At 42.3% G+C, this 55,492-nt stretch overlaps 3 protein-coding genes and 1 long non-coding RNA gene across 6 annotated transcripts; 1 reads left to right on the top strand and 3 right to left on the bottom strand.

The window, feature by feature from the left end:
* Positions 1-12,315: 12,315 nt before the first annotated feature.
* LOC146668884 (CD48 antigen-like) lies at positions 12,316-14,883 on the top strand. The gene is made up of 2 exons (XM_085408240.1): positions 12,316-12,619; positions 14,498-14,883. Exons 1-2 carry the CDS (start codon positions 12,316-12,318, stop codon positions 14,842-14,844), a joined length of 651 nt encoding a protein of 216 aa, XP_085264366.1. The 3' UTR covers positions 14,845-14,883.
* Positions 14,884-22,321: 7,438 nt separating this feature from the next.
* Positions 22,322-41,589, bottom strand: LOC146668883 (NACHT, LRR and PYD domains-containing protein 3-like). Of its 3 annotated transcripts, none has more exons than XM_085408158.1 (14): positions 40,048-41,589; positions 34,156-36,059; positions 31,548-31,724; positions 31,149-31,397; positions 30,895-31,065; positions 28,582-28,755; positions 25,922-25,971; positions 25,287-25,852; positions 25,149-25,204; positions 24,290-24,504; positions 23,912-24,171; positions 23,673-23,789; positions 23,452-23,593; positions 22,322-23,319 (listed from the first exon to the last, which is right to left on the bottom strand). In XM_085408158.1, the coding sequence occupies exons 2-14, from the start codon at positions 35,976-35,978 to the stop codon at positions 23,000-23,002; spliced, it is 4,320 nt and encodes a 1,439-aa protein (XP_085264284.1). In that variant the 5' UTR covers positions 35,979-36,059; positions 40,048-41,589; the 3' UTR covers positions 22,322-22,999. The 3 variants fall into 3 exon arrangements, 2 of the variants coding, with proteins under 2 accessions (XP_085264284.1, XP_085264285.1); XR_014911913.1 differs by having other exon boundaries at positions 23,305-23,319; positions 23,452-23,584; positions 23,663-23,789; XM_085408159.1 differs by lacking the exons at positions 30,895-31,065; positions 31,149-31,397; positions 31,548-31,724.
* Position 41,590: 1 nt separating this feature from the next.
* Positions 41,591-42,736, bottom strand: LOC146668882 (uncharacterized). The gene is made up of 3 exons (XR_014911918.1): positions 42,083-42,736; positions 41,794-41,832; positions 41,591-41,706 (listed from the first exon to the last, which is right to left on the bottom strand). It is a non-coding gene; the product is annotated as an uncharacterized LOC146668882 (long non-coding RNA).
* A 5,133-nt stretch (positions 42,737-47,869) lies between these two features.
* Positions 47,870-49,367, bottom strand: LOC146668881 (uncharacterized). Its single transcript, XM_085408771.1, has 3 exons — positions 49,252-49,367; positions 48,958-48,990; positions 47,870-48,629 (listed from the first exon to the last, which is right to left on the bottom strand). Exons 1-3 carry the CDS (start codon positions 49,365-49,367, stop codon positions 47,870-47,872), a joined length of 909 nt encoding a protein of 302 aa, XP_085264897.1.
* Positions 49,368-55,492: the final 6,125 nt, after the last annotated feature.

The following is a 55,492-nucleotide window of genomic DNA, read 5'->3' as shown; positions in this document are numbered from 1 at the left end:
AACAAACAGACACAAATATTTAAACTTGGTGTTTATAGGAGAGTTTTTGGAAAGATTTGTTTTGCAGAAGCTCGCTGTGGAAAAAACAGGACATGGAAGAAAGATCAACGTGTCCTGATGTTTTAAAACAAGAAAAGGAAGAAACTGAGATTCTGGTTCCTCCCAGTCTCCTGAGAAACAGCAGCAGGGACAGTTTCATACATTTCATACTTTTGTGCATGTTTGAGGATGAAAAGCTTCCAGCTCTCTCTCTCTTTGTGAGAATCAGATTACATTCACTGGCTGAGAAACACATTCAAACATTTAAGTTATAATAATGGATTGGATTTATATAGCGTTTTTCAAGGCACCCAAAGCGCTTTACAATGCCACTATTCATTCACTCTCACATTCACACACTGGTGGAGGCAGCTACAGTTGTAGCCACAGCTGCCCTGGGGCAGACTGACAGAAGCGAGGCTGCCATATTGCGCCATCGGCCCCTCTGGCCAACACCTATAATCGTATAGGAGTCAGTGTAACTTACAGGTTTGGAGGAAGTTTGGTATATTTTTGTATCTCAGTAGACGTTTAGTGTCTGCTGAAAAAACGCTCTCATTCATCCTCAGGTTACACCCATGCTTACAAAAAAAATTCCCCAATGCCGTCGTCTCATTGCAGCTGTCTCACGTCACCTGATCTCATCAGATTTCACTGAGAACAATACTTTTTGTATTTAAGCCCGATGTGTCTGCAGGGTCACAGCAAGCAGACGAAAAGACCAAAACACGAAACCTGTTCATTCATTCATCGTTTCCACCTCCACGTGTGAAGGTTTCAGATAAATGTTTGGAGGATTTTTGAGTTTAAACACTGAAGCTGTCAAAGGGCAGCTGCAGGTAGAAGATGGTGTGGATGTAGTGATGGAGAACAGAGGTAACTGGTGAGGGCGGAGCTGGGTTTGTGAAACAGGGCCTGAAGTTAAAACTGGTCAGAGCTGAATAAACTCCTCAGCTGAAGGTGACCTGAGAACACGATAAAGCGTATTTACACACGTCGTTAGTGAAATACTGCAGAGGGGGAAGCATAAAACACACGCGTGACAGATGGTTAACAAAGTGAAGCCACGCCCCCTACACAGACAAAGGCAGACAGGTGCTTTCATCCTGACACCTTCATGTGAACTGTGTCAAAGAGGAAGAAGGATCCACTGTTAGCGTGTTCACATCCAACCCTGCACTCGGTTCCTGTCCTCGTTATCTCAGGGCTCTTGTTTGCACACTTTGTGCTGTTTTCATGTTTCACAAAGAAGATAAACGACCTGAAGTCAAGATAATAACATGACTTTAGCTCTGACTGCATCAGACTGAGCGGCGACAGCTGCTGTTGTTCGTGGTGATGAAGTCAAACCATAAAAAGAACAGACTCCCACAGAGAGTGACGACTCCACCTGATGCATGTGGATGAGTCTGTGTTGTTGTGACAACATTAAGCTTGTTGTCAGAGCAGCCTGATCTCACAGAGCTGTGGGGGTTTCACAGCAGGCTGCTGCTCTCTCATTTGCATAAAGTTTGCATAAACCAAATGTGTCCCGCCTGCTTTGGCTGAAAGGTTGAAGTCTGATTACTGAACCAAGCTGCTGCCCAGAGCTGAAACATGAAGCCAACAACAAGACCCAAAGACTGCATGCCATCGTTTATATACAGTCTCAGTGTCACAGACAAAGGGCCGGACATTTGGAAGCTCATTGGACTGGAAGCTGTAGCTCCTCCTCTTTTACATGGAGATGGAAAAGCACCTGGAGAGGGCGTGGAACCATCTCAGGCCGCAAAGATCAAAACTCCCTGCCTGTGGGGGATGGGACTCGCTTCTTTAACAGGTGTGATTCATCCAGGATGAGTCTCCAGCATCGACCGCAGACACACCCACCCCCACATCACACCTCCTCCACACGCCCTGGTCACTGCTCCCCAACCACAGCATCCAGCACACATGTCACGGTCCTGCGTTGGTGACCCAGTGTTTGGATTTTGCATCATTATTATTATTGATCTGATCTGTTTTGTATTCTTGCTCTTCGGTTCTTCAGTCTGTGATTTTTAGCTCTGAGGTTTAGTTCTGTCTTCATGTTTATTTTCTTGTCCACAGCCGGTCGTGTCTCATGTCGCAGTTTGTTACTCCCGTCTCTGTGTTCCCTTTGTTCAGTATCAATCGGTGCCTCTGTCGTGTGTTTCCTGTTTTACTTTGACAGTCTGTTTCCTGTGTGCGGTGCGGCTGGTTTTGCTTCCCCTTGTCTCGTTAGCTCTAATTACCACCTGTTCCCCATCCTCTCGTTATGCTGTCTGTGTGTTTAAGTCCTGTGTTTCTCTCTGTCAGCGTTGTGCTGTCATCACTGCTGCGTTATGATCGGTTTCCAGTTCTCTGCTCATTGTTTAGCTTCCCCAGTCCAACTCCAGGCCTCGAGGGCCGGTGTCCAACTCCAGGCCTCGAGGGCCGGTGTCCTGCAGGTTTTAAATCTCACCCTGGGTCAGCACACCTGAATCACATGACTTCATTACCAGACCTTTGGAGAACTTCACGACATGCTGAGGAGGTAATTTAGACATTTAAATCAGCTGTGTTGGATCAAGGACACAGCTAAACCTGCAGGACATCGGCCCTTGAGGCCTGGAGTTGGACACCCCTGGTTTAGAGTTTCTTGTTTTGTTTCCTTGTATTCATGCAGAGTTTCTCCAACAATAAAAGCTGCACTTTAAGTTTAACTTCCTGTTTCTGAGTCCTGCATTTTGGGTCCTTCATCCTGCCTGACCAAGCAGCTTTCCCACTCGTGGGACTGATAGACGTTTATCTTATCTTATAAACTGACAGCACCTGTTAGAGCAGGATGCAATGCAGACAGGTGAGTCAGACGGGTGAAGGGAGATTCCAGAGGCTGGGATATATAAAAAAAGAAGTGAGTAAGACACTCTAAACCAAGGCACAATGTACATTTCAATTCCTTTAATTTTAAATATGTTTATATTGTCTATCCTGTAAAATAGTCAGATGTCTATTCATATTAATGTACAGAATTCACCTGCTTGCTGCTACTACTGCACATTCACCCAGTGTATATACTATATGTAGATATATATGATGTTCTTCCTCTAACCCCCCCCCATCATTTTTGCACATGTCGAGGAGCGTGTCAGGCTACATTTCACTGTGTGTTATACTTGTATAACTATGCATGTGACAAATAAAGAACCTTGAACCTTGAATCAGTACATGAGTTGAAAGATCATCATCATCACCAAACTGATTTATTTCAGTGGTTTTAACTCACACCTTTAATTTCACACTTTTGTCCACAGTTCAAACTCCTCATCACTGCCTCTGTGACGCAGTGGGACCTCCAGGCCTCGAGGGCCGGTGTCCAACTCCAGGCCTCGAGGGCCGGTGTCCAACTCCAGGCCTCGAGGGCCAGTGTCCTGCAGATCTCACCCTGGGTCAACACACCTGAGTCACATGATTAGCTCATCACCAGGCCTCTGGAGAACTTCACGACATGTTGAGGAGGACATTTAGACATTTGAATAAGCTGTGTTGGATCAAGGACACATCTAAACCTGCAGGACACCGGCCCTCCGACCCTGCTCTATGAACTCACAGTGCGCCCCCTTGTGTTCAGTGAGAGAAGTCCAGCTGGTGCAGAAAGTGCTCACAAATTTGGTCTTAATTTACTTTATTATTACATTTTTATTATTTAAAACTTATGATGCTCTTCCCGACTTAGCAGTTGTGTGATGACTCTGTGAGGTCTGTTTGGAGGTGATGTGAAGAAATGAGCAGGTGTGTCACAGCTGGATTAAATGTGGTCTGTAAGTGAAGCACAGGCCTGACTCACAGCCTCCAACAGACACAGAAGCCACAGAACACAATGAAGCTGGTTATGATTATGCAACCATGTCAGCAGCTGTGAAACATGATCATTTACATCAAACCTGCTTTCAACCATTTAACATTTCCTCAAACACATCATCGACTGAGGGTTTGACTGTTTCTTATGAATATTAAAGAGTTCATTAACATTAAATGATGAGATTTATTTTAGTTTTTTATATTTAGAGGTTTGTTCAGCATAATTAATCAAAGCATCAGAGTCTGTTGTTCCTGAGGCCTCACAGAGGAGCACAGAGGCAGCAAACTGCAGTCTTTCTGTGTTTCAGTGTAAAATCAAATGTTCATGTGCTAAAGATAAAAATAATAATAATTAAAAATAACTTTTAGATGCGACAGGTCATTTTTCTCAGAGTGGAGGTCAGAGGTCACTAAAGGAGGACTGAACGTGTCATTTGAACCTCCCTGAGGTCACAGTTTGGCTTCAGTTGTTGATTCTTAGCAAAGTGAAAGTGAGTGTTGGAGCATCTATAACTTCATATATGAAACAGTTCTGTGGCTGCTGTGGTGAACTCGTGCTGTGCACATCAAACTGAACTGAGCTCAATCTTCTTGAGGCTTCTGCAGGCTGGGTCTGTACCAACGTCACGAGTCAGAGAGTAATCAGAGTAAAATATAATACTCAAGGAATAATTATATGGTCGTATAAAGTTTTCTTTATTTGAGTTCAGAAAGATGACACAGTCTCAGCTTTAATTTAAAAATGCTGAAGAATTTAAAAGTGTTTAAATATTAATGTAATGAGTTTTTGTTGACATCCTCTGCAGGACTTTGCAGTGAACACAGGGGGCGCCTGTGAGCCCAGTGATGAGCTCTCTGTGCTCAGGCTTCAGCTTCACATGTTTGAACTGTGGACAAAGGTGTGAAAACAAAGTGATGAAGTTTAAACCATGAGAATAAATCTCAGTGATGGTTTCACTGCGAGGGTCGTCCTGGCCTGCAGTCAGGACCTGAAATTAAACTCAAACGTTTGTTTTGCTGCTCTCCTGTCGTGTGACCTCGCAGGTCAAACCCAGAGTTAGTTTAACGAGTTCATAACCAGCTTCGTGTGACCGTTTATCTCCTACGTGACTCCAGATAACGTGCAGGTCTCAGAGCTAGCACAGCGCCACCTGCCCACTGACTCCGCCCCTCACAGAGTTCCTCATATTTTTGTTCTTTACGGTTTGGTCCCGTTTCTGTTTGCACACTTACAGTTTTCCTCCTGCTCTCTGTCTGTTAGTGGAGCTGTGGGCTCATTCTTCAGGCCCTTGCGTGCTCGGCACGAGTGTAAATATGATGCTAACGATGTTCTGTGAGCTGACACAGGAACAGTTCAGGTCTGCAGACATTTATATCACAAACACCTCCAAGTACAGCAGCTTTCATTCTGAAGGAGTTTGCAGTTATTCCTCCATGAATGTGTCTCTGAGTGCTGCCAGCATGTTACCCTGTTAGTGTGACAGTGATCAGTAAAAGTCTCAGGTGGTGTTCGAAGCCTCTCACAGCTCAGACACACAGAGCTGTGAGAAGCTTCTGTGGTCGTTTCTGTAGAAATGAGAGCTGAGAGCTCACGACGTCTCTGCTGTCACATGTCAGACTGTGGTCGACCCCACTGACCTGAGACTGTGGACGGTGTGCAGCGTTCCTCTGAACCCCACTGTGGAGCTGTCACAGAACAGGAAGCACTCGTGGTTTCCTCAGCAGGAAACAGGTCATCATGCTGCAGCAGCAAGACGGACAATCTACTAGTAGTTACAGTAGTATTCATTGCAGTATTAATGCAGTATTCATTGCAGCATTAATGCAGTATTCATTGCAGTATTAATGCAGTATTAATGCAGTATTCATTGCAGTATTAATGCAGTATTCATTGCAGTATTCATTGCAGTATTAATGCAGTATTAATGCAGTATTCATTGCAGTATTAATGCAGTATTCATTGCAGTATTAATGCAGTATTCATTGCAGTATTAATGCAGTATTAATGCAGTATTCATTGCAGTATTAATGCAGTATTCATTGCAGTATTCATTGCAGTATTCATTGCAGTATTAATGCAGTATTAATGCAGTATTCATTGCAGTATTCATTGCAGTATTAATGCAGTATTCATTGCAGTATTAATGCAGTATTCATTGCAGTATTCATTGCAGTATTAATGCAGTATTCATTGCAGTATTAATGCAGTATTCATTGCAGTATTAATGCAGTATTCATTGCAGTATTAATGCAGTATTAATGCAGTATTCATTGCAGTATTCATTGCAGTATTCATTGCAGTATTAATGCAGTATTCATTGCAGTATTAATGCAGTATTAATGCAGTATTCATTGCAGTATTAATGCAGTATTAATGCAGTATTCATTGCAGTATTAATGCAGTATTAATGCAGTATTAATGCAGTATTCATTGCAGTATTAATGCAGTATTCATTGCAGTATTCATTGCAGTATTAATGCAGTATTAATGCAGTATTCATTGCAGTATTAATGCAGTATTCATTGCAGTATTAATGCAGTATTCATTGCAGTATTAATGCAGTATTAATGCAGTATTCATTGCAGTATTAATGCAGTATTCATTGCAGTATTCATTGCAGTATTAATGCAGTATTCATTGCAGTATTAATGCAGTATTAATGCAGTATTCATTGCAGTATTAATGCAGTATTCATTGCAGTATTCATTGCAGTATTAATGCAGTATTCATTGCAGTATTAATGCAGTATTAATGCAGTATTCATTGCAGTATTAATGCAGTATTCATTGCAGTATTAATGCAGTATTCATTGCAGTATTCATTGCAGTATTAATGCAGTATTAATGCAGTATTCATTGCAGTATTAATGCAGTATTCATTGCAGTATTAATGCAGTATTCATTGCAGTATTAATGCAGTATTAATGCAGTATTCATTGCAGTATTAATGCAGTATTCATTGCAGTATTAATGCAGTATTCATTGCAGTATTCATTGCAGTATTAATGCAGTATTCATTGCAGTATTAATGCAGTATTCATTGCAGTATTAATTGCAGTATTAATGCAGTATTCATTGCAGTATTAATGCAGTATTCATTGCAGTATTAATTGCAGTATTAATGCAGTATTCATTGCAGTATTCATTGCAGTATTAATGCAGTATTCATTGCAGTATTAATGCAGTATTCATTGCAGTATTAATTGCAGTATTAATGCAGTATTCATTGCAGTATTCATTGCAGTATTAATGCAGTATTCATTGCAGTATTAATTGCAGTATTAATGCAGTATTCATTGCAGTATTAATTGCAGTATTAATGCAGTATTCATTGCAGTATTCATTGCAGTATTAATGCAGTATTCATTGCAGTATTAATGCAGTATTCATTGCAGTATTAATTGCAGTATTAATGCAGTATTCATTGCAGTATTCATTGCAGTATTAATGCAGTATTCATTGCAGTATTCATTGCAGTATCCACAGCAGTGCTGCATGTTTGTGGGAGAGAAATGTGATGATCTGTGACGGCAGCATCAGGACCGGACGAGTTCAACGTAACTGTGACTGCATCAGACTCTCCCTGCAGTACTTACATGTACTTGTACACGAGTAAAAATAGATGGTGTGGGAGGTTTTGCACTGTGCTTGTGTTGTTCGTAGCTGTGTTGTGGACAGAGACCTCCAACAGAAGCAGGCTCGGGGAGGGGCGGGGCCACCTGCTGACACCTGATGGGGGGAAGAGAAGGAGAACAGAGACGAGGCAACGTTAATGACATGCAACACACGGGGAGTGAAAAGAAGGCAACATAACCAAAGGAAGGTCGAAGGTCACCTGGTCCAGCACTAACTATATGCTTTAGCAAAAAGGAAAGTTTGAAGCCTAATCTTGAAAGTAGAGATAGTGTCTGTCTCCTGAATCCAAACTGGAAGCTGGTTCCACAGAAGAGGGGCCTGAAAACTGAAGGCTCTGCCTCCCATTCTACTTTTAAATACTCTAGGAACAACAAGTAGGCCTGCAGAGCGAGAGCGGAGCGCTCTAATAGGGTGATATGGTACCATCCAATCAAGGCTGGCCCGCTCTCCTGAGAAGCAACGAGCAGAAGTCAGCCAGCAGTAACCACAGTCGTACAGCAGCCTCTGTGCAGTCTGTAGGCTAAAGACAAAACGTCCATTAGTCCTTGTTCCCCCTCTGACACAGGAAGATACAGGCCAATGCTGACCAGACCAGACAAACTTCACCAGAAGCTGCTGCACCTCTTCCAGACGACCAGGTGGTGGCACTAAAACAGTAAGTGTGTGCATAAGATGAAGCAGCTACATATCTACTATATCTAGATACCAACGAGACATCCGCTCTCTAAGCTGGCTGACAAACCCCTGCTCTTTCAGAGAATAACAACCGCTCTATTCATCCACCTGCTCTCCTACAGCCAACGGCACCTGCTCGAGGGTGGTGCTCGGCTGCAGCTCCACCCTGACTCCATGCTTCAAAGACGGCGTCCCCCAAAAACACAACAAACTAACAATCACAGACAGCTCTGAAACGATCACACAACAAACACAGTGAGAAAACTGAAAAAGCATTTAATGAAAAACTCACACCCACCAAACTCCCAGCATGCAGTGCGAGCGAGAGAGATAAACAGAGAGAGAGAGAGGCTATTTTGGCTTCTTCATGTAAAAACCCTCCACAGTAACAGGAAGTCACGATGCCTCAGATGAGCTTTATTCTCATGTTTTTAGGTAAGTTCGAGCTTCTTCGTTGTTGTTCAGGGTCCTAAAATCATTCTTCTGTGTATCAGTGACAAAAACAGGTGTTTGGCTCATTCTTAGAGCGATGCAGCTTTTACCTGTGAACAAACTGTTCAGTCAGAAACGTGTTTGTCGAACAAACAGCTGACAGACCAACAGAAGCAGCTTCAGCTTCACTGCATCTGTCAGCAGATGTTTGGTCTGCCAGATGTGGAGGATAAAGTTTGTCTTTGGATCCTTCCAGGCTTCATAACAAGAAATCAGCTTCATGACAAAGTTTGAAGAACAGTGTGATCATAATGATCTCACAGACATCACATTATCATGATATGAAGGAAGGTTGGAGATCGGCCTGTAATTAGCTCAGACTGCTGGGTCTAGAGATGCTTTTTGAGTAAAGGTTTAACTACAGCCAGCTTGAAGGCCTGTGGTACATAGCCGATTATTAGAGATAGGTTGATCATATTTAAGATCGAAGAATTAATTAATGGCAGGACTTCTTTGAGCAGTTTTGTAGGAATGGGGTCTAAAAGACACGTTGATGGTTTGGAGGAAGTAATTATTGACGTTAACTCAGAAAGACCGTTGGTGTCACAGGCTGGGACTCTGACTCTGAGTTTATTTTTGTGTTCGTCTAATCTTAGATTTGTGATTATAGTTCATGTGTTATTCTTGTTTAGCTTCAGTTGAGCTTAAAGGCAGCCATTATTCCTCATTGTTTCCATGGTTTCTATGTTTGTCCAGTTTTAGACTTCATAGTGACCCTTCATGTTTCATAATCAGTGTTCATCGTTTTCTTAGTTGATCTCAGACTTTTGCTTTATTTTTGTAAGTTCAAGCTTCAGCCACAAACAAAGACTTTTGTTAAGTTTATTCTGTCTCCTCATCAGCGTCTAGATTTGGGTGCTCCACTCTTTCTCTACTCGCTCTGCCTCCAACAGACCGTGAGAAAAAGAGTCTAACTCAACATCAATGGTACTAAGAGTAGCTGTAGATAATATTACATCTGTGGGATGATTATTGGTAATTTTTTCTCTAATGATAAAAATGTTATTTGTGAAGAAGTTCATGAAGTCATTACTAGTTAACGTTAAAGGGATGGTTGGCTCAACAGAGCTCTGACTGTTTGTCAGCCTGGCTACAGAGCTGAAGAGAAACCTGGGGTTGTTCTTATTTTCTTCAATCAGTGATGAATAGTAAGATGTTCTGGCTTTGCGGAGGGCTTTCTTATAAAGCAACAAACTATTTCTCCAGGCTAAATGATGATCCTCTAGATTTGTGACACGCCATTTCCTCTCCAGCTTACGAGTCGTCTGCTTTAGGCTACGTGTTTGAGAATTTACAGGGTGGCTGTAGCTCAGGCGGTAGAGCAGGTCCTCTACTGATTGGAAGGTTGGTGGTTCGATTCCTGGCTCCCCTAGTCTGTATGCCAAATATCCTTGGGTAGGACAGTAACCCCTTTATTATTTGCAGATGACACAAATATTTTTTGTTCTAGTGGGAATCTAAAGTAGTTGCTCGATACAATTACTTCAGAAATGTGCAAAATTAAAAAAATGGTTTAACAGGAACAAACTATCGCTAAATCTAAGTAAAACTAAAATAGTCTTATTTAGGAATTCCCTTAGAAATGCAAGTGCAGATTCATATAGATGGTGTGGACATTGAAAGAGTACTTGAATATAAGTTTCTTGGTCTGATTATAGTTGAAAAATTAATCTGGAAGTCACATATAAATCATATAGATAACAAAATTGGAAGAAGTGTTTCAATCTTGAGTAAAGTCAAACACATTCTCTATTGTTCCCTGATTGCACCGTATTTGAATTACTGTGCAGAGGTTTGGGGCAATACTTACAAACGTCTGCTATCATCAATCTTTATATTACAAAAAAGGGCCATAAGGATAATCCATGAAACTGGTTACAGAGATCATACAAATCCACTATTCTTAAAATCAAAAATTCTAAAATTCACAGATCTGGTTCATTTTCTCACTGCATAAATTATGTATAAAGCAATAAATAACCTGCTTCCTGACAATATTCTAAAACTGTTTTCTAAAAGAGAACGGGGATACAATTTGAGGGGGGAATTAAATTTAAAACATCCTCGTATCCGTACAACATTAAAAGGTTTTTGCATCTCTGTGTGTGGAGTGAAGCTGTGGAACAGACTAAGTAAAGATATGAAGCAAAGTCCAAGCATGGCGCAGTTTAAACAGCAGTTTAAGGAGACGAGGGACGAGGGAGAGATTTGACAGGGTGTCCTTGTCCAATATTTTCATGTGTGTGTGGGTGCACGTGTATTTTGGGTGTATATATCTGTAGGTTGTGTATCCTTTGAGGTGTAACTGGGGTTTTTGAAAATGTATACATGTATATATGGATAGATAGAAAGATAGATATACATATAATTATTTATTTATTTATTTATTTATTTTAAATACATGTAACATATAATGTAATTGTAAGGAGGATTTCTGTATTCTGTTGATTACTAGATAGTGGAAAAGGGGGTGGGATTAAATAAGCTTATGCTTCTTCCTGCTCCTTTTTGAACATGAAAGTTATTTGTAGTTGCGGTTGCTCATTTTCCTTTTGTTTTGCTTTGTTTGTTTGTCTCTTTTAATTCTATGTTGTTGTACTTTTTCAATATGTTCAAAATAAAGATTCAATCAATCGATCAACCCCAAATCCTTCCTTTGCTGTTGTTTGTAGTTTAGTTCAGGCAGTTAAAGTCTCGCTTGTTGTTCACCACCTGCCTGCATCGTCTGCTGTTGGGTCCACACTCTCTCTTCTCCAAACCGTCTGCTCCACAGACGTGACCACAGCTCACAGTCATCATCGTTTTTTACTGTGAACGTCCTCGAGCTGGTTGTTCACAGATGTTAGTTTGATTTGACGTTAGATAACTTCTGTTTTCTTCAAGTCTATTTTTTCTTTCTACTTAAGATTTGTCCATTGTTTTGTTTCACTATTGTAAACCTCAGATATCAAACTTACTGCACATGTTTGGCCGTCGATCCTTTCAAACAGTTTTTTCTTTCTTCGTGCTTTAATTTGAAACTTGGACTAAATGTTGAAGAAACTCTGAGGTTTGTTGAATAAAATCATGTTGAATCTGTGTTGTATTAAACTGAGATATTTCACTGTTTCATGAGATCATTTTGTGTTTGATGGCAGCAGATCTCAGGTCAGTGACATGATCGGGTACAAAGAGTCTTCGAGAGGCCGAGTTTCTCAGAAACAAGTTGATCAGTCTGCACGTCTGCAGAGGAAACATGACCCCGTCCAGCGTTTACAGACGTGTTGCTGCCATCAGATTAAAAATGAGCTCTCTCAGTTTAAACATGTCAAATGTTTTCTATCTTCTATTGTGAATAAAATATGGCTTCATGACATTTGAACATTATTCGACACCAACGACCTTTTTGCAGCTGTAAATGTTTCGTTTGTCACAACCAGATCAAAAAGTAAGAACTTGTTGTGATTGGTGTAAAATGTGTGAGGCTGAGTTCCTCCTGTCACTGATGCAGCTCACATGTATCAGCTTCACCCTCCTCGTGCTTCATGTTGCCTGGAGTTAATCCTCACTTACTTTCTGTGGCTCTTTGTAAGATCTCTGATCACTTTCATTAAAGTTCTCACTGACTGTTGGATCTCTTCATATTTTACAGTGATGAGATTTTCTGCTTCTGAGGAAGTGAAGAAGAACCTGACGGGCACTGTGGGAGGAAACATCACTCTACCTGACTCTGTGCTGGAGAAAGGATTTCTGTTATATCGAGGAACGAATATTGCTCAAGTGAATAAGGATGGATTTGAAATATTAGAGGACATTTACATGAACAGACTTCAGTGGGACAGAAACTCTGGACTCTTTACACTCACAGAGCTGCAGAGGGACGACTCAGGGAGTTATGTCATTGACTCTAAAACAGGAAAAGGAAACAGGAAATCATCATATAAGCTCACAGTGTACGGTAAGTCTCACATTTACTCTGGTATGTTTTTGTGCAACATCCCAGCTCCATATGTGACCTCAGTCTGTATGTTCCTCATTAGTTTGGTCATATCATCACTTCAGAATAAAAACAGCTTTTTGTTCTTATAATCCCACAAATGTCTGGTGTGAAAGGAATAATCAGCTTTGACTTCAGTGTTTTCACCAACATTACTGATGTGTACAAAGTGAATGAAAGAACAGGACAAAGCAGAAACTTTAAACACTGTTCTTAGAAAATCCTGCAGAACAACTGAAATTAACACGTTTTTATTTAACAGCTTTTTTAAACCAAAACACAAAACTTCCTGTTTACTTGAACATGTTTCCCATTTCATGGTCACGTTAATCCACAGAGAAGTAACACAAAGCCTCATTGGCCATGTTCCCACTAGTGCCTAACTATCGCCCAATCACAGCTCAGCACAGCACCCTGTGAGTTTCTAAGGTATTGAACTTCTTTATGAAGCATTAACAGTTACTTCTTACTGTGAAACATGTATATGTGAACAGCCCAGCTGCCACCTGTCAGTCTTGTGTGGCCTACAGTGTTACACTGCCTAACAAGCAGAACAGACACTTTTATTTTGACGGGTTTGTTGTTGATGGCGACTTCCTGTGGCTGCTGCTGTGAGAGGAACACATTACAAAACACGAGCTGTGGTTTCCACTCATGAAGCAACACATTGTGCTGTAATGTTTGTGTCTGACTACAAAGCTGCTGTCTGTGTCGTAGGAAACCAACGACAGTCATGTAGTTACGGGAACCCACACACAGAATCATGTCTTTGTGTTTCCTGCTGTGAGTCTGTGGAACAGGAAACCTTAAACATGTCCAAATAAATGGATCAGACTGATGGAGCTCAGCACTGAAGCTGAAGATGCTGCTGCTCAATGACCTGCCTGAGCTGAAGGAAACCACGCTGGCATCTTTAGATCCTCACAAACTCCCAACATCCTGTTTCATAAACCTGTGAAAACTATCAACCTCCTTAAGTCTGACTCAGGCTGTTTGTCCTCAGCAGCTCCTGAAGTTTCATATCAGTGATGGTGTCGTTCAGCTTCATCGTACAGCTGAGACTTCTTCATGAAAGTGATTTGTCAGAAACATCAAAGTCACCTTTACAGCTCCATCACTTTGAGATGAGCTCAAACAAACATGCTGAGCTGTAGCTGCATGTTTGTTTGCAGTTCAGTCACTTCCTGAGAAAAATGCACGACTTCATATCTTTGCAGAGACGTGAAGGTTGAATTAAACATTTATAGCCTGGATTTTAAATCCTGATTTATAATAAAATTATAAATAATTACTACTTCTTTGGTGATGCTCTGATGGCTCCTCCAGTTCAATAGATTCCCTGTCCTGTGTCTTCTTCACATGAAATTTGGATTTTTATCATCTTTTCACATCAGAATCAAAGTGAAACTAGACGAATGTGGACAAAGCATCATGGATGAGCTGTGGTGCACAGCAGGAGCCTCAGGAGTTTAACCTGTTTAGAGCTTTTTGTTGTTGTTAATGGGCTTTTTTCTTCCTTTCATGAGGATTTGAATCAGAGCGTTGGTTTCTTCTGTGTCCTCTTCAGCACCTTCTGCTGATAGTGATGCTAGTTTGACAGGAAACCTGAGAAATCCCTCAAACCTTTATGATGAGATTCAAATGGATATAATGGAGGTTTGGCAGTCTGCTGTCTCTGCTGTGTTTGAGATGAGCAGTTTCAAATTAATGTTCACTGACTGCATTAAAGCAGCAATAACCAGAGCTCTGCTGTCCTGATGATGTTCACTAACAAAAAGCTGAAAGTTAAAAACATTTTTCTGATGTTTATTTTTGTTCTCCATCAACTTTCATCCCCAGACTCTGTACCGACTCCTGCAGTGAAGAAAGTGAGTGTGAGCTCTGAGAGCTGCTCCTTACTGTGTCGGGTGGACAGAGAGACCACACTGCTGTGGTTTAAAGACGAGCAGATGCTGAACCAGAGCAGCTCTGCGCTCTCTCTGCCTCTCACTGTGCACAAACAGGACTTCAACTCCTCTTACAGATGTGTGGCTGCAAACCCTGCAGAGGAGAAAACTCTTCCTGTCCATGTGAGGACCACCTGTGGAGACACAGACGACAACGACACCAACAGCTCGAATAAACCAAGAAACTGTGAGATTATTTCCAACTGTGATTTTAAACATGTTGTTCACTGTGTTTGCTGACATCTGATTTCCTGTTTGACAGATAACATCATCATTATAATCTTCTGTGTCCTGAGTGCTACCCTCATCATCATCATCATCGTCATCATCATGAAGAGGAAGCATCCTGTCCAAGACAAGTTTAAACTCCTACAAGCTGCAGGCAGAGGTTTGTGTCCTTGAATATTTCTTTTCATATTTGTAATCTTGTTCTGAGACGTGAAGATCAAAGTGTAAAACATGTTTATGGAGGAAGTGCAGCAACAACCCCCCCATGACCAAACCACCAAACCAAAGCGGTCCTCCAGCACAGAAACAGCTGTGAGCAGACGCATGACAGATTATTAGTTACTACAAATGTAAGAAGTAATCCGAGTATTTTCACTGGACCGACTCAGGTCCACCTGGTTCTGACAGACGCAACAACTGAGCCAAAAATCCTTTGAAGCTGAAAGTGTGAAAGTGCTGCAGGTGAGAGTCACCTGTCTGCTGCTTGGAGGTCATTTCCTGTCACATGTGTTCCAGCTGATCCAGCTGTGATGAGCCGGCTGTCTTTAAACAAGCTGCAACAAGAGACACACACAGCTGTTTTCTACATTTACTCAGCTCCAACATTCACCAACTGTAACTGATTACAGCAGTAACTAGTTACTCCTGACGCTGCAGAGTATCATGCAGACGTGGACAGAGTAGGTGTCACATGTCTAACCTGAAGCTTCCATGAACTTTGTGTTTTCACAGCTCCTGTGGATGAAGTGCTCCTTTACACTGGCACAGCTGACAGCAGACAGGTGGGTACCTGCTCACACCGTCAGCTCAGAGTCCATGCAGCTCAGTGGAAGCTGACTACATGCAGACACACAACAAACACATGAAACACTAAAGTCAGGAGTGTGTTGGAGTCAGAGTTCTTCTGCTGGAACATGAACTTCCACACAGATCACATTCTCCCTCTGGCTGCTCTCCACCAGCAGAAGCAGCCGTCTCCATGTTTCACTGCGTTGCTTATTCCCGTGTTTCTCCTTCTCCAGGGTGGGATTTTAGCGGCTGTATTGGTAACCAGTGATGGCTCCAGTCTGACAGCAGTGTCTTATAAACTGGTGCTCGTCACACGAGAGGTGTGACTGGCTGGAACGTCCGAGGAAAGCTGGACTCTGGAAAGAAGTTTTCCTTTGGTACTGATGATTTGGATTGATTATGAATAAAGTGTATTTTTACAGTGTGAATGTGCCACAGGAGAGTTTCCATCTACGTCATCATGACCTCTGACCTGCTCCTCTGACACTGATCATAAAAGACTGTATCCAGACAATGGACAGAGGACGCAGCTGTACGTCATGTTTACCTGTCAAATCATTCAAATGATGCAACAAAGCAAAGACTTCCCTCTCTGTCACCTACCTGCTGCCTTGACTCCTCTCTCCTCGCGTCTCTTCCTCGCCTCCTCTCTTTGCATCCTCAGAGGGAGGGTCTAGGACAAGGGGAGAGGAGGTGAGGGAAGGAAACTTTGGAAGGTCTGTGTGTGAGGAGGAGCAGCTGGGCTTGGAAGAAAGGAGCAGAGACTGAATCACATTTGATTCTGATCAATATTCCTTCAAAGGTTTATTTGTGATGTGAGTGCATGTAGATCTCCAGGACGAGCCTTACTGCTGCTCTGAGGACTGAAAGCTTCACTGAGCTCTGATTTATTTCTCTGCTTTTAATTCACACCTTTAACTTCACACTTTTGTCCACAGTTCAAACTCCAGCAGCTCACAGAGCTCATCACTGCCTCCGTCAGCTCACAGGGCGCCCCCTTGTGGTCACTGACAAGCTGTTCACAAATTAGATTTGATGTCATTTATTCTCATCTTCCCGACTGTTGCTGCAAATACATGAAATAAATAACAGAAGCTTTGTGAGTGTTTCTCTTCCTACTCTTTGACTTCCAAACCACAAACAGGAAACATCCACACACATCCTCAGCTCCACGTGGATAAAATGACCATAGCAAAGAGCTAACGGTTCACACACTGCAGAGCTGCTTAGTGACGTTTGGAGCACAGCTGCTGTCAATGTTAATGAACATGCCCACTCATCTTAGTGATCTCAGTCAATGAAGCTCTGTGATGTTTTATTTTTTAAATACATTTTTACATTAAATTCACTAAATCATAACAACAGTTTATTATGAAGTAAATGTAAAGAGAGAGCACATCAATGCAATGACCACACAGCACCACCAGGGGGCAGAAGCGTCTCATTTTGGTGACATTTTTTTACATCAGAAAATGAATAAAAGCAAAGAAAAGACTGTTTAACAGATTTTATGTGAGCACGTTTTAGTAAGAGATGCGCAGGAACATGATTCAAAAGGCTGTGGGTTTGAATCCCAGTACAAGAAAACAGTGACTAGAACAAAACGTGCTCACGTTTGTTTAGATGATAGGGTGCCCACACAGGGGCGGTCCTAGCCTGTTTGGTGGGTTTAAATGTTTTTGCAGATGCCATGACTTCGCCCCCAGCACGATGTCGCCCTGGGCAACCGCCCATGTTGCCCTTATCAAAAACCGCTACGCACACCACTCACCACACACAACAGTTGCTGTTGTTGCCATATAAGGGAACCCCCACGGTCTGTATGTCTGCATGTTTTAAAGCTCAGGCGGGCCCTCCCCCGAAGGGTGAGGCTGAATGTGTATCTGTGTAGGACTGAGGGAGGGGCTGCCCCTCAGATCTGCTGGTTACAATTGCAGGATCTCCCTCTGCGCGGAGGTTCGGCTAAATAAAAGCATTACAAGTGTTTGTGATGTCAGTTTCTTTTCAGCTGCGTGACAAACAGATGTGATTTATAACAGTTGGAATGTGAGTGTGCAGGTCTGTGAAGCCCCCTCCACACCATAATGAGGGTCTGTGGGTCTGTGGGTGGGTTGCAGAGGGAATTGTGTATGGTGTAGTACATTCTTGATAACCCTGCAAGAGACAAAGAAAGAGCCGGGGAGGTGGAGGTCTGGTGCTTATTCTGGCCGCCTCGCTGTGTTTCCATGTTCTCTCTCTATGAAGCTGTCGCACAAAGTGTTTCTCTCCTGTTTCTTATTGAATATTCAAAGGCTGATTATTACTTTGTTTACTGTTTACATTCTCACCTTCCTGTTTTCTTTCAGTTCTATTATAACTGTTATTTTGGTGGTTACTTGTCTCCATCTTCTCTGATTGCCTTGCTGTATATTTGTAGCGCTGTCACGTGTGCTCCCTGTAAACACACATTTCACAGTGTTTAACCTGCACAAACGTCGCTGCCTCTCATATCTTTGGTTTGTAAACTGTGACATTAATCTGGAGGAAATGTTCTCTGACCTTCATGTTTTCACTCAGACTCAGTTTTACACTTTTTTATACGTGATTCCAAAAACCAAACATACGTCACTGAGACAGATCAGCTATTAGAGTCATAAATAGTAACACATGAACAGTTACAGCCCGACCTTCACATAGTCATTAACTGACTCTCACATCTGAAGCCAGACATCACGTCTGCATGTGTGCTGAAATGGTGAAAAACATTAGAACAAAGAAAATTGTTCAAAACATTCCCCATGAACCGGGAGAGCCTGTGCATCACATCCTGTCCTCGTCGGTGATCATATCCCATCGACTGTGCCTCCTGCCATCAGCTCATGACCTGTAACACTGACGGCGGCTGAGAGGAGTTTGGATTTAATAAAGTAGCTGAAAACAAACTCCACACTTCCTGTTCTCAGTTTTCCAGGTGAAACATGATCTGACAGGACAGGTAAAGTCTGCAGAGCAGCATGTTAGAATATCCAGTAGAAATAAGGACATTTACAGCCTGATATCTGCAGCCTTACAGAATAAACTCGGCCTCTCCCCGTCTGTGCTCAGCTGTTCATAAATAATTCAGAGTTGTTGTTTCTGTGCATTCCTCATTAGTGTGTCACTCGTGATCAGATCACACCCACAGCAACTCACTCACACACTTTTTATTCTTGACTCATTCTCAGACTGTTAAACAGCACCATCATGAATCCATCAGATTCTCCTGTGTTTTCATGATCAAGGTTTCTTTCCTGGTTTCAGATATGAGAAACTTTATAAAAATAATAGGAGCCTGAAATATGAGGCTGATATGTTTGCTGGTATTAACGGTTTGCTGATAAAGCTGCAGACAGTATCTGTATCAGCATTATAACAGCAAATGAACTAAAAAGTAAAAAAATAAAATAAAGAAGAGACGGAGAAACAACCTTTGTCCACCGGATGTTACCAGCTGGGCAAACAGATAATCCACAACTTGTGATATAAAACTTTTCATTTTTAAACTGCATTGTCCTTTTATGTCTGAAGGTTCTCAGTCATCCAGGTCATTGTAGTCAAAGGAGCTTGGAAAGAAAAGCGTCTGGACTTCTTTAAGTTGCTTGAAGACGTTTCACCTCTCATCCGAGAAGCTTCTTCAGTTCTAAGGTCAAATGGTGGAGAGTCCCAGATATAAACCTAGTGGGAGTTTCCCCCCACAGAGGGACAAAGGACCCCTGATGATCCTCTAATCGCCTGAGCCAAGGTGTGAAACTGGGTGTGGGTCCCAATCAGCCAGAGTTTCGGGTGTGTTCATTGTGAAACCTGGCCCCACCTTATCATGCGAATTCCTGAGGTCAGATGGCCCAGGATGTGAGTGGGCGTTAAGGCGTCTGGGGAGGATCTCAAAACTGGATTATAGATGGCAGAGAGTTGGTGTCGTAAACCCCGCCTCTGTTCAAAGATGGTCGCTCACAGTGGACATAGATGCTTCTTTCACTCCTCTTTATACACATGTATATGTCACAACCCGGCTCATAGGAAGTGACAAACAAATGGGAGACCACACACAGGCTTTTAAAGACTGTAAGATATATTTAATGAAAATAAGGTAAAGCAACTTAAAGACAATTTAAAGGACATAACAGCCATAACTGAAACTTCCAAATAAACATAACACGTCAGAAGGAGCCAAAAGCCAGCCACCCTGGTTCAGTCAAGGTGTCTTTATATACACTGGGACTGGCCCTCTCAGGTGTGCTGCATCAATAATTGGGTCAGCTCCACCTACCTGCAAGAAACAGGTAAAAGCAAAAGCAAAACACAAGGCCAGCCCACTGGCCGTCACACAAACCATCTGTCCTCTCTGTCCAAAATGTGAACGTTGGCATCCTCGAAAGAGTGACCTTTGACCTTTAGATGCAGATGGACTGCTGAGTCTTGTCCTGTGGAGGTGGCTCTTCTGTGTTGTGCCATGTGCTTGTGAAGTGGCTGTTTGGTTTCTCCAATGTAGAGGTCTGAGCATTCCTCGCTGCACTGTACAGCATACACCACATTGTTAAGTTTGTGTTTTGGCGTTTTGTCTTTCGGGTGAACCAGTTTGTGTCTGAGCGTGTTGCTGGGTCTGAAATACACTGGGATGTCGTGCTTGGAGAAAACTCTCCTGAGTTCCTCTGATACACCGGCTACATAGGGGATGACAGTGTTGCTGCGTCTGTCCTCCTTATCCTCCCTCGCTGGTGTCTGGTCTTCTTTTCTGTGCCTCTTTGCTGACTTTAAGAACGCCCATTTAGGATAGCCGCACGTTTTGAGTGCTTCCTTTACATGTGTGTGTTCCTTCTTTTTTCCTTCAGGCTTATGTTGTGCCCGGTGGTGTAGGGTCCTGATTACTCCAAGTTTGTGTTCCAGAGGGTGATGGGAGTCAAAGAGGAGGTACTGGTCCGTGTGTGTGGGCTTCCGGTAAACTTCGATGTTGAGTTTGCCGTTCTCTTCAATGTGCACAGCGCAGTCCAGGAAAGGCAAACAGTCGTCCTTTGTGTCTTCCCTGGTGAACTTGATGTTTTTATCCACAGCGTTAATGTGCGCGGTGAAGGATTCCACTTCTTGTGTCTTGATTTTGACCCAGGTGTCGTCCACATATCTGTACCAGTGGCTGGGTACTCTTCCTTTGAAAGAGCCAAGAGCCTTTCTCTCCACTTCCTCCATGTAAAGGTTGCTACAATAGGTGACACGGGGGAGCCCATGGCACAGCCATGTTTTTGTCTGTAAAAGCCTTCGTTGTATTTGAAGTATGTAGTGGTGAGGCAGAAGTCTAACAGTGTGCAGATCTGATCGGGTGTGAAGTTGGTCCTGTCCTCCAAGGAGCTGTCTTCTTGTAGTCGTTTTCTGACAGTCTCCACGGCCTCCGTGGTGGGTATGCAGGTGAAGAGAGAGACTACATCAAACTGATCTTCAAGTAACTTAAAGAAGTCCAGACGCCTTTCTTTGCAAGCTCCTTTGACCACACCTGAGAGGTTAAAGGTCAACCTCCAGCCTTTTATGTTTGAAATGATGAAGAGTACTATACCAGAGTTTATCTACATGTGCTTTTGCTAAAAATAAATCCTCTTTATTATTAATCAAAGAAGAGTTTCTGTTGTACTGTTGCTAAGCTGCTTTAATAAAATATCCTGTGACGTCTAAGTTGGGGATTTTCCCTTTTTAACGCTTTGTGAAACAAAAAAGGTAAAAACCTGAGTATGAATCTACATGAGTATAAACGGCTCTTACAGGTTACTCCGGCCTTCTGAGGGTAACAGATCGCCAGGGCCTAATTTTCCAGGCCACCAATTCCAGTAGTTTTCAAAGAGCAGTGATGTAGAGGGAAGCTGCTGTTAGTGGGTGTGGCTGATGGATGCTGAGCCTGCAAAGGTACGAGTGATGTGAGATGTTCATCATCATCAGTGCTTCAAATTAAAAGCATTTCCTGTCACCTGGATCCACATCTGGACCGTAGAAAAAACCACTGAAGCCATGTTTGACCAGAATATGAATAAACATCCCACAAACTAGTGGATCAGAAGGTTTTCATTAGCTAATCTTCTAGTGATTTGAGCTACATTATGTTTTGAAGCTGATGAGAGAACAAATGAAAATAAAAGTCATATTAACACCAAAAACATGGGCAGGAGGAAGGATGGCTGAGCCAGATGTTCAGGCTGTCCTGAGTGAGCGCACAGCTGCAGTGGAAAGCAACTGACTTCAGACCAGCTGACCTGACTGCTGAGCTCCACCTGAGCTGCTCATGGTTTGGAAACCAGTTCAAATTTAAAGGAGACGAAAAAGCAAACATTCAGATTTAACTGCATGTTCTTCCTCAGTAACTGTAACTGATTACAGTTACATGTAACTGATTACCGTTACATATCATGTTTTAAGTGTTTGTTCATTAGAACGATGGTTTCAGAGCAACGACTCCTCTGTCTCCTACCTGCTGCCTTGACTCCTCTCTCCTCCTGTCTCTTCCTCGCCTCCTCTGTTTGCATCTTAAGAGGGAGGGTCTAAGATGAGGGGAGAGGAGGTGAGGAAAGGAAACTCACCTGTCACATGTGGCTTCTTCTGCTTCATAAAGCTGAAGTTTTTGCCATGACATCGAGAACAGAACACCCCAGCGTCGAACATCAACGTGCAGGAAATAAACGCTTAAACCACAAAGCAAACAAACACAATCAAAGCATTTTTATTGGAACTCGTGTGTTTAAGTGTTCATATGAAATGTCTGGATCCTGGTATTGCATCAGTTTACAGAGCACAGCTCACAGGTATAGAAACATTTGCATATATAGTGTTACGAGTCTTAATACTTCAATGATAAACACGATGAAAAACACACTTCCTGCATCGTCCTGTTCATTCAGACCGAAAGTCCCAAAAACTCAGCTGATGGTTTTTTCTTTTCATCCAGCTGCTGCACAAAGAACTGAACCTTTATAACACAAGTAATAACACGTTACACTCAACACTGCAGGCATTCGCTGCATTTTATTAACCTTTGTGTTGTATTTCCACATAAACATGGTTCACGACCACAGGAGGAACGCTCTGCTGGCTTCACTGATCTGAGTCCAGCTCGCATCATTCACCAGTGCAGCTGTGTCTCACTCTTTCTACTTTCTCTGTCCTCCTGTCTGACAAACACTAACATTTCTAAAATACATTTCAGACATTCTTTGCAGAAAAAACTGGAATTTTTCTTTTATGGATATTTACTGGACGTCTCCCCTCACGTCTAAGCTCATCTGCTTTCTAAGAAGTGTGATCAGTGGAAACATAATCGTGACTTTAAGAAGAAAGAAAGGAAATTTTAGTTCAACGAGTCTCTTTGTTCGTGTCACAGATTTGTGCTTCACAGTAAGCCGAGCTCTTTGCACAGATACGGATCGTTGGCGTAAAAGACGGCGATCATTTTTGAACTTGCTTCAGCTCCTTTCTTTCGCACCATGTCGATCAGGTCTCGAGCTTTCTCGCCTCTCGGTTTGGCTCTGGCCGCTTCGCCCTCAGCATCAGTTAGCACGGTGACGTGCTGCAGCTCGTCCAGCAGCTTGTTCAGAACCGGATTCGACACTTTATCGACGAAGTTTGTGCGAGCGAGTCGCAGCTTCTCTGCTGAGGCGCTGTTCCCCATCTGAAGAGGACTTCCACCTGGAGAGTCAGCCGAGGATGAAGCTGAAAAAATACGTTCAGCAGCACAGTGAGCACATTTCAGAGCAACATTTCTACTAATCAGATCAGTGAATCGGACCAGGACAGCAGGTTGGATCTCTGTCAGGTTTCAGTTTGTGCTGAGTTAAGGCTCACCGGGCAGATGAAGGTCGTGCTCCCACACTCGTGTCTCCTCGGGATCTTGCACCATCAGCATCACTTCCTCTGCGTTCGTTGTCAGGATGATCTCAAAGGTCGGGTGGTAATTTGGTCCGTAATTTTCAAAAAACTCTGCACGCTGAAGCGAAATGGAAACGCACAATTTAAAACAGCTTTGTGGACAAAGTGTCTGCTGACACTCAGCGACTGATACTCACTGCAGGCTGTATTTTAAAGTCGTGCGGGGCGCTGCTCAGACTGTACTTTTGACCTTTGTGGAAATAACAGAAGGACGGCGCTTCGATGTACTCTGAAGCAGCGTGCTGCACTTTCACCTTCAGAGACATCACAACATTTTCTTAGTGCATGAGTAGTTTCAGAGCTTCAAAGCAAACAGATACAATCAGAGGATTTATTCATGCAGAAGCCATTTAATGATTTCATGATAAAGTCATACGTCGTGCAGAGGGACGTTTCCTGGGAGCAGCATCACACTGAGGATGGGGCGTGGCCTGTTTCTCAGGAAGAGCAGGACTTGGCCACGAACGGGTTTCGTCATGTAATTGAAAAACCGCTCAACGAGATCCCAGACGAGGCCAAAGGCGGAGAGGTGAGGGACGTCCACGACCACGTGAGTCTCAGTGATCTCCAGAGGCTGTATGATGCTCATACCATCATCCGTGATGTGGACCACAGAGATGCTGTCAGAGACCAGTGCTGGGAAAACACACAGCTTCGTTCACTGCAACAGCCTCCAGAAACTTTCCATGGAAAGCAAATCAGAGCATTTTCTGCAGGTTTAATTCTCCTTCAGGTGTTTCAGTGGCGTCCTTACCCGGCTCAGGTTCACAGTGTGGGAGGTGCAGCTGACGTATAGAGTCCCGAGGACACTCGATGCCGAACAGCGGGCCTCCGGCCACTTTGTGCGCTGGTTGGAGGACCAGAGGATCCCAGATCAGAGTCTTGTAGGTGACCTCACTCTCACGAGTCACATCAAAGACCAGACCAGTCAAAGAACACTGGAACAACCCTGGACCGGGAAACAGGAACCTGAACGACACAGAACGGTTCAACATGGAGCTCATTTATGTAGCTGTTAAATTCAGTCTAATTTAATTTATATGGTGCAAGACTGTCATCACAATAGAATTCATACTGTAAAGTAAAACCCAAGGCTTTATGTTATTATACTAGTGAGAGAATCCTAAAAGAGGAAGAAGCATCTATGGCCTTCTTCAACGTTTCCATCAGATGACAGTTAGATGATCACATCCGTCTCTTTTAATTAAAACTTTACTTACTCGTGTGTAGGAGTTGATGGTCTGCCACTGCCTCTATTGACCATGACTTTGGTATTTTAACCAGTTAAGGTATAACCAACCAAGGCCATGTTAAAGTTAACAAATGTGTGTGTTGGGAAGTTGCAAAAATATAACACATAAAACAAAGACTCAAACTGACATTCAACCTTGTAAACAGCAGTATATTAATTGGCTCCCAATACTCCATCAATTGGTGGCCACCATCTACTGTCAGACACAATCTGACATTCAGACTCAACCAATCAAACATTTGTTAAAAGCATTTTTAATTTTCCCCACATTCTCCTTTGCATATGTAAAGCACTCTGAGCACGTCTGTGTTTGCAGAGGACATAATCTCACAGTGGGCACATCGAGGCTTGCGTGTCGTACCTGTATGAAACGCCTGCGCTTTCTTTTCTCATCTCAGGTGTGAAGCTTGATCGAGCCTAAAAATCCAGAGAGGGCAAATTAAATATTTTTTGTAGTTACACAAACTTGTGACACCATGAGAGCACCGAGAATACTCACAGTTTCCATTTGCAGCTTCACCACCCTGCACAGGGTCAAAGTTCCGTGATTAACAGTGAATGCTGGGTAGAGAGGCTCGGTGAACGTGGTGTGGAAGGTATGAATGAGAGTTTTTTTGTCACCAGAAACTGAATAAAAGGACAGAGTGCCAGCTGGCCAGTCCAGAAACAGTCCCAGTCTCCTGCGTCTGGTCAGGAATGCTTGGACGTCGATGTGTGGGACCGGTATAAAAGTTTGCCTCAACCCGTGTTGGAAGGAGTAACCGTTTGAACAGGTGATGGTGAAACACCAGCTTCTGTCGCTACGGTCAATTTCTGTGTCCCAGTGTCCCTTCCTCGGCAGGCTCTTATATGCAACACCAATATTCACCAACGCTTCCCAGTCCACCTCCCAGTAGCAGCGCCCAGTCAGAGCCTCTCGACACAGCACCTGACTGGTTTGGTCAAATCTCTCTGGATGATCAGGATACGACTGCTTTTCCTCAGTGCTGCTTACTTTCCTGTCACATTCAGACAGGACGAGGTTTTCATTCACAGTGTTGGGGTCGAATGTGAGATCACAGGCATCTGTGAAAGAGATGCAGTGAGTTAAGCTTCAGCTCAGTCGATGTTACAGAGAAACTCAGTGACACTTACACTTGTTCAGAAGCTGTGGGTCGACCCAGTGCTCTTCATTGTGGTCCACACTGAGGCAGAAGAGGTCAGGCTGTTATTATTAGTAAATAAACATGAAATAATCTAATATGATAAACATGTTTTGTCAAGGCACCGTGACAGGAAATTATTGCCTTGAGTTGATAAAATTAGTTCACAGATGGAGAGAAAACAACCTTATCAGAGATGATGCGTAAAAAAAATGGTCAGAGGACAAGTAACGAGCACCTGATATGAAACAACAAAGGTGAAGCAGCACTCAGAGACATGCTCCACCCTGTGGCTTCGATCTGGGTGTAGAAAGATTCACTTCAATTCAAATGTATTTATATAGTGTCAAATCAAAATGTACTCATCGCTCAAAACAGTGAATCTGGCTTTAGTTAATTTTGCAACATTAACTGATAAAGTAATTTACCAATGATGTGCTGAGTTAACCAGAGACTTAGCCCCATCAGTTTAATTAACTAGCTGACCTTGATAGCTGTAGAAAGTAGTTTGGGACCTTAAATAGGCTGCAGTTATGTGAGTGAAGTTGCCCCCTCCCCTTCAAATCCAACAAAAGTGGTGTCAAACGTTTGTGATATATTAATAAGAAAACAGCGATGTTATGTTGTCAGAGGGGTAGTTTTAAATATGGGTCCTGAGTTATTTAAGTGACAGGAGGCAGTTTGTGAAATTAAATGGTTGTTGCTCCTTATTTATGGAGGCTGCATGTGGTGTACCACAAAATGACAAGATTGTGAATGATTAAATTATTCCAAGAGCTCAACTTACTTCATCTAAACATGTTTCAATCGTGCTTCATCAACACAAAATGCAAAAGTTTATTGAATATGAATAAGTTGTGTTGATTTACATTTCTGCCAAAACAATTGTGTGCAAGCAAAGTCCACTATTGAATTAAGTAAATCCAACATGCTCTTTTTCACTGTATGCCCACTGTGACGGCCAGTGGCAATGGTAAGATGTTCAGATCTCCAAAGGTTGATTCTGTTCATCTGGACGTTTCAGTGGGAGAAACGTTTTGTCATCATCAGGTCACTTCTTCAGTCTCAGCTGACTGCAGGTTTCAATGGTATAAACAGGACATTTGCATAATGAAACCAGCCCACTGAAGGAACAATGGGCTGGGAGCTCAGTTCCTTCATCATAATTATGCAAATTCTCATACGCATACGGGATCACTATAGGTTTTCTCTTAGGCAGCGGTGTTGTTGATCAATGGTCATGCCTAAGACCAATCCAAAGTCCTGATCTATGTCCAACAGCATTTGAAATAGATTCCTCAGGAAAGCTACTCTGCACAGGGACTCCTTCAGAGAACTTGTCTGGAGTAACACAGACCTTGGGAAATGCTCTACAGAAACTCTGGAGTACAGTTTTCCCAATCCAAAACAGTTTTCACTTAGTGAATTCCCATTCATTATGCTAGTCCAAAGAGAGAAATTCATGCTGAAAGCAGTCACTGCATTTCAGGAGGGCCCAACACCAGAAACACTTGGGCATTATATGGCATTCTGTAAAAGGACCCCGTGCATATGATGACCTGAGAAAGGATGTAACCATAGCATCTGAAAACCAGCGCATGTCCTCACACTGTGCTCTGCACAAAGGAATGATGGCAACAATTCATGAAAGAAAGTCCTTTTTTATTTTGTGAATTAGATGATGGAAATGGCTATTATTTCTCAGTTATTGAATTAGACTTGAGATGCTCAGACAGTTCCAAGTATTTACCTTTTCTAACAGGAAACACGCCCACATTCTTCTGATAGTTTGTATTTTGTTACCAGCAAACAAAGTTTTTTCTCCGACAGCATGCACAGTTTGTTCTAACTGCTATATTATAACCTAGTTTAAAAATATCTAATACTATTTTATGTTTCACAAATTTTTCACAGTACAGAAAAGGGCAGGGTGACCTCGGATGACCTCTAGAAACATTTATTCATATCTTTAAAATGTTTGCAGCACAAACGTTTGACATCAACTTTGTTTGATTTTGGTAATGTGGGGGGACTGGTTGACCTCTTGACTTTTACATTTTCATTAATATCTTTAAACAAAGGTTTGATACCACTTTTGTTGGATTTTAAGAAGGTCGACATTTGAGTGGTGTTAGAGCAACATCGTAGGCATTTTTGACAAAAAGTCATCTTGACTCTGTAGAAATGAGTCCTGTTAAAGGCAATGGCACCATTACAGACAACCAAGAAAGCCGAGAGTGTCTTTACATTTACACTACAAAACCAATTCAGACACTGCCAATTTAATTCCATTCAGTTTTATTAACGCAACGCCAAATCACAACGCTTTATATTGTAAGCTAGGCCCAATTTAAATTTACAAGCCAAAAAGGCTAAAATGACCAAAGAAAAAGTGGAAAACAGTTAAACATGAGAGGTTTTTGGACAAAGTTTGTGTTCTCTATTCTTTAAGCACCGGTTTGAGCACCTGCACCGTTTCAAAAGTACCGGTTACTACAATTTAATACATAGAGTTCCTATTTAGTTCATGTTGAGAAGGTTTAAGCAGTTCTAGCTCTGTAGTTCATTATTTTGTTTTTGATGGTCAAGATTAAAATCCTGTGTAGAAAAGGTATAAAATCAGCTAGTGTGGAATCTACACAGTGTACCGACTTGAGCGTTTCCAGTCTACATTCTGGGTCTTCCAGTCGCTCCAACAGCAGTTTCACTCCTGACACGCCTGGATGGTTGTAGCTCAGGTCCAGCTCTCTCAGGTGGGAGGGGTTGGACTTCAGAGCTGAGGCCAGAGAGACACAACCTTCCTCTGTGATCCCACAACATGACAGCCTGGAGAGAAAGCATTACTGAAGCTAAAGCAACTTTTAACTTGGTTTGCACATGCAAAATACAGTAATGATAAAAATAAAGTACACCCTCTTTCATACTGTATCTATGGTTTAAACATCGATATATAATAAAAAAAATTATCTGATTCTTACAATTTGGTAAAAATGCAACTTATCATACTATTTAACAGTAACAACACCAAAATACAGACGAACTGTGTGAAAAGCACAGCCTTACTGCTTTAAGGAATTAAGAGGGTCAGCCAGGTGCTGCTAATCAACTTAATTAACTGATCATCACTAAGTGTAAACATCTCTATAAGAGCAGAGGTTTGGTCAGTTTGCTGGTCTGGAACATCCAGGTGTGTGTTCATGCAATGCCAAGAAGGAAAGACATCAGCAATGAGCTTAGAGAAGAATTTTTTGCTGCTCATCAGTCTGGGAAGTGTTAAAGGGAAAATTAAGAAAGTGAAAAAGATTATTGCTTTTAACAAATGTGCGGAGGGCTTTCGCTTTGGTGGCCTCAGAATCTCATCTCTGATTTTTGCGGATGATGTGGTTCTGTTGGCTTCATCGGGTGAGGGCCTCCAGCTCGCACTGGAACGGTTCGCAGCCGAGTGTGAAGCAGCGGGAATGAGGATCAGCACCTCCAAATCTGAGGCCATGGTTCTCAGCCGGAAAAGGGTGGAGTGCCCACTCCGGGTCGGGGATGAGTTCCTGCCCCAAGTGGAGGAGTTCAAGTATCTCGGGGTCTTGTTCGCGAGTGATGGGAGAAGGGAGCCGGAGATCGACAGACGGATTGGGGCTGCAGCTGCAATAATGCAGACGCTGCACCGGTCCGTCGTGGTGAAGAGGGAGCTGAGTGTAAAAGCGAAGCTCTCAATTTACCGGTCGATCTACGTCCCTACCCTCACCTATGGCCACGAGCTGTGGGTAGTGACCGAAAGAACGAGATCGCGGATACAAGCGGCAGAAATGAGCTTCCTCCGAAGGGTGGCTGGCCTCTCCCTTAGAGATAGGGTGAGAAGTTCGGCCATCCGGGAGGGGCTCAGAGTAGAGCAGCTGCTGCTCCACATCGAAAGGAGCCAGCTGAGGTGGTTCGGGCATCTGACAAGGATGCCCCCTGGGCGCCTCCTGGGTGAGGTGTTCCAGGCATGTCCCACCGGGAGGAGGCCCCGGGGCAGACCCAGGACACGCTGGAGAGATTATATCTCTCGGCTGGCCTGGGAACGCCTTGGTGTTCCCCCGGATAAGCTGGAGGAGGTGGCTGGGGAGAGGGAGGTCTGGGCCTCTTTGCTTAGGCTGCTGCCCCCGCGACCCGGCCTCGGATAAAGCGGATGAAGATGGATGGATGGATGGATGGAAAAAGATTATTCAAAACTGGAAAACTTTCAGGATCTAAATGCGAACTAAATGCTGATTTAATTGGTGGTTTTAATGCTGTGGCATGACCTTCAGAGAGCAATGCATGAACAAGTTGCAGCAAACCCCAATGACCTGGAGCAATATTGTAACAAAGTAGTGGGTGACAATCTCCTCACAGTGATGTGAGAGGCTGATAAAAGCCACAGAAAAATACTTGAAGTTATTATGCTGAAAGAGGTAGCTATTGAATCAAAGAGTTTACTCTGCGTTTCACCTACTGTTTCTGCATTTTGGCTCAGTGCTCATTAAATAAAAAATGACACAGTGTAACCTGTTATGTGTTGTTCATCTGAGCTTCTATTTACAGGACATGAAACCTAGTAGGAACCTGATGATTTTTATTTATTTATTTATTTATTTTTTTCATATAAAACTTTTGCGAGATCTCGCAAAACAAAACTCGGGATCTCGCAAAAGTTTTAGCCGCATTCTTCGGACGCCGGCTCGAAGCCGACCGGGAGGTCGACGCACAATGTGCCGGGAAAGCGGTGTTCCTCGCGGCTGTAGTAGGTCTCGACCTCCCGTTAGCTTTGAGCTAACGGGAGGTCGAAGGCTGAAGAATGTCGCAAAAGTTTTGCGAGATCTCGCAAAAGTCCGTCTTAATTTTTTTTTCTCCCATGTCCCCTGCGGGGCTCCGTAGAATTGAAACAGGGTATGCTTTCTTTTAACTGTGACTATGTGAACTACATTATGAGACCAGAGGGTGTATCAGTACCTCAGTGTTTCCAGCCTACATCTTGAACTCCCAAGTCCAGCAGAGAGCAGTTGCACACCTGAATCCTGTAAGTCATTGCAACTGAGGTCAAGCTGCCTCATCTGGGAGTCGGAGCTGAGAACTGAAGCAAACACCTGACAGCACTTATTTTTCAGGTAACAACCAGGCATGCTGCAGAGAGAACAAAATCATCTGAACATCATATATGCAAGAGAGCAAAATGTGCAGATGGTCCCATCACTAATTGCCTTTACCTGAACTGCTCCAGTTTGCAGACTAGACCGATCAAAGCAGAAGGAATCATAGTCAACAGAGTTAATTCATCAGTGAAATCTTCATAGTTTTCATTCATCTTCAACCCTCTTGTATCATATCCACTGTAATCGTTTGGATGACGGTACAGGCAGTTAGTCAAGTCCAGGACCTTCAGAGGTGATTGTTTTGATTGAAGGATTGAGGTCAGAATGTGACAATTCCTAAAGTCTAGCGAAAACCCAGATAACCTGTGCAAAACATATATTAGTTATAAACCTTAAATGCTAATATATGCCAGTAATTCAGTAGCTGGAAAAACTATAGCTAGGACAGTTAAATTTATTTAAATTATTTAACTAAAAGAAGTATAACTTGCAGAAACAGTTTTTTAAACTAACCTCAGTGTCTCCAGCTTACAGTCCGGACTTTCCACTACAGCCAAAAGATCATAAGGAATATCATCACTGAAGTTGGAAAAGCACACCAGATGTAACTCTTTTAAGAAAGAGTCTGCTGACTCAAGAATGGAGAGTACCACACTTAATCGATCACTGCTTATATGCTCACTCTTGAGTCTGTAGAATCAGAAGAAAAGTGGAAACAGCACATCAGTGAGTTTTGGTATTTTTGTGGGTAATGAGAAACTAAACAGCAGAGGACACTGCGGTTGTTATAATTATGGTATGTTAGTTCATAACATGTATGTAGCAACCAGTACCACTGTTTTAGTTTAAAGGACGCAAGTATCTCATCAGGACTTATTTATATGGTCCCATAGTTGACAGTGCATGTCAGAGCACACACTAAACCATGAAGCTCAAGAAATTGTCTGCAGACTTCTGAGACAGGAGTTTATCAAGCCCAAGATTTAGGGAAGGGTAAAGAAAAATATCTGCACCATTGAATGACCCCATAAGCACGTGACATCTGCTTATGGGGACATCTGTGAATGGAAAACATCTGAAACCACTAGGTTGGCTGCCCAGCCAATCTGAGCGATTGGAGTAGAAGGGTCTTAATCAGGGAGGTGACCAAGAACCCGATGGTCACTCTAACAGAGCTCCGGCATTGCTCTATGGAGAGAGAAGAAACTACCAGAAGGACAACCATTTCTGCAGTACACCACCAAGGCGTTTACAGTAGAGACCGAAGGAAAACCCATGGTGACCACTGTAAAGTCTCTTTATGCTGGCTTTAATCTTTGCTTTGTGCTTTCTTCACACTTGAACCCGATTGAACATTTCTCAAAAGATCTGAAAATGGCTATGGAGCGATGTTCCCTGATGGAGCTTAAAATGTTCTGCAAAGAAGAATTGGAGAAACTGCCCAAAAATAGGTTTGCCAAGCCTGAAGCACCATACTCAAGAAGTTGCCAAAAGCTGTGAATACTTATGTACATCTTATACTTTTAATTTGGATTTTTAATAAACTTGCAGAACCTCAAGCAATCTTTGCTCACTTTTATGCCATTATGGGATATTATGTGTACCATTTTGAGATGTAAAATAAATTTAGACCATTTTGGAATAAGGCTGTAATGTGATAAAAATCCATCCATCCACCCATCTTCTTCTGCTTGTCCAGGGCTGGGGTGTGGGTGCAGCAGCCTAAACACAAAACCGAGACCACCCTCTAACCAACCACCTCCTCCAGCTTATACGGGGAACTCTCCTGTACTCTCCTTTCCAGCACCCTGGCATAGACTTTCTTGGGGAGGCTGAGGAGTGTGATCCACCTATAGTTGGAACACACCCTCTGGTCCCCTTTCTTAAAGATGGGAACCAGCACTCTGGTCTGCCACACCAGAGGTACCACCCCTGATTTCCACGCAACATTGTAGATGCATGTCAACAAAGACAGTTTACCAACCTCCAGAGGCTTCAGGAACTGAGGGTGAACCTCATCAACTCAAGGGGCCCTGCCACTGAGTTTGACAGAATCTCTTTGGCACACCACACTCTAGAGCGTCCTGATGCCACATGCACTTATGGACACTCTTATGTTCGAACGTGGTTTTTGTTATGGCCAAACTGTGGTTTGCACAGAAGTCCAATAACAAAGCTTACTCAGGTTCAGATCTGGGAGGCTGTTCTTCCCAATCAAGCCCCTCCAGGTCTCGCTGTCATTGCCTACGTGAGCATTGAAGTCTCCAAGTAAGACAACAGAGTCCCCAGGTGGAGTACCCCACTCAGGGGACTCCAAGAAGGCTGGGTACTCTGAATCGCCACTCGGCACATAAGCGCAGACGACGGTCAGGACCCATTCACTGACCTGGAGGTGCAGGGAACAAGCCCTCTCGTCCACTGGGAGAAACCCCAACATACACGCAGCAAGCCAAGGGGATACCAAGATACCCACCCCAGCTCACCACCTCTCACCAGGGCCAACTCCAGACTGAGACAGAGTCCAGCCTCACTCCAGGAGACTGGCTCCAGGATTGAAAATCTGGAACAAATTAGGTGCAGTGAATAATTTCGATATGCACTGTATATGTCATTTCCACTATATTAAAATGGCAGACTTTAAATGAGATTATGTTTTTATTCCTTACCTTTACAAGTATTCACCATCTATCCTCCATCTAAGGGGCGATCATGGCTCAAGAGTTGGCAGTTTGCCTTGTAATCAGAAGGTTGCCGGTTCGAGCCCCGGCTCCAACAGTCTCGGTCGTTGTGTCCTTGGGCAAGACACTTCACCCGTTGCCTACTGGTGGTGGTCAGAGGGCCCGGTGGCGTGAGTGATCGGCAGCCTCGCCTCTGTCAGTGCGCCCCAGGGTGGCTGTGGCTACAATGTAGCTGCCATCACCAGTGTGTGAATGTGTGTGTGAATGGGTGGATGACTGGATATGTAAAGCGCTTTGGGGTCCTTAGGGACTAATAAAGCGCTATATAAATACAGGCCATTTACTATTTACCATCCATATCCTAAGCAATGTTAGTAAAGCCTCAAAAACAGCCTCAGCAAATTACTGAATTGAAACTCTTGTTTCAATCTCAAACTACTTACACAGCCTTCTTGCAGTTCTTCATTTGCTGGATAAGTTTCTCAGTCCCAATAAATGGTGTATAAGACTTTGTCAGATCAAGTTCCTCGAGCACTTCCCCTGATATCTGCATCATGGTCGACAGTACTGCACAGTCGATGGTCGAGAGTCTCGCTCCTGAATCCAGATACATTCTGATGTCATCCTGAAATCTCTCTTCCTTCAGCTCAAACTTGCAGAGGAAAAGGTTCATGTACTTCTCTCGTGGGATGTCTTTGACATGGAAATTCTTCAGGTATCCCTTCATCTCTTCGGTGGTGTCCGAGCTGCTCTTTACCTGTGGCAGTAAACCCTGCAGCACTGTTTGATTGGACTCCAGAGAAAATCCAAGGAAGAAACACAGAAACAGATCTAACTGACCTTTCTCACTTTGCAAGGCTTTATCCACAACCTTTTTCTGCAAATCCAGAAAGCTCAGATCTGTTGGGTCGACATCCAGGAAAGACTTCAAAGTACTGAAGTTGTCCGTCAGGATGCAGTGGTGCATGTAGAGAGCTGCAAGAAACTCCTGAAAGCTTAAATGCACAAAGCTGAACATCTTTGTCTTGTACAGGCCTCGTTCTTCCTTAAGAATCTCTGAGCAAAATCCACAAAACACTGATGCTTCACCAACATCGATGCCACTTTCTGTGAGGTCCTCTTCATAGAATATGATGTTTCCTTTCTGCAGCTGTTCAAATGCCAACTTGGACAAGTTTAAAAGCATGGCAGAGTTCTGGGCTTGAGACTTCTTCTGTTTGGACCTCTTCTTGGAGCTTTTCCCTGCATATTTCTGTCTCGTTCTTTGTGTTTGAATTAGTAAGTAATAAATGTACAGCTCTGTCATCGTTGTGATGCCGCGGCTCCTCTCATCACTCCATCCTTTCCTAAACACCTCAGCGATGATCCAGCAAAACACTGGGATATGGCCCATGAAATAGAAGCTGATCATTCCTCTAAGACGAGACAGGATTTCTTCTGCCTGATTAGCAGTGCTGAATCTCTTCCTAAAGTATGACTCTTTTTGTTGCTCAGTGAAACCTTGGACTTCTGTCATCTGGTCAATGTATTTAGAAGGTATCTGACTGGCAGCTGCAGGTCTGGATGTTACCCAGAGCAGAGCGCGAGGCAGCACGTTGCCTTGGATGAGGTTGGTCAGCAGCACATTGACTGTTGATCTTTGATCTATTTCACTTATTCTCACAGCTCCATCAAAGTCCAGTGGAAATCTGCTTTCATCCAAACCATCAAAGATGAACAGCACTTGCTTGTGAACAAGCTGCTGTGTAGCTTCTAGGGGTTTTATTTCAGGGTAGAAGTGAAGGAGAAGCTGCAGCAGACTGTAGTCGGCATCTCTGAGCATGTTCAGCTCTCTAAAGGGGAGCACAAAGATGAAATCAATGTGCTGGTTAGATTTTCCTTCTGCCCAGCTTAGAGCAAAGTTTTGGACAGCAAATGTCTTTCCAATGCCAGCGATGCCTTTCGTCATCACTCTTTGGACTGTCTTTTCTTTTGCTGGTTGTTGCTGAACATGAATTCTTCCCGGTTTAAAGATATTTAAGAAATCGATCTGTTGATAAAAGAACTGTGAAATTGATGACTGCTGATCTGGGACATTAAAGTGATCTAGAATCTCATGTGATATGGAACCAGAATCCTGAGCCTGCTGAGTGACGTAGAGTTTTGTGTAGACGCTGTTAAATCGAGACCGATTATCTGATGTGCCCTCATTTATCCAGGTAACCTTTTCCTGGAGATGCTCTTTAAGCTTTTGTTTAACACTCTCCACGACTTTATCCTGCTCCATGTTTGCAGCTCTGTTTTCTCCACACTTCTTTCTGCTCCTGTCACTTTATTGGTGGGATCCTCCTGAAGTGAATATGAAAACCTGAAAGCAAGAAAAAGAAATGTCCTTTTTCTTCCTGTAGTATTATAATGGAGTAATAATAATAATAATACATTTTAGTTATAAGCGTCTTTCAGACCCTCAAGGTCACCTTACAGTAACACGTAAACATGCCATAAAAAACATAAGAAAAATGTATATATAGAAAACATGGTAGATAAAATTTAGACATAAACAGTCAGAAAAGTAAATAAAAAAACTGAGCAAGGTAAAAATGGCCTAAGACAGATCAGGTGTATGCAATTCTAAACAGATGAGTTTTGAGACATGATTTAAAAGTGGTGAGACAGTGTGTGGTCCGTAGAGCAAGTGGAAGTGCATCCAAAGTCTCGGGGCAGAACAACTAAAGGCTCTGAGTCCATTATATGTTCAGTGGATCTAGTTCTGGAAATACTACGAGCAGCTGTATTTTGAACTAATTGCAATTTATGGAGGGATTTATGAGGTAAACCATAGAGAAGAGAATTAAAGTAATCCAGACGAGATGTGACAAGAGCATTGACAAGTATGGCGGTACTGTGTGGAGTGAGTGAGGGACGAAGACGGTTAATATTGCGGAGATGAAAGTAGGAAGACCGAGTGATATTATTTATATGTGCTGTGAAGGACAGAGTGCTATCGAGGATGACACCAAGACTTAACCCGAGGGGAGGGTGTGACAACAGAGTTATCAATGGATAACAAAAGACTGGTTGGAACTGTAGTCAGTTTTGATCTGGTGCCTATTAAAATGAATTCTGTTTTATTGCCATTAAGTTTAAGAAAGTTGTGAGTAAACCAGACCTTGATTTCACTTAAACAGTCAGAAATGGATGTGGGTGGGAGAGTAGCTGTGGGTTGGGAGGATATGTGGAGCTGGGTGTCATCTGCGTAGCAGTGAAACTGGATGTTATGCTTCCTAAAAATATTACCTAGGGGTAGGAGATAGATGATAAAAAGTAAAGGACCCAGGACAGAGCCTTGGGGTACACCGGAATTAACTGGAGTAGATACTGATCTGTGAGGGAGTAACTGAACAAACTGTGAGCAGCCAGAGAGATAAGAGGTAAACCAGGCGAGTGCTGTACCATGCCAATAGATGCTAATCTGTGAAGGAGGATGCAGTGGGAGATAGTGTCAAAAGCTGTAAGGTCAAGGAGAATAAGGATGGATATAAGTCCAGAATCAGTTGCAAGCAGAAGATCATTGGTGATTTTTACTTGGGCTGTTTCTGTACATGAACGGAAGCTGGACTGAAACTGTTCATACAAGTTATTTCCAGTGAGATGATGATGAACCTGTGCAGCCACTGTCTTTTTAAGAATTTTTGCTAGGAAAGGGAGATTTGAAATTGGCCTGAAATTATTTAGATTGGAGGGATCTGAACCATTCTTTTTCAGTATGGGAGTTATTATTGCAGTTTTAAGAGAAGAAGGAACAGAACCAGATATAAGAGAGGAGTGTACGATATTAGAAATCAGTGGGGCAAGAGATGGGAGTGAGAGTTTAACAAGATTTGTCGGCAGTGGATCAAGTTTACATGATGATGACTTTAAGTTAGTAATTATGGAACATAGCTGAGTTATTGTGGGAAGTTCAAAACTGGATAGAGAGGATGACAGCTGAGAAGGACAAAAAATGCAGATAGAACAATTGACCATAACACAGGACGAGGGCAAGTGTTGATAAAAAGATTCTCAATCTTGGTGTAAAAAAAGTCTATAATGTAGTGATATTCAGAAGGGTTTGCTTTTTTAAATATTTTTGTTTAAATTGATTTTCCATTTTTTTTACATCCACATTCAACACTTCACACTTTCAGACATAATTTAAATTATTATTAATGCATAAAAATGACCACAAGCTCAAGTGTTTGTACTTGAAATTTACCTAACGTTTTTAATAAAGTTTCTCTGAACTTAAAGAAATTTCTCCAAAATGTGTTTTTGATTTAAAAACCAATATTGGAGTCCATATAAAATCTCATAGACGACTGCACAGACAAGCACGAAGAACCACACCCACACATAAATGCTAGTTTTGTCTTATACACCAGAAAGATATCACTCCGTTCTCAAATCACCTGTTTCACCCCAGCAAAAAACTGTTCCAACTTCTGCAATCAGGTAGAAGGTTCCGAACCATCCGGGCAAGAACAGAGAGGCTCAAGAGGAGCTTCTATCCTCATGTTGTGTCCGTGTGTTAATCCGTTAATCCATGTGCACAATATCGCGGCACAAGCAGGACTTACTGCACTGTTAATGTTAGCTATGTTATATTGCTGCCTCTGTTCGGTGGTGTCGAGCCAAACGGACTTGTGTCCACTGCACCATCTGGAACTCTTCTTGTTTACACTCGTAATAACACAAACACTAAATCTAAACAAATAATGTGATCATCCCAGTGTTGCCAGTGTGGGAGAAAGTACTCAGGGCCTTCAAGTTACACACTATGAAAGGCAGCAACAAGTTTAATGTTCAGAAACCTAAAGTCTGTATCAGCAGCAGAATGGAGCTAAAAATAAATGTTGGTTTCAGTTCTACAGGCTGACCTGGGTAAACAACTAAAGTTCCCTCAGAACATTGTAAAAACATCACTCCGGCCAGACTTGATAATTATTTCTGAGGCCTCAAAACAGCTGATCATGCTGGAACTCACAGTGCCCTGGGAAGAGCGGATTGAGGAGGCTAATGAAAGAAAACAAGGAAAGTACCAGGAACTAGTGCAAGAGTGCAGGGGAAGGGGCTGGAAGACTTTCTATGAGCCTATAGAAGTGGATTGTAGGGGCTTTGCAGGACGATCACTCTGCAAAGTCCTAGGCCGGCTGGGCGTGGCTGGGGCAGCCAAGAAGAGGGCCATCCAGGCTGTGAGTGAAGCGGTAGAGAAAGCCACAAGGTGGCTGTGGATTAAGAGGGCTGATCCATGGGTAGCTACTGGTATGCAAGTCGGGGCCTGATCACCCCCGGCTGGGTCGCCTGGGCGAGGGTGTATGATGTTGTGAGACCCGAAACACCTGATGACCCTAGGATACATCACTGAAGATGCGTACCAGTGCATCCAGGAGATGTGTCTTTATAGCTATGAAGCTTTGAGTATTTTGGATCAGTAGCTGCTGTGTTTGTTGCATCATATTGCTGTAACTGTTTATATGCTTTATATATTCTGAGCTAAGTTGATCTATAGTGTTACATCATATTCTATAAGGATGTTATGTGTTTGTAGACTTTCTGCCCAGTTTGACCCATTTAGCAGAAGTCAGCCTGTTTAAGGCTCTGATATCTATTCTGTATGACTTAAAGCAGTTATGACACTTGCAGTCGTCACACATGGAAATCAAATGTGTGATAAGCTGCAGGATTCAAACACAAGTGTAACTTATAAACACATGTTCATACTTTTATTCCACAATCAGAGAGAAAGAAACAGAGAGAGAGTGCAGGACAGACAGACAGGTGACAGTCTCAGGTGTACACACTGCTACAAACAGGAGGATTTAGTGTTTGTGTTATTACGAGTGTAAATAAGAAGAGTTCCAGATGGTGCAGTGGACACATGTGTGACTGCTGTGATTAAAGCATCTTTCTTTCAGCTTAACGAGTGAACCGTCAGCTCGTTCAAACACACGTTAAAGTCCGTTTGGCTCGACACCACCGAACAGAGGCAGCAATATAACATAGCTCACATTAACAGTGCAGTGAATCCTGCTTGTGCCGTGATATTCAGGACTGCAAACCGAGCAGCATCACTGACTTTCAGCTTGTTGTGTTTGTGGATATATGACTGACTTTAATCATCCATAAAATCATCACAATCTCTGTAAGATTAAGGTCGACTATTGAACGGCGTATAAAGTAAAAGCTTTAAAACAAAGTAAACGCTGATCGCTAATGTCACATAACTTTGCCCACGTGTGGCCAACAGTAATGTTTTAATCTTCTTCATTATTTATAACATTTGCATATAAATAAGTGACATAATATTCAGTACTTACTTTTAAAAGTTTACTCTTCGGCCGCTCCGCTTCCGCCATTTTTTTCGGCAAAATTATCCTCACCCACCGCCGCGCTATGAAGTCTGGGATATTCTGAATCCATAATCCTGATCTGTTCTGTCATGCAAATGGACTCAACCATGCAAGTGAACTTGTTAGGGGTGAAAATTATTAAATTGTTCATAAAATTATTAAATAAGCTATTTTATTATTTTATTGATGCACAATGCAAATGTGCTGATAAATGTGTTTGAGGGTTAAAAGCTTCGTCCAGTGCTACTGTCTGGATTTGAAATATTGAAGCTGACGCAGAGTGCAGAGGGTTTTGCAGAGGCTTACACATACACATGATAATGGTCTCTGGGTCAGGGAGTCTGACCAGCGTCCTGAACTAGACCTTACAATCAGCAGTAGGATAATATTAGATAATGAAGACTATGCAGGGTGTGTTCTTTGTTTGTTTGATTTCAGGAATGAGAGCAGATAAGAGATCGGACGTGAACAGATGGGAGGATTTGCAGCAGACTGCCACGTTTGGCTCTGGGAGAAGATCGCCATAATAATCTTATGTTACTGTAACATTATATAAACTGTCGTAGGCTGTTGTGTCACACTGGGGTCCGGTGCTGTAAACTTGTCATTTCAACTGCTGAAGCAAATTAAATCTTTTTAAATGACAGATATTTCTCCTGAATTCCTTCTGAAAATTTGGAACAGGACAGACTCGTGGATGCACCACAGGCTCTGTAAACAGATCTGTTATAGAGGCTGTGGTGCACACTCGGGTAAATCTGGTCCAGAGTCACTTTGCTATCTGGGGAGAACCGAGAGAACCTAACAGCTGGAAAGCATGTCTGTTAGCTGTGCCACTGCAGCTGCAGCTGCTCCCAGATAAAGATGATAACACTACAACATTTGTATAGTTCTGCTTTATCCTTGTTATTGCGGCATATTAAGTGTAGGTCCACTATGCAAACTTAGACAACAAAACACGTTAAAATGCATTTGCCAACAAACACGACAGTGACTGTATCTCACTGTAGGACCACCAGTGGGGAATTACAAGCTTCCCCTCATCATAAAATACATTTTAAAACAAAGTGTGTTCCTATAAAAACTCCTGCTCCCACAAAACCTGCTGCCAAATTTAGACTAGATCAGCTCCACATCCGTGAGGCGAGTTACAAACTTTAAGCCCCATTTTTGTGGAGAAAAGAGTTTGTGTCCACATCACGAGACCGGAGAAAATGAAAAATATTTTACTTCTGCAAAATTCTACATGAGAGATCAAACCGTGACCGGCTGAGGCATTTTCACCACAAACACACTAATTGTGGAGGACTGTGTGTAATACAATACAAGTGTTATTTGTCACATACACAGTACCGGATATAACGAAATGCTTGGACAGGCTGCAGACGTAGCTGCGCCACGTAAGAGCCTGCACAGGGCAAAGTTAGACAGCAGGCGCACTTATGACTTTATGCATCTGGCGTTGCTTCTTTTCAGCAGCAGTTACATGTGAAATATCACAAGCTTACCTTTGCTTTCACGGACTCTTCAAACTCAGATTCGTCATTATGAACTCCACGCTGCTCCACGTTTGGGTTGAGCTGATGCAATACAGTCCACTTCCTTGTTTTTGTAGCTCTGTGTGAGCTGTGGAAAATAAAGTTGGGGGGAAAGTTGTGGAAACAGGAAGTGATGTTATAGTTACGTTCAAACTTGGCGATGGAAGAATCTTACTCTGCTCTGTGGTGTGGCCAGGTGCTGGTGCTACTGTGACTGTTGTTGAGTCAAGAGTGAAGATAAGATAACTTATTTTAGCGACACGTGTATGCTAGAAAAAGATCCCCACCAGCAGATGTAACAATATAAAAGAACTGCTGTCAGCATAACAGGTAAATTACAGTAAGGTAACTTTGAAGGAGACAGTTTGTGCAGGAGCTGTGTGGGTTGTAGCGTCAGGGTCAAACGACACTGTAGACATGCCTGTCTGCACAGAAGAATATCAGACATGAGAGAAAGATCATACCTGACCCAAAAAGCACTTCCTGTCTGAGCCAGCTCCTCACTGTGGACCAATGAGCTAACCTTTCAATCTAATGCATTATTTCTATGTGCGCAGCGATGTTCCCGTTGAAGGGAAGGAAGGCTGGATTCAGAAAAAATGATCTCCTCTGTATCCGGTTGTTCCCGTTAATGTTTAACCAGGTTGCCTCTGACAGGTGACACCGACCCATAAAGCAGCACAGCGGGCCTCGCTGCTCAGATCCATCTGTAGGACGTGTGCAGATCCACAAAAACTGAACCAAACTACAGTGACTGACTCAATAACCTGCAGCGTCTACAACCTTCATCCCTCCAGCTCAGTGTACTGACAGGTCTGCCGGCAGCACAGCGCCCTCTTGTGTCTGCTGTCTGTATTACAGTATAATACTGTGTTTGTAGGAACTGACAAGTTAAATGCAGGGTGTTGGAGCTATTTGTTCTTATTTTTTCTTATTTTGAAATTAGTTTACGTTTGTTGTTAGTTTACTTATATTTTGGAATTTATTTACAAGTTTATTTGTAGGTTAATATTTTGTTTCATTGTTTGTTTGATGTTACTTTGTTAAATTAGTCAGTAAGAGCTGTAGGGCCATTTTTGTTTCTATAAATAAAGAGACTGGTATAGGACCAGCATGCACTGGGGTGGGCCTATGGTTTTTTACCAGAGCAGGAGAAGCAGCAGGAAGTAACAAAAAAAAATGGATCTTGTTATCGCCAAACTGGATAAAATAAACCATAAAAACGCAACTTTCAAGTTTGGACAGTGGACTTCTTTTGCCTGCGTACGAAACAGTATCTCAGTGCAGCAGTGGCTTGTGGACTTTTAATTGTGGGATGTTTGGTTGGTCAAACAAAAGGAATTGCCACTACACAGGGAATAAATGATTGAGCCAAAAACATCCAGGAGCTCTGTTTATTGGAAGTTTGTGTATTAGTTTCAACTTCAATAAAAATAATCAAACGGACAATATATAAATAATTACAAATTTAAATAAGTAAAAACATGATGGCAGCTTGTGGGGATAGGTTAATTGGATAATCCAAATTGCCACTAGGTGTGAATGTGAGCGCGAATGGTTGTCTGTCCCTGTGTGTTGGCCCTGCGACAGACTGGCGACCTGTCCAGGGTGTACCCCGCCTCTCGCCCTATGACAGCTGGGATAGGCTCCAGCGCTACGACCCTGAAAAGGAGAAGCGGAAGCGAATGGATGAATGGATTCTAGAACATAAATGACTGGTATCGCAGGAATCAATATTTCAGTATCGATTCGCACATCACTACTATACTATAGATATTGGAATCAAGGGCGTAGATTTGGCATGGACGGAAGGGACATGTCCCCACCAATATCCAGCGATTATTGAATTGTCCCCACCAATAATTTGATCTCTTTGAGTAAAGAAAAACAAAACCGATAGAAATTACGTTCTCTGCTGGAGTCCTACATCATGTGACAAATATGACCAATGTGATTGGCTGAGCCTTTCAGGGAGCCCTGTTTAGTTTCAGCAGCGGCAAACCTGCGCTGCAAGGAGAGGAGGACGGCAGCAAGGAGGAAGAAGCTGGATATAAGAAAGTATTTTTCAAAGAAACCTGTAACTCACTTAAAGTCAACTTCACTCATAAAATGTGTCACAATAACGTTACAGGCTGTGCTAGGCTTTGGCCCACATCAGTCTGAAACTGTATGTAACCAAGAATAACGTGTTTTGGAAACTACCTGCACAACAGGCAGCACTGTTAGTTCTCTCAGTCTCAGAGCAGCGTTTCTAATTTTGATTGAAGCTGTCGGAGAAAACGGCAGCCTCGAGCAGCCCGGATATTAGTTTACAGAGGCTGTTAGAATTATATGTCTAACGTTAAAATGTTGGTGACACAATAATTTCATCCTAATGCCTCTGACATATTCATAGGATTAATTTTTGAGACAATATATCATGAGGTAGTCACGATTTTGCAAGTATTCCACCTTGGAGTGCAGTTTGCACAAATTGTTTTAAAAATGCACTCAGCCTACAAACATCACTGATGAGTCAGGATCTGCACAAAGTGACAGAAACACTGAAGCAGCTCCACGTTTTATTCTTATTGTCATGTTTGTCCTGTTTGTCAGGTGACAGAAGAACCAACACAAAGCTCAGAGAGCAATGCTGACACAAGGTCACAGGTGAAACTGGATGATGACTTGGTGGTTCATGACTGTATTTGAAGCACATGTGTGACTGCATGTATTTGAATGTCTCACTGTTATTTATCAGGTGACAGAGGCAGCTCTGCCATGTTGTAGCTCAGACAGAGGTGAAGATGCGAGGTCACAGGTGACTGACTGATGATTTGGTGATTAACGAGAGGAGCAGGCATGTGTTTGGCTCCTTCACACAGAGGACATTGAGTTGTTGTGTGGGACACCAGTAGTCCGTGTCTGTTGCTGTAACAGTAGTTCATGTTTAGAATAAAACATCCCAGCTTTTTCTTTTTTCTTTTCTTTTCTTTTGCCTGTCCCGTTTGGCTCTTTTGCATCAGAATTATTGTCTAAAGACAAAGAAAGATGCCCAACGGATTTACTTTACCAAATTGACCATCCCAGCCTTGCCGTAATGGTCCATTTTATTCACCTTTTATTGTTTATTTTATTTTCACTTACTGAATACGGGACAGACTTGACTGGAGGAAAGAAGGGGAGAAAGAAAGAGGGAAAGAGAAACAGCTGAGAAGAGGGACGGGGGAGAAGGGCAAAAAACAAACAAAAAAAAAAAACCAACAGAATAAGCAGAGAGAAAGAAGAAGAAAAAGATGCATATATCGATCACCTGGATCACCTGTTGAGAAAGAAAAAAAAGAAAACAAGCAGAAGAGAACATCCCAGCTGACTTGATCGGCGCAGTAGTGCCTAAAATGTTGCATAATGTTGCTGAGAGATCTGTTACTTTGTGGTCATCTTAGACGAGTAGTTTTATGGACAAAAACAACCAGGTCATTGAGTCTTCCCTTAGTGCTAATGTATAACAGATGGTGTATTATAACTGAAGTAATGTTGTTAAGTCCTTAAAGTCATATTCTTTTATTGTCATGACTGTATTTGAAGCTGTTTTTATTTTTGTATGATACCTGAGTTATATGGAATACGGCTGAAGTAAACTAAAGCCTAAAATTATTTAGTCAGTCATTTGTTTAATAGTAATTTAACATTATATAATTCACATATAAAACTACGAATTGTGATTTTAAATGGTTTAAAAGCAGGTAGAATAGCATATGTAGGCAAGTATATTTCTCCTTTTTTTTTTTTTATCAAGAAGCAAAGACGAAAAGGGGAAATAAAGAAACGGGGCAGGGTTCAGTGGTTGAATCATCCGTCCCCACCAATGCCAAAACCAAATCTACACCCTTGATTGGAATCACCATGTTAAGTATTATTCACACATATATCATCGGTTTATGCCATCTGTTGGTGTGCACTGCTTGTAGCGAGGTTTAATAATTAGGACCGATGTGTAACTTTAATCACGTTATGGCCGACTGTGACACAGCAAAGCTGGCCCACCTGAAGATGGCGCCTGGCCGGACCCCTGACCTGCACCTGTTGTTTTTAGCTGGATGACAAGGGGAAAGTTACCCATCAGCTGCAGGAGGGGTTATGGAGGGACGGAGGTGACATCATGGCTCTTTTCTCTCTGTGTTTAAGGCTCTACACCCGGGCTTTGCTCAGCTTGCTTTGCTGTGTGTTGTAATGTTTCAGTGTTCATGTGATTCTGTTTATTCTGTTTCAATAACTCTGCTGTTTCCACAGGATCTTTTTGAGTGATTTGATTGTAATTGGCTGGATCTCCACACCGCTGGCTGGAGGAGGTTACCATGTTGGCTTTCAAATCTGGGAGCCGACAGTTTGTATGACAGAGTTTCTGTGGAGTGACCCGTGAATAGGAAACCTGCAGCATCTTTACACTGAGTCATATGAACAGCAGGAAAAATACATACAGACATTTAGCAAGAGAATTACAAAGCAGACAGCAAGCAAAGCAAAACCCCGGGGTGTACAGCCTTAAGCACAGACAGCAGAGCAACACAGAGATGGACAGAGAGCAACAGCAGAGGGGAAAAAAGAGCTGGGGGTGTCCTCTGGTCCCCTAATATATAAGGACCAGTGAAGGAAAAAATGTCCATCCCGGTTTTCCCTCCAAGGCACGAGCGATAAGCAGAGTTCTGTCCTTTCCTTCTAAGATTCCTAATTATTTAAAGTAACACTCAGGTATGCCACTCAGCGTGTTAGTACGAGCTCGGGAGCAGCTTGGGAGAACAAGAAAACAGAGACTGCTTTAGGTTGCCTTCCCAATCGACTCAAAGGTTTATTTAGTACATAACAGCTTATATAGAGGGAAAAAAAGGTTCGTGTGTCAGCTTTCCCAGTTCAAACCGGTACAGACCAAATAAGGAAACGTCTTCCTGCCTTGTGAGCAAAGAAGTATCCTGTGTGTAGTTTATCAGTTCAGCTACAATTTATGATCATCCCAGCAAAATACACTCCTAGACATAGAATACAGAGTTCTTTCATTAGTGAATTCTGAAACAAACCACCTGGCCTTTAACGAGCCTTTTTCTAAGAGATAAGGAAGGGAGGATGGGAGTAAGGAAGTGGTCTCGTCTCTGTGGTGTTTTCGACCTTGGGGTACCAGCCTGTGAGTCTTACACATCAATTCTTGGGTCAGAGAGAAAGAGAAAAACAACTAGTAGATGGGCCTTATTGAGTAACAGTTTTCCTGTATAAAACAATATCCTGTAAATGCTACCATGGTATCAAAATATCACAACAACCAGTATCCCCGCCCCCTGCTGCTGGGTAACTTTCCCACCCATCCAAACACAGCTGCAGGGGTCAGGTAGCGGCCAAGGTCTTGGCCAGAGGCCAGTCAGGACTCTGGCTACCCCCTGCTCTGGCTTATCACAAGAGGTCATGACACGGTCAAACATCACACATTAATCCTAATTATTTAATCTTATACAGCAAGTGGCACAATCTTATAACATATAATCTTATAACTACATAGGTTACATGCTTTCTCATATATAAAAACACTTCAGTGTGGTTCAAAGTGTGTGTGTGTGTGTGATTATATCGTATGATATTTTATTGTGATGTGTTCAGGATCTCTGTTACAATGTTACTGTTTTGGTTGTGCTGCATGAAAGACGTTGAGTGAGTATTAGGGAAGGTTAGTTACCGGAGCTGGAGAGTGAGTTATTCAGGCGAACTCTCAACAGCATCAACTGCCCTGTTACTGTGCCACCCTAATAAACCTCGGTGAAGCAAAATGTCTTGCGCTTAAGACTCTACATGAAAGTTAAAATATATATGTTCAGTTCACATAGATATATAGTGTATATAGTTACATAGTTATACATATCACACAAAAATCCACCACAAAGCTGTGACATGTTTTGATGCAGCTTATTAAGCTTTAATCAGAGACAGTATCAGAGGCTATAAATGGATTACACTCTACACACACTGTTTGTGTTTCAGTTCACACAATCAGAGGCGCCGACAGTATCGTGGACCAGAATGACCAGAGTGCACGATGCAGCTGTGATTTCAGGAGCACATGTTAATCTTGCTGTGACGAACACACACATTTAAAAGTTAGACATGGATGCAGGAAAACGATGCAAAGCACGGGTTACATTTTCTGTTTTTCTTTTTCCCTCTCTGGTTAATTCTGATGATTTTCTCTCATCACTCCTCCTCTCTGCATGTTACTCTTCCGCTTGGTCTTATTCTCTTTCTCCCCTTTGTTGCCAAGCAGTTTTAATACATTTTTCTGCAACAGCACCATTGGTATTGCAGATAAGACACTTCATTTCATCCATTTGTTGCTGCCTGTAGCATCGGAATATATGCTTTAGACCATTTGACTTTTTTTCTTCCTCCTTTGTCCCTTTTTCTGCGATTGCGTACCCAAGCCTCTCAAGTGATCCACGCAGTGCATTCACACGATTATTATTATTATCATCAGGTTTAAATACATCTGAAAACACAACAACATAATTCGTCCAGTCTGTTATCGCTGGTATTTTACTGAGAATATTCCGAGTATTCCCTGGGTTGGTACATGAGTCATCACATGGGGAGGCAGGGACGTAGAAAACCATCAGATCATCTTTGGAGTTTTTCCTAATTTGGTCTTTTTCTTCGAAATGGTTCAGGGTTCGGGACTCAGCATGAGCAGCCTGAGGATACAGATTATTTTCAATATATTCTTCATCACAAAATGCTGCAATATCAGCCCATGTCTTTATCTCCTTTCTATTACATTTTTTTGGGACAGACCACTGTACAGGAGCATTAGGACACTGATATTGAACATTAGGCCATCTCAGCACTGTGGCTGCCACCACTCTGTTACCTATGTATACGTCACAGTTTAGAATCTTCGTCCTCACAGCTTCACCATCATCATCAGTGACTTTGTTCATATCAAACTTGTCTTTATTGCGTGGGACGCTCACGGCCACACTGAACATGGGGAACTGTCTGTCGAAGTAAACAGAGAATATTCACCTGTAAAACATTTTCTTTATAACGTGCAGATTCAAGTATCCAGAGTGTTAAACCAGACAAAGTGAGTTCAGTCTCCTTTTGCTGAGGAAACCAGTCTATTTCTTTTTTTGGATTTTTTTAAGCCCTGAAATTGAGAACAACTTAAACATCCAGTTATGAATAACAGTGAGTATGTAATGCTGCATTTGTTCTTTCAGTCTCTGCTTCTACATGTAGTTCTAAATATCTCTGTTTCTGCCACGTTACTATAAAGCACACTGTAAGTACTGTGCTGCAGATTAAAGTGACCTTTGTTACTGACCTGTTGTCGTCTGCACCGTAGCTAGGTGTGTACCTGCCAAAAGACACACACACAGGTTCTGATGTTGATTTCACTTGGAAAGATTTACATGAAACCACAACAGTGTTGGTTTGTTTCCCTGAGAGTTTGGACAGAGTTAAACAGAGGCTGATCTGTGTTAGAGTCCAGTGTGATACACTTTTATTAGCATATTTGTCACATGTTACTCTGATGCTCACAGTTTGCTTGTTAAAAACAGCTGCTGTAAACATCATCATCAGTTTTTCTTTAGTATTTCACAGAAAGTTCACTCACCTGTTCAGAATGTTTTGAACAATTGGTGCGAGCTCGTGTGTCTCAATAGCAGTCGCACCGTTTGTAGCAGTCATCAAAAGAACGACCGCTACAATAACCCAGTAAGACGCAGCCATCTGAGTGGGTTTAACAAACAGAGACACAAATACCAATAAGAAGACTGAATATATTACAGCTTCACATGTAATCTGTTCAACAAAACTGTCTCTAATTCTCCCAGATTATCAGCTCTGCTCTTTCAGGGATTTTTTTCAGCATTTAGCACCAATTTATAACTGAATAAGGTCAATGTTAGAGAGGAGCAAGTCTTCAAAGTCCGACTGAAGGTGCACCAAAAACTCATGAAACAACAGTGTGACGAGAGTCAAGTACAAACCTTCACAGCTGCTGCCCAAAAGGAAGAAGAGACCTGAAACCAACAGAAATAAAAAGGTTATTTCTCTCATATTTCTCTCAGCATTGACGTTCAGTCTGTGTCCACGAGTCAGTGTGAGGAGTGAAACAGGTTTATGTTGCTGGGATCATTCATGCTTTTCATAAAGGCATTTTGAAAGTTACTATGTTTTGAAAAGTGGTCATGGTACAAAGAGCGTAGAGCCTCTTTTAAGTCCTTTCCAACTTTTATGGGACATGATAAAAATAATTTGGTCCTTACAGTGCTGGGATTTTACTCAAGAAAGCAGCATATTACAGATTACTCGTTAGTTTTCTTAGAAATAATTACTTGCCAGAGAAAGTAATTTGTTACATAAATTTTGTCTTATAATTACCGGTTATAGTCCCGCACATCAGAAGGATACAGTCCTACACAAAAGCACACATCTTTGTCCTAATGAGGAAACATGTACAATCTTTCTTTTAGTGTTTATGTATGAATACAATGAAAACCAGCATAAAGAGACTTTCCACAGTAGAAATGGAGGCCGCAGGATGACTGTTCATCTCTGCTTTTGTTGCCTCTTGAAAATCTGGATTCTTCATCTTTAAAATCAGTTAAAGATGAGTTCATGGCGAGCTTTGGATTAGCATGTTGTCAGTGCAGGTGCTTTCAAGGAGCTGAAGTTTACACTTTACCACCAAACTCTTGTTTTCTTTCTGCAATAAAAATAAAAGTAATGTTCATATCGCCTCTCCTCCAAAGCTGTATCACTGCACCTCTCCAAGAGTCTCCTCCTGCACATGAATTGAAATCAGCTGATTGTGAGCAGATTTTTATTTTTTTTGTCCAGATAACTGAAAAACCTTTGTAATGCAACTAATTATATAATACAATTATAATTATATAATTGCAACTGTGGATTGGTGATTCTAAATTGCCCATAAGTGTGAATGTGAGTGTGGATGGTTGTCTGTCTCTCTGTGACAATCCATTCATTCACACACATCTATTCTGTCTTGCTTCTACTGACTTTCATTCCTCTTCTCTCCACACCGTAACTTCACCTGCTCCCTACTCTCACTATAGAGTAGTGACCTCATCTGCTCCAAAACAAGAAGGGACTCAGACTGATCCCTGATGTAATCCCACCCCCACCTTGAACTCATCTGACACTCCTACCACACAGCTTACCTCTGTCCTCAGACATGTCCTATACCAGCCTCACATACTTTCTTTTGCCACTTTTGACTTCTCAGCACCCCATTATCTGCTTTCTCTTTCTCTTGTTCTTTTAATTTTAAAGCTGTGTATATTCTGTGTATTTATTGTCTCATCCTTACTGCCTGTTTATGCCCTGTCCTTATCTTCAATGTCATGCTGCTCTGCTGTATCTTAATTGGGGATAAATAAAGTCTTTCTGATTCTGATTCTCTGCCTCCACAAAGTGAAACTCCTTCTGACCTCGTCTGTACTTCTCCTCTAACTCAAACTGTGGAGATTAAAAACAACTAGCAAACATCTACTGATTGAGAAAACTACAAACTACTTTAAGTGTGACTTTAATGCATTTATTCTAATAAAATACACACACACAATCACAATGTGTAATAGAGATACAGTAGACAATGTTGCAGTGATTTTTTATATATTTATTATTGTTTACTCTATTTAATTCGTAAAATATGTGTACACACACACACGTAGGAAAATATTTAGTATACACATCCAGAAATACATATACTATTATATATTGTACATATATTTATTAGTTTCAGATTTAGCCATTCTTGTATTCTGCTTGTTTACATTATTGTATTTTGCACAACTCGGTTGCTTGTGAAGCTCGCACACAAGAATTTCACTCACATGTGCTGTACCAATGTACCTGCACATGTGATGTGACAATAAAAGTGATTTGATTTGATCTGCTAGAAGCCAGTGGCCTTAGAACCAGAACAAAACTGACCATAGCGTTTAATAGACTTCCTTTATCATTTTTAAAGTGACTCTTACCTGTAGTGAATGATGTCAGATGGACACTGTTGCCGTCCTCCGTTGTTCTCCCAGTGTGTTCTGGTTGTAGGTGCCAGTGCAATGAACAGTCAGGAGGAAGATTTTTAAAGGAAAAATTAGACCAACCCCCAGTAAGCAGCCCCACAAGCCTATCTGAACATTCAAATGTTGAATTATGCAAAGGTTAAGAACAAGTGAGTCACAGTGAACATACAGAGGTCCTTTGTTCATCTGTCAGAGAAATAAAACACTTTCAAGTTACAGTTTTCAGTAATAATGATGACGATGACTGTCTGCATGGAACTTCTAGATTTATTCATTTGATGGTTTCATTTATGTACTTGTGTGACACAGTGACAGACTCCTGCAGACCAGCCAGTTATTAAGAGAGACACCTGAGTGCATCACTTTATACAGTCTTTTTCTCAGTTAAAGAAATACAGGAAACAACATGTATTAAAGAGATGTTTTATGGAGGAGAATAAAGAGGAAAAGGGCGAAGCAAAATTAGACAGTAAGATACAAAATGTAAACGAAACTGTGTTTATCTAAGAAACTTAGTAGCATCCATAGAGACCATATCCATTTTTACTGTAAATGCACAATGCTGCTATGTGAGACCGACCTCTTAGATTTATTATATGAAATGTTAGTGGCTCACGGCCCGGAGGCTGCTGTGAGAATATGGACCCACAAGCAGATGCAACACGGAAGGCAATAATACTTTTTAAGTGTTTTATTTTATAACAGGCCCAGGGAATTTGGTTACTACACAGGGGAAAGTTTTCTTGACAGCTAGACACAACTGGATGGCTACACAAATGTGGTTTTTCCTGACGAGCGGGTCATGACTGCAGGCGGAGGAATAGGGAAAGCGTAGGTGGGTTTGCAGAGGTAACTTGGTGGATGATGTGAGGATTGAGATGAGGAAATCTTACTTGGTGGGGGAGGTGAGACTGCTTCGGTCAGATGAGCTCCAGAGTGAGAAATGAGAGAAGCGTTTTCAACATTATCCTTTCAGTGACTCGTGAGAGATGGTGGCAGGAGGGCAGGCAGGTGGAGAAGGTGAGAAGCGTGTGTCTGAAGACACGCGGGTCACAGCCAAGTGATGGCCGCGTAGAGACCAGCGTCCTGAATCCTGAGCTGCAGATTGATGAGGTATGACGGGAGACATGGAGACTAGATTCACAGAGAGCATACAGGTAAGTGCAGGTCTTTAAGCAGCGAACACAAGGCTAGGTAGTCGGTTACCAAAATGTGGTCAGGCGAAGGAGAGATGAGGACGCTGATCTCAAATACCGTCTGTAGATTACTCGAGGATCAGGTACAGGTGGGTAGCACAGGTGATGAGATGAGGGCTCCGCATGGGGAGGAGGACACTGGAGCTGCCCTGGACCATGACAGTTAGCTTCTGTTCTGCAATTTGAATATATTACGCAAAGATAATAAAGTATTTTTTTGAAAAGTATTATTTGAATTCAGGAGATAAGAGAAACAGACAAATGAGGCCATATTTGAAGCACCTTTATCTGAAACTCCAAAAGCATTCAAATGTACTCATTTAATGATTAAGCTGAGCAGTGGAGACAAACGACCAGTTTTTCATTTGACTTTTGACACTGCAGCTCCTTTTATCCACTTTGTCTCAGACAGTGACCTTTTTAGGGCCCGAGCACTGACAGTGCGAAGGCCCTATTGTAATTGCTCTGTTTATTATTATTATTATTATTAGGGCCCGAGCACTGACAGTGCGAAGGCCCTATTGTAATTGCTCTGTTTATTAGGGCCCGAGCACTGACAGTGCGAAGGCCCTATTGTAATTGCTCTGTTTATTAGGGCCCGAGCACTGACAGTGCGAAGGCCCTATTGTAATTGCTCTGTTTCTTATTAGGGCCCGAGCACTGACAGTGCGAAGGCCCTATTGTAATTGCTCTGTTTATTATTATTATTATTATTATTATTATTATTTCGGCAAATGAATTGGCCGTTTGAGGGCCTAAACATGCTCGAAAACTCATGAAATTTTGCACACGCGTCAGGTCTGGTGAAAATTTACGTATTTTAATGTTCTCAGACATGGCCAGGGAAAATTAGCTCAGTAGCGCCACCTAGAAAAATGAAAAACGCGAGCCCCCGGTATGGGTATGACCTACATGTTTGAAAGTCGGTACACCTATATAATGTTCAGAGTCGAACAAAAAAGTCTATTATGGCAATGTCCTAAACCCAACAGGAAGTCCGCCATTTTGGATTGAAGGTGACATTTTGGCTCTGATTTTACCATTTCCATGCCTCGAACTTTGACGAACTCCTCCTTGGGGTTTGATTTCATAACCTTCATATTTGGTCAGTGCCAACTACACCCTTATGCCATGTTAAATTGCGGAGCTTTTGAGTTTTCACAATACCATGAGGCCGTGGCGCCATGGCGAATTTCGATGACTCGCCATGAAAATCTTATTGCCTCTCATTCGGTCATAGATTTTCTGACCTTGACCAAAGTGAACACATATGATAAGGCTCCATCCCTGAACATATTTCAACTGCCATATTTTACATCAGGGACAGCGCCACCTAGTGGGAACAGGAAATGTCATGTTTTACACTTTGGGGTACAGTATAGTGATGGGTGACATCTGCAGCCTCAAATTTCTCCAGGAAAGCCTTAAGGAGTTGGTCTTGGGTTACAGTGAAAACTGTGACTTTTCGCAAAAGGGTGTGACACCAGCGGCATGGCGAACTTTGATGTCACGCCATGAAGAAACAAATTAGTATAACTCAATGAAATCCAGTCTGATCAGTACCAGACTTTACAGGCATGATGTCAGACCCGCCCTGAACAGATTGATGTGCCCATTGTCGGGAATACGGACAGCGCCACCTAGTGGCAACAGGAAATGTCATGGCTTTAATTTTGTTGTACTGATTTTCACAGGTTCATTGCGGACACCTCAAAAGCGGTGAATATCACCATCAGTCCTTCATGATGCTGCAGTGCGAATATTGTGACTTTATACTGAACGGCGCACCCTGGTGGCAACGCTGTTCACCATGAAAAATGAAGTGGCTTTTGAGGGGCTTGGAAAGTTTAAAAAGTCTTGAAATTTGGCGCACACCTCCAATGTGCATAAGGCTTTGTTGTTATGTGATCATTTTCATTGAATAGCGCAAAATGGCTCCACAGCGCCCCCTACGAAATTTCAAAACATCAGCCCCAGCTCTGTGTTTTATGTATGAGTCTTAAACCTGGTAAGCTTATAGGAGATATCAAGATGTACAAAAAAGTCTCTTGGAGCAATATCCCAAATCCAACAGGAAGTCAGCCATTTTAAAATTAATGTGTAATTTTGGCAACATTTTGCCCTCTTTCCAGGCACCGTTCTTTGACGTACTCCTCCAAGGGATTTCATCATATTGAACCAATCTCCAGTGTGTGGAATCTAAAGACCTTTGTGATGTTAAATTGCGAAGCTTTTTACGTTCAGGGAAACGGGATGGTTATGGCGGCACTTAGAGTTTGAATCACTCTCCAAAAAGCAATAATCTGCTGTCACTCAAAATCAAAATGTCCAATATGTCCCAAAGGTCGCAGGCGTGATGAGACTCGAGCTCGGAAATGTTTGTTATGCCATTTGTCAGTAATGGTTAGAGTGCCACCTAGTGGAACGACTATAATCATGATTGAATGAGATGAAATGTTAGCTGGTGGTTGAATGCATGAATTCCATCAATGTGACATCAGATCGGAGGTGCTGGTTGTAGGTGTTGGGCGTAGCTCGACGCGATGGGGTGCGAGGGCCCTCATAACGCTGCTTGCAGCTTTAATTATTATTATTATTATTTCGGCAA

Source organism: Rhamphochromis longiceps, linkage group LG6 (assembly GCF_057381845.1).
Source record: "Rhamphochromis longiceps isolate RC_006_pf linkage group LG6, R_longiceps_female_GT1.1, whole genome shotgun sequence".
Lineage (NCBI taxonomy): Eukaryota > Metazoa > Chordata > Actinopteri > Cichliformes > Cichlidae > Rhamphochromis > Rhamphochromis longiceps.
This window is presented reverse-complemented; position numbering and strand designations above follow the sequence as displayed.

Coding starts and splice junctions, on each gene's coding strand:
- LOC146668884 (XM_085408240.1), top strand. CDS start 12,316: ATGAGATTTTCTGCTTCTGAGGAAGTGAAGAAGAACCTGACGGGCACT. Junction 12,620..14,497: donor ATATAAGCTCACAGTGTACG/GTAAGTCTCACA, acceptor TTTCATCCCCAG/ACTCTGTACCGACTCCTGCA.
- LOC146668883 (XM_085408158.1), bottom strand. CDS start 35,978: ATGGAGCAGGATAAAGTCGTGGAGAGTGTTAAACAAAAGCTTAAAGAG. Junction 25,853..25,921: donor CCCACAGCTTCTGAACAAGT/GTAAGTGTCACT, acceptor TCTCTTTCACAG/ATGCCTGTGATCTCACATTC. Junction 23,594..23,672: donor ACTTTAAAATACAGCCTGCA/GTGAGTATCAGT, acceptor ATTTCGCTTCAG/CGTGCAGAGTTTTTTGAAAA.
- LOC146668881 (XM_085408771.1), bottom strand. CDS start 49,367: ATGGCTGCGTCTTACTGGGTTATTGTAGCGGTCGTTCTTTTGATGACT. Junction 48,991..49,251: donor GTTCAAAACATTCTGAACAG/GTGAGTGAACTT, acceptor GTCTTTTGGCAG/GTACACACCTAGCTACGGTG. Junction 48,630..48,957: donor TACGGTGCAGACGACAACAG/GTCAGTAACAAA, acceptor TTACTTCGACAG/ACAGTTCCCCATGTTCAGTG.